This window comes from Scyliorhinus canicula, chromosome 23 (assembly GCF_902713615.1).
Source record: "Scyliorhinus canicula chromosome 23, sScyCan1.1, whole genome shotgun sequence".
NCBI classification, from domain to species: domain Eukaryota; kingdom Metazoa; phylum Chordata; class Chondrichthyes; order Carcharhiniformes; family Scyliorhinidae; genus Scyliorhinus; species Scyliorhinus canicula.
This window is the reverse complement of record NC_052168.1, coordinates 12,616,269-12,687,591: the sequence shown is the minus strand read 5'-3', so window position 1 is coordinate 12,687,591 and position 71,323 is coordinate 12,616,269. Positions and strand designations below refer to the sequence as shown.

Sequence of the window (71,323 nt, the reverse complement as noted above, 5' to 3'; positions counted from 1 at the left end):
AAGAATGCAGGAGAAGCTGGAGAACAGGTCCAGGAGGCAGAACCTGAGAACCGTTGGCCTCCCTGAAGGCAATGAGGGATTGGATATGTGACGGACATGTTGGAGAAGTTGATGGGGGCAGAAGGCGTTCCCTCAGCCCCTGGAAGCGGATAGAGCGCACAGAGCTCTCGCGAAGAAGCCCCGAGCGAACGAGCCGCCGAGGGCAATGGTGGTACGTTTGCAGCGATTCCTGGACAAGGAAAACATTTTGCGATGGGCCAAGAAAGAACGGAGCAGCAAGTGGGAGAATTGTGAGCTGCTCGTTTATCGAGACCTGGGCGCGGATTTGGCCAAGAGGCGAGCTGGGTTTAACCGGGCAAGAACGGCCCTCTTTAAGGAGGGGGTGAAGTTCGGGATGTTGTACTCAGCCCGTCTGTGGGTCACATATGAGGAACGGAATTTTTACTTCGAAACACCAGATGATATATCGACTTTCATCAAGGGAAAAAGACTGGAACTAACGACACTGAATCATTGGAGAATATTGTAGTGGCAATTTGTTGAAAATCACTTTTTTGCTGGTTTGAATAAGTGGTGTCATGAGCAATAAGAAGTTGTTTCGATGGCTAAAGTTAATTTTGTCGTAGTGGGAGCTGGGTGGAGGGGGGGGTGGTTTCTGTGGTTTTTTCTGTGGCTGGTTTTCCAATGTTTTTTCTGATGTTTGTTTACTGGGGAATGTGATGCTTTGAATATGTTTGTCCAAGTGGGGGGAGAAGGGAGAGAACAATGGGGAGACAGTCTGTTTGGTGCCATGGGTGGGAGCTATCAATGGTCAGCTGACTCACGGGAAGCACAGTGGGGGGCGAGCAGGTGCTAAACTGGAGCTTGAGATGGGGGGGGGGGGGGGTTGGGTTTCTAGTAATGTTACCGGGGAGAGGAGGGAGGAGGGGGGGGGAGCTGCTTTGTTGACAGGGGAGGAACTGTTACTAGGCGACAAATGGGAGGTCGGGGATGGCGAACACCCGAGGGGGGGCTTGAGGAGGCCGGGGGCGCAAGCTGGAGGCTGGCCTAAAAAGGGTGATGGCAAGTTGGCGGGTTGGGGGGGGGGGTGGGAAAGCCCCCCGACCAGGCTGATTACATGGAACGTTAGAGGGTCGAATGGCCCGGTCAAGGGGGCTTGTGTGTTTGCGCATTTGAGGGGGCTGAAGGCGGACGTGGCAATGTTTCAAGAGGCACACCTAAAGGCTACAGACCAGACTAGATTGAGAACAGGGTGGGTTGGTCAAATATTCCACTCAGGGCTGGACTCAAAGACCAGGGGGGGGTAGCGATCATGATCAGTAAACGAGTGGCATTCGAGGCAGGGAGAATCGTGTCAGACATGGGGGTTAGGTACACAATGGTGAGTGGGAAGCTGGAGGGGGTGCGGGTGGTACTCGTGAACATGCTCCGAATTGGAACGATGTGGAATTTATGAGGGGGTGGTGGATACTGAGTACTCGGCAATCGCAGTGTCGGATCATGCCCCACATTGGGTGGATCTACGGGTTAGTTTGGAGAGAGGCCCACGCCCGCTGTGGAGGCTGGATGTGGGGTTGCTAGCGGACGAAGCGGTCTGTGGGCGGGTGAACAAGCCCATCCAGAACTACCTGGAAACAAATCATACACGGCAGGTCTCTGCAGCAACGGTCTGGGAAGCTCTGAAGGCCGTGGTCAGAGGGGAATTAATCTCGATACCCACGGGCCCACAGTGAAAAGGCGGAACAGGCTGAGAGGGATAGTGGGGGTGAATGAAGTGTTTAAGGACTTTTGCAGCAAATTATATGCGTCGGAACCCCCGGCTGGGGTGGAGGGGTTGAGGCAGTTCTTGGATCAGTTGAGGTTCCCGAGGGTGGATGAGGATCTGGTGGGAGGACTGGAAGCCCCAATTGAAATTGAGGAAATAATTGAGGAGCTGGAGGGCATGCAGTCGGGCAAGGCCCCGGGGCCAGACGGCTTCCCGGTGGAATTTTATAAGAAGTTTTCGGAGATATTGAGCCCACTGCTGGTGAGGACATTTAATGAATGAAGAGAGAAGGGAGCCCTCCCCCCAACAATGTCACAGGCCTTGATTTCCTCGATCCTGAAATAGGAGAAGGATCTGGAGCAATGCGGGTCATACATGCCAATTTCTCGTCTGAATGTGGATGTCAAACTGCTGGCTAAGATACTGGCCACAAAGATAGAGGGTTGATAGGGGAAGACCAGGCGGGATTTGTAAAGGGCAGGCAACTGAAGGCCAATGTTCAAAGGCTTCTAAATGTTATTATGATGCCCTCAGAAGGAGAGGAGGTGGAGGTGGTGATAGCGATGGATGCGGAGAAGGCTTTTGATCGGGTGGAGTGGAATTACCTGTGGGAAGCGCTGGGAAGGTTTGGGTTTGGTGAGGGCTTCAGTGACTAGGTGCGGTTGCTCTATCAGGCACCAGTAGCGAGTGTGCGTACAAACAGGCTGAGGTTGGCGTATTTTTAACTATACCGAGGGACGAGGCAAGGGTGCCCCCTCTCCCCGCTACTGTTCGTGCTGGCTAAAGAGCCATTGGCCATGGCGTTAAGAGCATCTAGGAACTGGAACGGGCTGATTCTGAGGCGGGGGGGCGGGGGTGGAGGTGCACTGGGTCTCATTTTACGCGGATGACCTGCTCTTGTATATTTCAGACCCGCTGGAGAGGATGGGGGACGTTATGCGGATCTTGGGGGAATTTGGTAATTATTCGGGGTATAAATTGAACATGGGGAAAAGCGAGATGTTCGCGATCCAGGCAAGGGGGCAGGAGAAGAGACTGGGAGAGCTGCCGCTTAGAATGGTAGGAAAGAGCTTTCGGTATCTGGGAATCCAGGTGACCCGGGGAATGGGAGGCACTGCACAAGTTAAACCTATCCCGGCTGGTAGGACAAATGGAAGGGGACTTTAAGAGATGGGACATGCTCCCGCTGTCACTGGCGGGGAGGGTACAGACTGTGAAAATGACGGTCCTCCCCAGATTTCTGCTTGTCTTTCAGTGCCTCCCCATCTTCATCCCAAGGGCCTTTTTCAAGCAGATAAATAACTAAGATAAATAAGGCTTTGTGTGGGCGGGTAAAACCTCGCGAGTGAGGAAAGTGTTGCTGGAACGCAGTCGAGGGGAGGGTGGGTTGGCACTGTCGAACTTTTGCAATTACTACTGGGCGGCTAATATAGCCATGATTAGGAAGTGGGTAGTGGGGGAGATGTCGGTGTGGGAGCGGATGGAGGCGGCGTCATGTAAAGTCACAAGTTTGGGAGCACTGATATCGGCACCTCTTCCATTCTGGCCGGCCCGATACTCCACAGGTCAGGTGGTGGTGGCGGCTCTGAGAATCTGGGGGCAATGGGGGAGATATAAGAGAGTGGAGGGAGCTTCGGTTTATAATAAACATCGGTTTGTACCGGGTAGGCTGGATGGTGGGTTCCAGAGATGGCAAAGGGCAGGAATTAGGAGGGGGGATCTATTTATAGGCGGGAGCTTCCCCAGCTTGAAAGCTTTGGAGGATGAATTTGAATTGCCAGCAGGGAATGGGTTTAGATATTTGCAGGTGCGAGACTTCTTGAGAAAGCAGGTTCCGGCCTTTCCGTTGCTGCCACCATGGGGGATACAGGACAGAGTTGGCTCCAGTACCTGGGTGAGAGAGGGGAAGGTATCAGATATTTAGCAGGAACTTTTGGATGCGGAGGAAACTCCAGTGGAGGAGCTTAAGGGCAAGTGGAAAGACGAACTAGGAGGAGAGATAGAGGTGGGTCTATGGACGGATGCCCTAAGCAGGGTTAATACCTCCTCATCATGTGCCAGGCTTAGCCTGATACAATTTAAGGTAGCCCACCAGGCACACATGACGGTGGCCCGGGTGAGCACGTTTTTTGGGGTAGAGGATAGGTGCGCAGGAAGCTCAGCAAATCATGTCCACATGTTTTGGGCATGCCCGAAGCTTAGAGAGTTTTGGCAGGGTTTAGCTAAGGCAATGTCCACGGTACTCAAAACACAGGTGGAGCCGAGTCCGGAGGTGGCGATCTTTGGAGTGTCGGAAGAGCCGGGAGTTCAGGGGGCCAAAGAGGCCGACATCCTGGCCTTTGCCTCCCCGTTAGCCCGGAGACGGATCTTATTAACGTGGAGGGATTCGAAGCCCCCCCCCCCCCCCCCCCCCCTCCCCCCTCCCCTCCCCGAGTGTAAAGATCTGAGTTAGTAACATGGCTGGGTTTCTCAGTCTCGAGAAAACAAAATTCGCCGTAAGAGGGTCAATGTAGGTGGCAGCCGTTCGTCAACTTTCTCAGGGAAAATTAAAATGTCAGCCGAAGCAGAATTCCAAAGGGGGGGGGGGAAGGGAAAAGGGCCGGATTCTGATGGGGATGGAAATGTTTATTGTACCTTGTTTATATTGCTATTACTGTTATTATTATAAAAAACTTGCAGATACCCTAATAAAAATATTTTTTTTAAAAAGACAGGACTCTGGGAATGGGTTTACATATTTGCAGGTTGGGTTGGGGAGTGGGATTGGGGGCGAGAGTGGGATTGGGGGGGGGGGGGGGCAGTGTGGGATGGGGGGCAAGAGTGGTATTCGGGGGCGGGGTGGGATTCGGGGGCGGGGTGGGATTCGGGGGCTGGAGTTGGCCTGGGGGAAGCGTGGGACTGGGGGGGCAGTGGGACTGGGGGGGGCGGAGTGGGACTGGGGGGGCGGAGTGGGACTGGGGGGCAGAGTGGGACTGGGGGGCAGAGTGGGACTGGGGGGCAGAGTGGGACTGGGGGGGCAGAGTGGGACTGGGGGGGCAGAGTGGGACTGGGGGGGCAGAGTGGGACTGGGGGGGCAGAGTGGGACTGGGGGGGGCAGAGTGGGACTGGGGGGGGCAGAGTGGGACTGGGGGGGCAGAGTGGGACTGGGGGGGCAGAGTGGGGCGGGGGGGCAGCGTGACTGGGGGTCAGAGTGGGACTGGGGGGCAGAGTGGGACTGGTGGGGGCAGAGTGGGACTGGGGGGGGCAGAGTGGACTGGGGGGGCAGAGTGGGACTGGGGCAGAGTGGGACTGGTGGGTCAGGGACTGGGGGGGGCAAGTGGGACTGGGGGGCAGATGGGACTGGGGGTGGGCGAGGGGACTGGTGTGGGGGGGCAGAGTGGACTGGGGGGGCGAGTGGACTGGGGGGCAGAGTGGGAGTGGGACTGGGCGGGTTGGGAGTGTTACTGGGGCGGGTGGGAGTGGGACTGGGGCGGTGGGGGCGGTGGTGGGGGGTGGGACTGGTGGGGTGGGACTGGGGGTGGGTAGAGTGGACTGGGCGGGTGGGGTTGGGACTGGGGGCGGTGGGGAGTGGACTGGGGGGGGCAGAGTGGGACTGGGGGGCAGAGTGGGATTGGGGGGCAGAGTGGGACTGGGGGGGGGGCAGAGTGGGACTGGGGGGGCCAGAGTGGGACTGGGGGGGCCAGAGTGGGACTGGGGGGGGCAGAGTGGGACTGGGGGGGGCAGAGTGGGACTGGGGGGGCAGAGTGGGACTGGGGGGGGGGCGAGGGGGGGGGGGGGGCAGAGTGGGATGGGGGGGGGCAGAGGGGATGGGGGGGGCAGAGTGGGAGGGGGGGGCAGAGTGGGAGGGGGGGGGGCAGAGTGGGAGGGGGGGGCAGAGTGGGATGGGGGGGGGCAGAGTGGGACTGGGGGGGGCAGAGTGGGACTGGGGGGGCAGAGTGGGACTGGGGGGGCAGAGTGGGACGGGGGGGGGGGGCAGAGTGGGACTGGGGGGGCAGAGTGGGACTGGGGGGCAGAGTGGGACTGGGGGGCAGAGTGGGACTCGGGGGGGGCAGAGTGGGATGGGGGGTGGAGACGGCTTGGGGGAGGAGTGGGATTGGGGGTTGGTGTTGGGCTGGGGATGGAGTGGGATTGGGGGGCAGTGTTGGGCTGGGGGCAGAGTGAGATTGGTGGAGGTGGGATTGGGGGTAGAGTGGGATTGGGGGCAGTGTTGGGCTGGGGCAGAGTGGGATTGGGGCCAGTGTTGGGCTGGGGGTAGAGTGGGATTGGGGGAAGTGTTGGGCTGGGGGCAGAGTGAGATTGGTGGAGGAGTGGGATTGGGGGTGGAGTGGGATTGGGGGCAGTGTTGGGCTGGGGGCAGAGTGGGATTGGTGGAGGAGTGGGATTGGGGGTAGAGTGGGATTGGGGGCAGTGTTGGGCTGGGGGCAGAGTGGGATTGGGGGCAGAGTGGGATTGGGGGTAGAGTGGGATTGGGGGTAGAGTGGGATTGGGGGCAGTGTTGGGCTGGGGGCAGAGTGGGATTGGGGGTGGAGTGGGATTGGGGGCAGTGTTGGGCTGGGGGTGGAGTGGGATTGGGGGCAGTGTTGGGCTGGGGGCAGAGTGGGATTGGTGGAGGAGTGGGATTGGGGTAGAGTGGGATTGGGGGCAGTGTTGGGCTGGGGGCAGAGTGGGATTGGGGGCAGAGTGGGATTGGGGGCAGTGTTGGGCTGGGGGCAGAGTGGGATTGGGGGTGGAGTGGGATTGGGGGCAGTGTTGGGCTGGGGGCAGAGTGGGATTGGGGCCAGTGTTGGGCTGGGGGTAGAGTGGGATTGGGGGAAGTGTTGGGCTGGGGGCAGAGTGAGATTGGTGGAGGAGTGGGATTGGGGGTGGAGTGGGATTGGGGGCAGTGTTGGGCTGGGGGCAGAGTGGGATTGGTGGAGGAGTGGGATTGGGGGTAGAGTGGGATTGGGGGCAGTGTTGGGCTGGGGGCAGAGTGGGATTGGGGGCAGAGTGGGATTGGGGGTAGAGTGGGATTGGGGGTAGAGTGGGATTGGGGGCAGTGTTGGGCTGGGGGCAGAGTGGGATTGGGGGTGGAGTGGGATTGGGGGTGGAGTGGGATTGGGGGCAGTGTTGGGCTGGGGGTGGAGTGGGATTGGGGGCAGTGTTGGGCTGGGGGCAGAGTGGGATTGGTGGAGGAGTGGGATTGGGGTAGAGTGGGATTGGGGGCAGTGTTGGGCTGGGGGCAGAGTGGGATTGGGGGCAGAGTGGGATTGGGGGCAGTGTTGGGCTGGGGGCAGAGTGGGATTGGGGGTGGAGTGGGATTGGGGGCAGTGTTGTGATTGGGGGTGGAGTGGGATTGGGGGTGGAGTGGGATTGGGGGTGGAGTGGGATTGGGGGCAGTGTTGAGCTGGGGGTGGAGTGGGATTGGGGGCAGTGTTGGGCTGGGGGTGGAGTGGGATTGGGGGCAGTGTTGGGCTGGGGGCAGAGTGGGATTGGTGGAGGAGTGGGATTGGGGGTAGAGTGGGATTGGGGGTAGAGTGGGATTGGGGGCAGTGTGGGATTGGGGGTAGAGTGGGATTGGGGGCAGAGTGAGATTGGTGGAGGAGTGGGATTGGGGGCAGAGTGGGATTGGGGGCAGTGTTGGGCTGGGGGCAGAGTGGGATTGGTGGAGGAGTGGGATTGGGGGAGGAGTGGGATTGGGGGCAGTGTTGGGCTGGGGGCAGAGTGGGATTGGTGGAGGAGTGGGATTGGGGGTAGAGTGGGATTGGGGGCAGTGTTGGGCTGGGGGTGGAGTGGGATTGGTGGAGGAGTGGGATTGGGGGTAGAGTGGGATTGGGGGTAGAGTGGGTTTGGGGGCAGTGTTGGGCTGGGGGCAGAGTGGGATTGGTGGAGGAGTGGGATTGGGGGTGGAGTGGGATTGGGGGCAGTGTTGGGCTGTGGGCGGTGAGGGATTGGGGGTGCACTGTCCAGTGTTCTCTCCGTGAACCTCTCAAACTTTCAAATGTTCCTTAAAGCTTTTAAATTAAGCTTTTCGTCACCCCTCCTACTATCTCCTTGTGTGGCTTGGTAACAATTTGTCTTCGACAAAGCAGCCCCGCTTGATTGGCACCCGACCCATAAGCATTCACTCCCTCCACCACCGACGCACAGTGGCAGCCGTGTGTGCCATCTACAAGATGCACTGCAGGAACTTGCCGAGGCTCGCTAGACAGCACCTTCCAAACCCACGACCTGCCACCCCGAAGGACAAGGACAGCAGTCATACGGGAACAGCGCCACCTGGAGCTTCCCCTCCAAGTCACTCACCACCCTGACTTGGAAATGTATCGGCCGTTCCATCACTGTCGCTGGGTCAAAATCCTGGAATTTCCTCCCTAACAGCACTATGGGTGCACCTACGCCGCAGGAACAGCAACAGTTCAAGAAGGCGGCTTACCACCACCTTCTCAAGGGCAATTAGGGATGGGCAATAAATGCCGGCCAACATCCCTTGAACAAATAGTTTTTAAAAGCTCGTGTGCGCTTGTTACGCACGTTGATTTTAGATTTTCAGAGACACTTTGGCCGGAATTCACGCTGACGGTATTCTCTGCTGCCGCCAACAGCGCACCCTATCCCGCGGGAATATCTGAACTTCGGAAATATCTGAACTTCGGAATGTAAAAGGCAGGGGCTGCTGAAATTTGACTTTGCTTGAACCCGTGGATGAGGACGCTGTTGGGTTCCTACGACGTCAAAAGAAAGCTAACACTCTGTTCAAAACTTTACACATTGCTATTTTTAACAAATGGATTTTCTGCTGAACTAAAAAAAAATGGCTGCTACAAGTCACATGACGACAGGGTTGACCCTGTATTCTGGGAGCTCTCAACGGGAATGACAAGAACGAAAGAATTCCTCGCTCAGTCCGTGGAATCTCAACACCTCATTAGACAGAATTCTTTTTTTATTATAAATTTAGTGTACCCGATTAATTTTTTCCAATTAAGGGGCAATTTAGCATGGCCAATCCACCTACCCGGCACATCTTTTGGGTTATGGGGGGCGAAAACCCACGCAAACACGGGGAGAATGTGCAAACTCCACACTGACGGTTACCCAGAGCCGGGATCGAACCTGGGACCTCAGCGCCGTGAGGCTGCAGAGCTAACCCACTGCGCCACCGTGCTGCCCCATTAGACAGAATTCTTGTCATCAACGAAAGCAGAGGCAGTGCGGACGGAGGCTGGTACGAGGCTGGAGGCACCGCAAATCACCTCTCTGTTTAGTAACGGAGAATTAAGAAGGGACCCCTAACTGGTGCGCTCAGAATGCGCCTCAAAGTTGAAGGCCTCATTGCTACAGAGAACTGTCCACGAAAAATGAACACACAGTATATGGAAAAATGCTTTTATTGATACAGTATACAAAATAAATGCATTGAGGTACATTAATCTTACAAGGCAATAAATACGTGGAATTTTTAAAGAGACATGGTCATATAATATATAAAAACGTACATCTTTTAATATCTACAAACATATAGGAAAGAAAAAAACTGAAATAATTTATACAATAAATAATAAAATCAGTTCTCACAGCAGCTCTCCCAAAATCACCAGAGTCCACAGCTTGTTCTCATTTGCCATGGGAGTTACCCATCTGGGCCTACACTAGCCATGAAAGCCTACTCCCAAAGCAAAGAGGGCATGAGTGTTAGTCAGTGTTATGGTTAAAATACATTTTGAACACAACCTCTGTGTCTAAATACCATGTGCCTTTTAAAAATATATATTTATATATGTATATGGAGGATGCGTCTAGATTATTGCTTTGCAGTTGTTCACGGTGTATTAAAAAAGATTTACCCACTTCTTTCTCCTTCCATCTTTTCTTGATTCATGCCATTTTCTCTGTCTTTTGACTAACCCCGGTTTCTACTCTGCCGCTGGCAGGTTTGATCAGGAGGGAGAAAGAGGCCGAGGTGCCCGAACTGGTCTCAAAATGGTGGCCAAACCTGCCCCAACTGGTCTCAAAATGGAGGGTACTGCTCAAACCTGCCCGAACTGGTCTCAAAATGGAGGGTACTGCTCAAACCTGCCCGAACTGGTCTCAAAATGGAGGGTACTGCTCAAACCTGCCCGAACTGGTCTCAAAATGGAGGGTACTGCTCAAACCTGCCCGAACTGGTCTCAAAATGGAGGGTACTGCTCAAACCTGCCCGAACTGGTCTCAAAATGGAGGGTACTGCTCAAACCTGCCAAAACTGGTCTCAAAATGGAGGGTACTGCTCAAACCTGCCCAAACTGGTCTCAACATGGAACTCTGGTATTGTTGGTGTCTGTATTACTGATTTTTACTGGGATTTCAAAATTTTGAAGTGGCTTACGCACGAGCGGCATTCATTATCCCAAAGTTCGAGCTAATTTGCCCACTGTATCCTCCTGCTGTCCATTAATAGAATTTGCATAATTTACAGAATAGTACTGGCAAGCAAGTCTCCCTCCCCAACACCTCTGCTCTCTCTCTTCTCTCTCTTCTCCCCCCCCCCCCCCCCCCCCACCACCACCACCACCCTTCATATTGGCATACAGAAAAGGGGACAAAATATCTTCCCAGTTGAACTTTCAAACTGGCCATGGTCCTGGGATAAGTTACTGTGGAGTCGCTAATCAGTGAAATCACGGATTCCTGATTTCATTTCAACGATTCCTGATTTCATACTCCCTTAGCAGTAACTGGAGAGGGGGCCTGTGGAGGTGCCATCCACCTAGTCCAAGACTGGAAAGCCTAGGAAAATAAATTCCTAAAGCCCTAATGCCCATCCACTGGAGGTTAATGCCCAGCAAACAAAATTGGTTCTGACCGAATCCCACATTTCCCAACTTTAGATTTTCAGGCATGTCTCTGGACACCTCAGATTGAGGCCTGCAGGTGTGCTAGTGAAGCAGACTCCACAATGGTACAAAATAAGCACAGGGCAGGATGTTACTGCAGACCACACATCTCACCACATTTTATAGGAAGTAGGACGCATCTCAAAATAGCCTGGGCCCGAAGGCCGGGTTCCATTGGTAGAGCATGGAGCGGCAGGAGTTTGTTTCTCTGCCAACAATTTCAGCTTGCGTGAAGTTTCAGGTGGGCCTCCAGGGGATCTGTCAAGTGGATTGAGCCCCCTCCAAAAGGATGGAAGGAATAAAACTCTGAGGATAGGCCTATCTGAAGCGACGTCCACAAAGGTTTAAGAGATCCGACCCCATGTTTATTTTTTTTAAAGTCGCTTCAATATCTTTTGCAACTTGCCATCAATCACCCACGTTCCTATCCATCATCCTCACCACCTGCACCCCCTAAACTCAGGGCCAGCAAAGCTAGGTGTTGTCTCGACCTACAGACGTGGGGACCAAACTTGGGACTGACCAGAAATAAAAGCAGAAAATGCTGGATAAACTCAGAAGGAGAGGGAAACGGACTCGAAATATGGGGCGTGATTCCCCTTATACGTTGGAATTGACCAGCCCGTTGCCTTGACAAATGACTCCCTGCCGATTAGCTCATCAACTTCAAAACCCGGGTTTCCAAACCCCTCCAGCTTCCTCTCTCGTCCTGTCCCCTGCAGCTAAATCCAGCCCCAGGCCTCCCGCTCACATACTCTGCTCTTCCCAAGTTCTACTTACTTCCGTCCCTTCTTCCGCTCATCGGGCGGAGTTTTCCGGCCCTTCCCGCCCGCGGGATCTTCTGGCCCCGCCGTGGCGACTCTCCCCACCCACCCCAACCCGGGACAGGTTCCCTGGCAGCGTGGTCGCCAAAACCATGTCAGCCGCATCGGCGGGACCGCGAGATCCCACGTCGGCCAATGGCGAGCCACCTTAGATGCCAGAAATCTAACCTCGCTGAGGGGGGAGGGGGGGAAAGAGATTCCCACCCATTGCATTTCCGTAATCCTCTCTAAACCATAGCTCTGATCGCACCTTTCCCCCCTCTTCCAGTCCCAATTTGGGTCCCATTTCTACCTCCACCAAGACATTTAAAAAAAAAATATAAATCTAAAGTACCCAATTCATTTTTTCCAATTAAGGGGCAATTTAGCGTGGCCAATCCACCTACCCTGCACATCTTTGGGTTGTGGGGGCGAAACCCACGCAGACACGGGGAGAATGTGCAAACTCCACACGGACAGTGACCCAGAGCCGGGATCGAACCTGGGACCTCGGCGCCGTGAGGCAGCAGGGCTAACCCACCGTGCCACCGTGCTCCAATTTAAGACAGGGCATTTCAATTCCACATTCGCCATGGGACACCCAAGAAGAAACAAAAATACCAACTGAGTTTGACTGACGGAGGTTTGGACGGTGTCGGCTACAGTGCAGGAGGGGTGGCAGCCAAAGATGACGACAACAGGTAGGATCGCCTGCAAAGCTCATCTCCAGTAACATGTTACAAAATGCCGCCACCACACATGAACCATTCATTTGCATTGGTTATCCCGTGCGAGGAGGCGGAGTGGTTCTACCTTTCCCTCTCAGGATCGTCGTTGGGATACGGTTGGTCAAACAGAACAATCAATTCACGGCTTTAAATTTTGATCCCCATCTCATGGAAGGATGTGGGTGCCCCCCCCCCCCCCCCCCCCCCCCCCCCCGCTCTCCCGGAACTTGCCATTATGAACATAACTCGTCAACTGAAAACAAGTAACCAAAACTGGGTTTCGATTTGGGTTCTCAGGGCCAAATGTTGAATCCATACAGGTGAAGTATCACAGCTTCAGTTACGAGCATTGACAGACAGAGATGGCCTTTGCGCTGCCTTGCCCTCAATTTCCCAGGAGCTCAATGCCGTAGAACTCCTGAGCCCCTTCAGTTTGCCCTCTTACAATCCACACTTCTTGAATCCATCAGGTATTCCCTCCTTGTCCTTTACAACTCTAGTGCCCCCCTTTGTCGTCTTAATTTAAAATCGGCCCTCCGATACAAACGCCCGTGATCTGAACCGCCCACGCCATTTAATTTCTTACCTTACTTAGCAATCCTATCATAACACACACGCCCACTCACCAGCAACCTCTGATAAGTATGGACTCGATTCTGAACACAATCACGGAGATCCAACATACCAAACCACTTCATGTTTAATTCCATATCAACGCAACCTCTCAGCCAGGCTTGGACACGTGTAATCCTGACCCAACTTTGCCCGTTTCCCCATGTTTCAAGTCCACGCTGTCCATCCTCAATCTGACACTAAACACCAGCTGGGAACCCGTGGTCTTAGTGTTGGCCTTTCACTGCTCCTCAACACCGCTCGGCGTCGTTTTAACCGCACCGATATTCGGAGCCGCAAAATGTTTCCAAATCCCTTTCGACCTCTTAAGCGCTGGAGGGGGAATTGACCCGGCTGCTCTGTTGGCTCAATCCCGCCTGCATTCTCTTTCTCCACACGGGCGGAAGCAACCGCCCCGTTGAAGGAGCGAGGGAGTGATCCACGGTGTTGGGAGGACTTGTCGTTCAAACCGAGGGGCCCCGTCTGCTCTCATTTATGACATTTATGGTTCCGTGAAGAAGGGCAGGGGGCCAATATCTATCCCCCCCCCCACACAGGGAAAAACAAAATGATGGCCTGTCCCTTGCCTCACCAGAGAGCTCGCCATTCCCACATGATCACACTTCACAAAGTGCTTTGCCAGCTGACTGAAATGGTCAGGAGGTGCAACTTGCCGCCAGATGGGAAGGAATCAAGGGGTCACGCGGATAAGGCGGGAAAGTGGAGTTGAGGACCACCCGCATGACATCAGTCGTGATCTCATTGAGTGGCGGAGCAGGCTCGATGGGCCGAATGGCCTACTCCGGCTGCTACGTCTTTCAGGATTAGGGGGGGAAGGCGAGCGTCCAGGGGCAGGAAAGGAATGGGAGATATTCTGAGCGGGTGAGGTGAAGAGGGGTAAGGAAGAATCTCATTTGGAGCCCAGAGCGGTATCCACGCAGCTGGATGTTCCTGCGGGGTGCTCGTTCGATGTTAACACACCGCTGGAAAAATGTGCATCTGCATCGCAATTTGTAAACTCCGTGGGAGCGTGACCCCCTACCTCATTGCGGACCGGGTTGACATCGCGTGTGGGAATCTTCGTGGAGGCCAAGGGAAGGAATTTTCATCTGGGCTAAAGGTCAGCGATGTTGACAACCGATCCCACTCCCACACCCCTCCCAAAAAAAAAACAAAGCACCCGGATTTTCCCTCCACTGCAGAGATGTGACAAATGGATTATCGCCTGGATTCTGAGAATCCTCAGAGTGCAGGCGGCGGCCATTCCGTCCTAGTCTTCACCGACCCAACCTGGGCCCAATCGCCGGCCCTATCCCCATAATCCCACCTCGGGGCAATTTATCATGGCCAATCCACCTAACCTGCACTTCTTTGGACTGTGAGGGGAAACCGGAGCACCCGGAGGAAACCCACGGGGAGAAAGTGCAAGCTCCACACAGACAGTCACCCGAGGTTGGAATCAAACCCGGGTCCCTGGCACTGAGAGGCAGTAGTGCTAACCACTATGCCGCCCATGATTCACCCCATGATTTGCCTCCGTAGCGGAAGCATCCATTTCTACTCCTCCACCTGCATTCATCCACTCTGCAAACCTCCAACTCCAAGCCTCGCATGCACATTCTAAGACTTGAACAAAAGATTGCCTTCAAACCAAACCTACACCATACCATACATCGACTTACACTGTCCTGCCGTGAATATCTCTCATCGCAACTTGTCCCTCAGAATAAACATACCCCTTTGGGAGGCATGTACTCCATGCAAGCCCCATCTGTCTGTCTATGCGTCTGTTCTTTAAGATAGATCAGCTCTCATATCTCAGCTGTATGGATACAACATGCTATCTTGTTACTTGTGCATTCTCCGAGCTCCAAGTCATAGAATCCCTACAGTGTAGAATGAGGCCATTTGGCCAATTGAGTCTGCACTGACCCTCCGAAAGATCATAGTGTCCAGATGCAACCTATCTTGCACAAGCGTGTCCAATCCACCTAACCTGCACATCTTTGGACCGTGGGAGGAAACCGGAGCACCCGGAGGAAACCCACGCAGACACGGGGAGGTTCCGCACAGGTAGTCACCTGAGGCCGGAGCCAGGCCCAGGGCCCTGGCGCTGTGCTAACCACTGCGCCACCGTGCTGCCTGCCCCCTCACTTGACATTGAAACGGCACTTTTCTCTGCCACTTGCAATTCTGGAAGATTCCTGGGGGGGGGGGGCAGGTTTTTGGTTTGTCAGATGCGAGGAGTGGGCGGGAAAGTGGAATCGAGGCTGCAGATCGGCCATGATTAGATGGAACGGCAGAGCAGGCCCAAGGGGTTGACTGGCCCACTCCTGTTCCTGGCCTTCCGTTCTTTCACAGGATAGATCCCACACGCCAATTCTACTCATGCTCAAGAGGAGGAGCAACTCCTTTGCGTGTCGAGGCCTTAAAAACGTTTGAAAGGTGAGGATTGGCCCAAACATCTAGATGAAGTGCAGAATTCCTCGCCTTCCTCTGGCTTGAAGACCATGGTGGCATGGGACAGCTGAAGCAGCTATTGCACGTGGCGTGAGCAACAACAGTGATGTAGGTGGGCTGATGTTTGAGGCAGGCCGGGGAAGGGCCAAAAACTGGGCCGGAGGCAAACTGAGCCACGTTCCCGAACAGGAGAGGCACAGACATGGATGAGGCAACCTCCCTTTCCTTTCTTACGGTAAGATAGGTGGTGTGTGTGTGTGTGTGTAAGGGATGGATGTTCAAGGGTTAACTCTGTGGTAAAGGCCCAGTATGAAGTAAAGGCCAATGACTTCAGTGGAAGCTGAGGGATTAATTCGAACTTTCATTACCTCGGTGGTCACATTCTAGAAGGACTACTGCCCCATGAGTCGCGCGGCTGTACGGGGTTCCCCACTCCCTCTCCCAAGGCTACTGACCAAGTGTTGGAAAATAGGATCAGAATGGATAGGTGCTTGAAGGCCAGTGCAGACTTGATGGACCGAAGGGCCTCTTCCTGCATTGTAAAACTCTACGACTAAGAATCCGTGACAGTGCTGTTCTACCCCATAACCTGTTGGGCTAAACATTTATGGGGGAACATTCTGGAGAGGGTCTCGTTGCAACAAGCTACCCCCCCCCCCCCCCCCCCCCCCCCTTCGTCAGACTGAATATCTGCACTCAATCCACACACTAGACTACAGGATATCACCTGTGGCACAGTTGGCTCCACTCCAAGTGGAGAAAAGTACCAGTGTCCAACGTAAACCTCATCTTCGATTGTACACGGCTGGTGGGGGCTCCACCTTCAGGGCACCGCCGGTTCCAGCATCACTTCTGCTGTCAGCTCAGTGGACTTTGCCTGCGGATTTGTAGGCGAGCTGATTCATCGTGTACTTTGTGCGGACAACTGGGAGTTGTCCAAGTGAGAGGTCGGAAGAATGACCCTCGTGCCCAGCTTGCAGGGGGGTGGGGGGGGAGGGGGCAATGTGTGACCACGTTCCCAATGGTGACGCTGTCTTCGGAGAATTCCCTCTGTCGCGCAATTTACGGAACGCCCTGTTATCAGGAGGGCATTTATTGTTGCGGGCCAGCTGATTAAAACACTCGTTGAATGGGCAGCTCCCGTGAACTTTCATCCCACGGCCGAGCAAAGTTCTATCTGAAGATTCCGCAATCATTTTACTGTGGAGGGAAATCGGGATTCATATTGCCTCTGGTTACTGCCAGTTACCGACTACAGCCCTAATGTGCTGCCCTCTTTAAGATGTGGAGATGCCTCTCGTTTTTTGGGCAGCACGGTAGCATGGTGGTTAGCATAAATGCTTCACAGCTCCAGGGTCCCAGGTTCAGTTCCCGGCTGGGTCACTGTCTGTGCGGAGTCTGCACGTCCTACCCGGGTACTCCGGTTTCCTCCCACAGTCCAAAGATGTGCGGGTTAGGTGGATTGGCCATGCTAAATTGCCCTTAGTGTCCTAAAAAATAAGGTTAATGGGGTGGGGTTACTGGTATAGGGTGGATACGTTGGTTTGAGTAGGGTGATCATTGCTCGGCACAACATCGAGGGCCGAAGGGCCTGTTCTGTGCTGTACTGTTCTATGTTCTATGCCGGCGTTGGACTGGGGTGAGCACAGTAAGAAGTCTTACAACACCAGGTTAAAGTCCAACAGGTTTGTTTCAAACACAAGCTTTCAGAGCGCTGCTCCTTCACCTGAGGATTCACCTGAGGAAGGAGCTGCGCTCCGAAAGCTCGTGTTTGAAACAAACCTGTTGGACTTTAACCTGGTGTTGTAAGACTTCTTACTGTGCCCTCTTTAAGGTTAGATAACGATGACGGTCTCCATGAAGATGCCAGAGCTGTTCCTCTATTGGTTTAATGAATACATGGGGTGGATGCGAGCTTTTCAGCAGATTTTCCCTCTATCCTGCCCTCAAGATGGCCCAGCTAGGATTAGTAAATACTCCCCACTTATTCTCTCCAATATTAGCTTTACCACTGAGGGGTTTGCCGAATGAAGAGAGATTGAGCCGTTTGGGCCTACGCTGTCTCTCGAGTTCAGAAGAATGAAGGGGGGTCTAATTGAGGTGTACAGGATGATTAAAAAGGTACTGACAAAGTAGAGCGGATGGTTCCTCATGTGGGGCAATCTAGAACGAGAGGCCATTGCCTCAGGATATGGGGAGGCAGATTCAAAACAGAGGAAGAGGAGAAATTACTTCCCTCAAAGGGTCGTGAGTCTGTGGAATTCGACAGTGGTACATTTATTAAGTTTGGGGAGGAGAGAGGCAGATCTTTAATTAATTATGGGTTGTGGAGAATGGGAAGGAAAGTTGCATCGAGGCAGAGTAGAAATCAGCGATGATCGTGTTGAACAGAGGGGCCGAGCTCAAGGGGTTGAATGGCCTACTCCTGCTCCTTCTGTTCCAGCAATCTCGGGTCAGTGCAATCCCCTGAAAATAGTTAATTGACGGTGTCGATCGCTCACCATTTGTTCTTTAGGTTTGTGCAGTCTGACTTCACCCAGTGGATTATTTATTGTGCCCCCCCCCCCCCCCCCCCTCGCATCCTCCTTTTGTACTATTTGCACACGTATAAGCAAGCGCAGTCACCATTGCCTTTTCGCACCAACTGGATGCAGACGTCCACTACTCCCTCTGAGCAGGTCGCACAATTGTAAACTCCCCTTCCCTCCCTCCGCCACAACCAAAATGGCTGCCCTGCCACAACTCACGGGTCTTTGATGGGCGCACTTCTTCCATAATGGTTCCTATTCTTATTTCCTTCTGAGGAGAACGCGAGCGCTGGTCAGTGATAGTCCTTTCCTCTGCTTGCAGCTGATAATAAAGACCCAAAGAACCCGAATGGCAAATTCCCATGGATTTGGCAAGTTACCGGCCGATCCATTGTAAACCCCGGCTCCTTAACATCCAATATAACTAGGAACAAGCTGAGGAGGCATGGTCAGTTTTTCCTGCTGCATTCCACCCAAACCTGGGTAAAAAAAAATTTTAAAATCTGAATGGACATTTAAAAAAAAAAAATGACTGGTCTTTCTTCCCGAAGAACTGATGATGTCACTTCCGGGCACAAGGAGCAGCCGCAATTATCTATTTTTTTTCTTACATTTAACTCCATAAATTAAGTCCTTTTAATTAAGACAAAAAAAAAAGGGTGTTGGCATGAGAAAACGAGACATTTAGCGGCAAGATGGTTTCTGCAGCAGGGCCTTCCTTTCCGACAGGCAGTTTTCTTGACGACAGGTTGCCCGTTCAGACAAAAATCAGGACCTGCTGCTGTAGTTCAGAAAGAGGACATAAAAACACGCACACGCACACACATGTACAAGCACAAGTGAGGTTTTTCAGCTCATTAAGTTACATTTCAGGCTCGCTTGCCCCTCTAAGAGCCATTGTCATCGGGGTTTTGAGGGGGCGGGAGGGGGAAGATTGTGGTCTTTCTGGTTAGTGCGACAGGAGGACCCTGCAGCTCAGTCAGCTGCTGCGTAAGACGCGGCAGGGCTCACCTTGGCGGGTGCCGCACCTCGCCATGAGGCGAGGTCAGTTGCCCATTTTAAATCGGAGATCGACCACTTTTGGTTCACCTAAAAAGGTGTCATGGGGGGGGGGGCGGGAAGATGGCAAAGGTGGGTTGGTAAGAGTTAGCTCGCAGAGCAGCAGGCGGTCTCACTGACCGTCGTGGGCCAGGCTCGAGGGGCCGAATGGCCTTCGCCCCATTCCTACGTTCTGGCAAAGGGACAGCCCGTTTTTTTCTTCCGTTTGCCAATGCTACCTGATCTGCCGGCCCATCTCTAGCGTTGTCCCTCGTCGTTCTAGATGGTCGAAAACCAGAAGGTCAGAAACCAGGGGCCTAGCGGGGATGGCTACCCGGAAGGCATTTACAGTTACCACAGGGGGGGGGAGACGAGGGGGGCAGTTCATGCCTGCTGCCTTGGCCATGGGATCCTCAGTTCAGCTGGAGACAAGATCCCACCGCACACTTAACGTGTGACCTCTTTCCACCTTGGCTCTCCCCTGCCTCACATCAATTTGTCCGCATCATTGAGTCCGTGCGGAAGGGGAAAAAAAGACAATGTTTTTGTCCTGGGTAAACCTTGACTCGGATGTTGTCGGGCTGCAGGGATCCTTACCTCGCAAGCCGGAAAATTCCCCACCCCCGTCAAGGCTCACCCACCTCCCCGCCCACCCCACCCCACCCGACGACAGCGGCCCTTCCACACACAAAAAAAAATCAAAATTAAAAATTACTCTCGCCTGAGCGCTAGCGCGAGGAGAAGTTGGACGACTTCACGATCGTGATCACGCTGGTCGTGTTGACCTTGGTGGGTGTGATGGGCCCGCAGGCCACCGTCCGGGCGAAGGTCTGGAGGGCCTCGTACTTTGAGCGCAGGGCGTCCAGCTCCGTCTTCATGTCGGCGTTCTCCGCCGCCAGCTTCTCCACCTCCTGCTCCAGCTCGGCCTTCTGCCGCTCCAGCTCCTCCTTCTGCGTCACCCGCTTCACCCGGCAGCTGGCCGCGTAGCCGCGGTTCTTCAGCGTCCGCCGCCGCTGCTTCAGGTTCAGAATCTCGTCTTTGGAGAGGCCGCGGAGGTGGTGGTTCAGCTCCCGCACGGACATCGACACCAGCTCCTGGTCCATCAGCGCAGGGGTATTCTCCCCCGACTCTCGCTTAATCTGTAAGGAACAATGGCAGCAATGGTAAACTGGGCAGCAAGGCAAAGGTCCTGAGGGGGGGGAACCATTTTCGGGGGGGGGGGGGGGGAGGAGGGGCAGAATTGGCAGAAATCTCAATATGGCTTCTACGCCAGCGGGATTTCCCCCAACCGATTGTATCCCCACCCCCTCCCCTCCACCACACCACCCCCCCCAGAAAAAAAACAGTGATCCCAACTTTAAAAGTCGGAATATCATTTGCATATATTTAAATATGCTCATCAGACCATTATGCATGATAATCTCCCCCCCCCCACCCCCCCAAAAATCTCCCCCCCCACCCTCCCCAACGATACATTGTCCATTCTGTCGACCTGAATCACAACATATCCCCCGTAACGTCCACCTGGCGAGATGAACGAGACGCACAGGTCGGTATATCCCACAGGGGAGGGTGAAAGGGTCATGCCCGGGCATTGCCCCCTGATATTGACTGGGCAGTGCCAGCAGGCAGTGCTGGGGAAGGGGTTGTTCTGTGGAGTGGGGTGGAAAGGAGTTGTTCTGGGGGTGTTTCAATATATATATATTTTTGAAAATTTGACCTTTTAAAACCAATATTGCTTGTGCAGCATGGCGGCACGGTGGTTAGCGCTGCTGCCTCATGGCGCCGAGGGCCCGGGTTTGATCCCGGCCTCGGGTCACTGTCCGTGTGGAGTTTACACATTCTCCCCGTGTTTTCGTGGGTCTCACACCCACAACACAAAAAGATGTGCAGGGTAGGTGAATTGGCCACGCTAAATTGCCCCTTAATTGGAAAAAATAATTGGGTACTCTAAATTTATATATTTTTTTAAAAACGAGATTGCTGGCAGGGCAGGCTGATGTTGGTGTTGAGCTTGCTGTGCACAAATTGGCTCCCACATTTACTATCGTACAACCGTGACTCCGCTTCAAAATACTTCATTGGGTGTAAGTTAATTCCATAGTCTAATGTCCCTTCTCAGCTCCATCTTATTCTTAAACCGTGTCCCCGGTTCTAATCTGCCCACCCCCCCCAACCAACAAAACAAAACATCTTTTCGGTATTTACCCTACTCAAGGTCTGAAAAGTTTCAACAAGATCACCGCCCATTCTCCTAAACTCTGATGGGTAAGGCAGCACGGTGGCGCAGTGGGTTAGCCCTGCTGCCTCACGGCGCCGAAGTCCCAGGTTCGATCCCGGCTCGGGGTGACTGTCCGTGTGGAGTTTGCACATTCTCCCCGTGTTTGTGTTGGTTTCGCCCCCACAACCCAAAGATGTGCAGGGTAGGTGGATTGGCCACGCTAAATTGCCCCTTAATTGGAAAAAATGAATTGGGTATTCTAAATTTATTTTTTAAAACTCTGATGGGTATAGGCCCAGTCTGTCGCTAGGGTGCCCGTTCCATGGAAACGGGTAGACCCTCCATCAGCCAACCTGGAGTCCATCAGTCTCGACAACGGGTTGTTAGGGAAGTCACGTTTAGCTTCGGCTCCCAACTTAAAATAACAATTTTACTGGATGCGGGTGTCACTGGTTAGGTCAGCATTTATTGGCCATCCCTATTGCCCTCGAGAATGTAGTGGACAGCTGCCTTCTTCAGCGCTGCAGTCTCCAAGGTGTAGTTACACCCACTGCGCTGTTAGGAAGGGAGTTCCAGGATTTTGACCCAGCGACAGTGAAGGAACGGCCGATATATTTCCAAGTCGGGGTGGTGAGTGACTTGGGGGGTAACCTCCACATGGTGGAGTTCCCAGGTATCTGCTGTTCTTGTCCTTCTAGATCAGGGGTGGGTAAACTACGGCCCGCCAAAGGTATTTCTGCGGCCCACCAAGTCATTAAAAAAAAAAAGTTTTTTTTTAAAAATTATTTTTTTATTTTTTTTATTTTTTTTAAGGTTAATGGGGGGGGGGGCTGTTGGGTTACTTACTGGTATAGGGTGGATACGTTGACTTGAGTAGGGTGATCATTGCTCGGCACAACGTCGAGGGCCAAAGGGCCTGTTCTGTGCTGTACTGTTCTATGTTCTATATGAGGCGCCCAGAACCATAACCGGGTGAAGTAATTATTTTACTTAATATACTATGCGGCCCTTTGTGAATTGTGAATTTCTGAGTGTGGCCCTTGCACGGAAAAGTTTGCCCACCCCTGTTCTAGATGGTAGTGGTCCTGGGTTTGGGAGATGCTGCCTAAGGAACCTTGATCAGTTCCTGCAGTGTGTCTTGTAGATGGTACAGACTGCTGCCACTGTACGTCAGTGGTCGTGGGTTGAATGTTTGTGGAAAGTGGAGCAATCAAGCGGGCTGCTTTGTTCTTGATGGTGGTGAGCTTCTTGAGTGTTGTTGGAGCTGTAACCCCAGGATACATATACATTGCATACAATGCAGAAGGAGGCCATTTGGCCCATCGTGTTTGTACCACCCCACTTAGGCCCTCACTTCCACCCTATCCCCGTAACCCAATAACCCCTCCTAACGATTTTGGACACTAACGGCAATTCAGCACGGCCAATCCACCTAACCTGCACATCTTTGGACTGTGGGAGGAAACCGGAGCTCCCGGAGGAAACCCACGGCGACAGGGGGAGAACGTGAAGACTCCGCACAGACAGTGACCCAGCGGAGAATCGAACCTGGGATCCTGGTGCTGTGAAGCCACAGTGCTAACCACTGGCTAAATCGCTGGCTTTGAAAGCAGACCAAGGCAGGCCACCAGCACGCTTCAATTCCCGTACCAGCCTCCCTGAACAGGCGCCGGAATGTGGCGGCTAGGGGCTTTTCACAGTAACATCATTTGAAGCCTACTTGTGACAATAAGTGATTATCGTGCTAACCACTGTGTTACCGTGCTGCCCATATAATTGTGGGTTGCTGTTGTTTGTGGGGGATTCAACGATTTAGATTTAGAACAGTACAGCACAGAACAGGCCCTTCGGCCCTCGATGTTGTGCCAAGCAATGATCACCCTACTCAAACTCACGTATCCACCCTATACCCGTAACCCAACAACTCCCCCTTAACCTTACCTTTTTTTAGGACACTACGGGCAATTTAGCATGGCCAATCCACCTAACCCGGAGCACCCGGAGGAAACCCTGATAATGCCTTTGAATGAATGTCATGGGGTGACGGTTAGATCCTCTCTTGTAGGAGATGGTCATTGCCTGGCACTTGTGTGGCGTGAATGTAACTTGCCACTCCTCAGCCCAAGCCTGGATATTGTCCATGGCTTGCTGCATTTGGAAATCGACTGCTTCGGTGTCGGAGGAGTCGCGAATTGTGCTGAACATTTGTGAGGACATGCTATCCCGTCAGAAACGGTTACAGCTCAGAAACAGGCCATTCAGCGCATCTGTTCTATGCTGGTGCCTAAGTTCCACAGGAGCCTCTTCACCATTCTCTACCTAACCCCATAGATAAATCTTCAATTCCTTTCTCCCTCGAGTGTTTATCCAGCTTCCGCTAAAATACACGTTTGCCGTTCGACTCAACTGTGGTCTCCAGGTCCACGTTCTCACCGTTCTCTGGGTAAAGACATTCCTGAACTCACTGCTGGACTTACTAATGACCATCTTATGTTGCATAGCCCTGAATTCAGGCCTTGCGGACAAGTAGGAACAATCTTGCTGGGAGATTAAATCAGCATCCCAAACTGGGGCTGCAATTTCTTTCTCCCTCCCTGACTCGGGCCTACCCTCACTGGCTGCACCTCAAGCACAAATTGACCGGGAGTTTGTTGGTCTGTGGAGCTCCATGCCACACCCTAGTTGGTCTATTCGGCTGTTTAGCTGAAAGACTAATGTGAGCTGGTATTCTAACCATCGTCCTGTCTCAATCTCAATCACTCCCTATGATTTCCTTTATTATTTACTTACAGGGTCCGAGTGGGGTGGCGCTCCCTTTCCAAGGGGAACGTAGGGTCAGAGGGGGTTAAACAGAGGTCAAAGGTGGCGGGGGGGTCAAAAGTATGAAAGGTTTTGATCGAGTAGGTAAGGGGAAACTGCTCCCATTGACGGAATGATCAGGAATCCCAGGACACAAGGTTAAGGAGAAAAGGATAATGGAGTAAAGAATCTCGGAATGGTTATGTTCAGTCCGTCACATCAAAGAATCACAGAATTTACAGTTCAGAATTAGGCCATTCGGCCCATCGAGTCTGCACCGCGCCTTGGAAAGAGCACCCTTAGGTCCACATCTCCAGCCAACTCCCCCAACCCCACCTAACTTTTTTGGATACTTAAGGGGCAATTTAGCATGGCCAATCCACCTAACCGGCGCATCTTTGGACTGTGGGAGGAAACCGGAGCACCCGGAGGAAACCCACGCAGACACGGGGGGAGAACGTGCAGACTCCGCTCAGACAGTGACCCAGCCGGGAATCGAACCTGGGACCCTGGCGCTGTGAAGCAACAGTGCTAACCACTCTGCTGCCGTGCTGCCCGATGTGGCGGTCCAATTGGATAGCCCTCACACGGGTGCGATGGGGTTGGGTGATGCGATGGATCTCCAAAGGATCGCAGAGAGACTGTGAAAGAAGAGCAATCCATCATACCTTTCCCAAGCAGAGAACGTACAGAATGTCCGATCATAAATTCTACCCCACCGATTTAATTAAGGAGGTTCAATTCTGCAAGAATGCTCCCCGATCCCCATTGCAAAATCTTCAGAAGGCCATCCATCCTTATAGCCCCAGCGGTTAACCCTCGTGGGCTGTTTTCCCCACAAGGGGCAACCGTGGTCCCCATTGTAATGGCCCAATGGATCAAACCCCTTTGCCTTCAGTTACATTGTGCAAGATTCCGATGGCATCAGTCACTCCCTTTTCACTCTCAATGCACGGAATCCCAATGGAGCCATCCCAATTCCCGATGTACGGAACACCGATGCATCAAACCATTTCTCACTTCCTTTATTCCCGGTTGTCTGGGCTGGGCAAGGCGGCATTCAACTACTGGTTGGGATGAGAGAATTAAGGGTCAATCATGGAGCGTGAACTAGTGTCACCTCTAGGCCAAAGTGAGTCAAAGGGAAAGTTTTGTTTTCTTTATTTTTCCAATTAAAGGGCAATTTAGCGTGGCCAATCCACCTACCCTGTGCATCATTTTGGGTTGGGGGGGGGGGGGGGGGGGGGGGGGAAGAGACCCACGCAGGCAGGGGGCGGATGTGTAAACTCCACACGGACAGTGAGCCGGGGCCGGGATCGAACCCGGGTCCTCGGCGCCGTGAGGCAGCAGCGCTAACCACTGCGCCACCGTGCCGCCCCCGGAAGCCAAGTCACTGAACGTATTCAAGAAAGAGATAATATTTCTAGGTTTTCAATGGCATCAAGGGGTATGGGGAGAAAGCGGGAATACGGCCTTGAGGTCGAGGATTTGCCACGGTGGCGAATGGCGGGGCAGGCTCGAAGCGTCTACTCTTGCTAGTTTCAATGATTAAAGTGGTGACTCTATTGATAAAGTACACGACAATAAGCCATCTCAGCCAAGAGGTATCTGCTCTCACCTTCAGTGCTTTGCTTGCTTTGTTGCTGCTCATTATGTGTGGAGCCTGTCCAGAATGGGATCCCTGTATCGACGAAAGGTTAAAGGTTAGCTTTGCAGCCTTCCAAGCAAACGCTACCAAAGTTATCCCACTGCAGCTGCTGATCATTCCCAAACGGCTACATTCTTCCCCTCCCTTCCCGCCCATTTTTACATTTCCCACTATTGGCCATCCTCCACAGACCTTAATAATACTACTACTAATAATAATAATCTTTTATTGGCACAAGGATGAAGTGACTGTGAAAAGCCCCTAGTCGCCACATTCCGGCGCCTGTTCGGGTACACAGAGGGAGAATTCAGAGTTCTCAGGGAATTGAACCCGCGCTGCTGGCCTTGTTCAAGCATTACAAACCAGCTGTCTAGCCCACTGAGCTAAACCAGTGCGAACGTTGGGGGTCGGAGACTTAGCCAGGTCATTGACGTTGTTAGCATAAAGAAATATTCGCAAACAATGTGTCTCTTCGCTCACTCCACTCGAACCCTGAATCCCTACCCACTGTAAACGGGGCAGAGCAGAGATGACAATTCAAAACCATCCCAGACATAAAGACTGCAGATACAGGCACAGGCCCGAGGCTGGGCGTTTTGCAACAAATGACTCTCCAAAGCCAGTCCACCATCCCCAAGGCACAAGTGTGGAGTGCGATGGATTACTCTCCACTTGCCTTGGTGACTGCAGCTTCAACAATACTCGAGAAGTTCAACACCATCCAGGGCAAAGCAGCCCCGCTTGGTTGGCACCCCGTCCACCACTGGTGCACTGTGGCAGCCGTGTGTACCATCTGTGAGATGCGCAGCAGTATCTCACCAAGGCTCCTTCAACCTCACACGCGACAACTACCACCTAGAAGGACAAGGGCAGCACATCAACATCGCCACCTCAGGCATGCCCCATCCTGACTTGGAACTACGTCGCCCCGCTCCTTCACAGTTGCAGGGTCAAAATTCCAGAACTCCCTCCCTAACAGCACAGTGGGTGTACCTACACCACGTGGTCTGCCGCGGTTCGAGAAGGCGGCTCACCACCACCTACCCGTGTTGGGTAACAAAATGTTGGCCTTGCAACGACACTCCACATCTGTGAATGAATAAATAAATAAATAAATACAGCATTGAGATTTCCTCATAATTAAGGACCTCAAGGCCTGGGCAACCGTTCCACATCAGAAGCCTGATGTCGCGGAACTTCCACCAAACATGTTCCATTTCAAGATCAGGGTCATTTGCAATGGAGATGGGGCTCCTGCTACTAGTTGAGCATCCACTGTGGGGTGGGGGCAATGACTGGGGGAGGCAGTGGCGTAGTGCTTTTGTCAATGGACTAATAATCCAGAGGCCCAAGGCGCATACAATGGGAACTGGGTTCGAACCCCAGCAGTGGTTCGCAGCGCAGTAACCGGTGGTGCCCTGTACAACATTAATCTGTTCTTGGGATGTGGGCCCAGCCTCTGTTTCCCATCCCTAATTACCCTTGAACTGAATGGCTTGCTCGGCCATTTCAGTAGGGGGGCAGTTAAGAGTCAACCCCATTGCTGTGTGGATCTGGAGTCACCTGGAGGCCGGAGCTGGTAAGGACGGCCGATGTCTGTCCCCGAGGGGCGTTAGGGAACCAGATAGGTTTTATTTTACAATTGCCAATGGTTTCATCGTCATTTTTTTTTAATTTTAGAGGGCCCGATTATTTATTTATTTTCCAATTAAGGGGCAATTTAGCGTGGCCAATCTACCTACCCTGCACATCTTTGGGCTGTGGGGGGGAGACCCACGCAGACACGGGGAGATCGCGCAAACTCCTCACGGACAGTGAGCCGGGGCCGGAATCGAACCTGGGACCTCGGGCCGTGAGGCAACAGTGTCAACCACCGCGCCACCGTGCCGCCCCCATCACTCGACTTTTAATTCCAGATTATTATTGCATTCAAATTTCATCATCTGCCGTGGTAGGATTCGAACCCGGGACCACAGAGCATTCTCCCGGGTCTCTGGATGACGAGTCCAATGACAAAGGCACTACGCCATCGCCTTCCCAGATCAACGTGCCATGCTTACCTGTGCACGTTCTGATACACGGCATTCATTTGAAATAACAGCACCAGACAAAAAACATTCAGATCAACTCAGAAACTGAGGGCGGAATATTCCCACCGCTTTGGAATCCCGTGTTATTTTTATCCCCAGAGGATCAGCACTGACCTGGACAGCATCGGGTCAGCTCCTGGATTAATTCCCGAGCAGGGTGAAAATTCATTCACCGCCCCGAGAGCTGTTGACCTCTCCAGTGCCGGCAGTATCACCGGGAGAGGTAGACATTTACCGGTATGACACCCGGGCCTTCGCCCAAGGATTGGCACTGGAGGGAGCAACGCCAAGGCATCGCGTGATTCAGACTCAGCCGCAGGTTTGTGCCGAGGAACGTCCCGACTCAAGACACACGTGCCACGTGCACGCCTGCTGTGCCAACTCAGCTCCTTCACGTACCAACTTCTCTGCGTGAGCACCGTGCCAGGTGGCAAAGGATAAATGCCAACTTCGCCTCTCAGCTCAGAGTTCCCACATCCCTATTGAAGCCGTTGCTCAAAGGCCAATCTCCGTCCAGCTCATGAAGAGGATATTCCGTTCGCACAAACCCAGTCAAAATGCGCAAAATGTTAAGCATTTGGAAAGGATTCGGATTCCGAGGAGCGGGAAATGGGTTCACGGCAAGGTGACATCTTCACTAGCACCACACCCAATTGCCTAATTTCTTTCTCTCCCAATAACCTCACGGCAATCGAGTGCAGTGGGAAGGGGCCCATTACTGAAGTCAGCTGACTCAGCACAGTTCAAAGGTCGGGGCTGAGATCTGTAAATCACCACCGCACCAACTGGTGCATTTACTCAACTTCCCTTTTGGAGTTTTGTATTCCTTAAATCAGAGCGCTGTGTGCCGAGGTTTAACTGTGCAGAACTGTGGGTATGTGGCATCTGCAGAGATGCCCTCTCACCTCAATGGCTGGCCAAGATTCAGGGCCCCTTAACCGGGCCCCTGTTGGTGGATTCATGATGGTCAGGCTCGTGGTGAACCATTCCACAGGGGCCAATACCAAACAAAATTTGACACCGAGCCATTGGGAGATAGTTGGAGAGGTAAGGTGGGTTTTAAGATGTGTCAAAGTGGAGAAGGGGTTAGTGAGGGAATCCCAGAGCTCCATGCCCAGTCCACAGAGCCACAGGCAGTGGAACACCGCAAGTCCAAGAGGACCTTTAGATGTTTGTTTCATAGAACTTTATCGTATCTCATCTTTGCCTGGTTTCCCAAGGTGGATACTGGGCCAGTTGGCGTGGGAGGTGTTAGGGCAAAGGATGGTGGGTGAGTTGGCACCACATTGGCGTAGATGGTATAAAGGCCCATGGGGGAGGGTGGTGAGTGGTGCGGCATAGGTCAGCATGGTGGGGCATGAGGAGCCATGGGGGCGGAGGTTTGTGGGTGTGAGGGGCAAGGGCTAGTGGAGCGCTTCATGCTCCTCAGTTCTTCTGGAGTTGCCCGCCCTGACTACTAATCTAGTCCTTTGTCCCGGACCGAAAATCTGGTGCCCAGGCAGCCATTTTTAAAAGTCGGGTTTGGGCAGTAGAATGTTACAGTGCAGAAGGAGACCATTCGGCCCATCGAGTCTGCACCGGTCCTTGGAAAGAGCACCCTACTTAAGCCCATTCCTCCACCCCATCCCTGTAACCCAGTAACCCCATCTAACCCTTGGAGGCTACGGGGCAATGTTAGCATGGCCAATCCACCTAACCCGCACATCTTTGGACTGTGGGAGGAAACCGGAGCACCCGGAGGCAACCCACGCACACACGGGGAGAAAGTGTGGGAATCGAACCCGGGTCCCCGGCGCTGGCAACAGTGCTAACCACTGTGCTACCGTGCTGCCCACAAGATTGATGCACCGCGCTATTGATTTGGTGTCGGGCAGAACTTGCCAAGTTCAATAACCCTTGTAAAGCGGAGATAGTCCCTTAAAACTAATAAGGGGAAAGGCTGCGTCACTCCTCCTTTGTGCCGTCGCAATCTCCTCTCCTCCTGTTACGGTTTCCAGGTGCTGACTGCCTCAGGAATGTCACGCAAGTGAGCTGAGGCAGTGACGAGAGGCTATTGGAATGTGTGGGGGCATCAGAGTCAGGCCCAAACCCATCCAAAGCCAACAACATCCAGCCAGGAATGGAAGCAGAAAATGTTGGCAATGCTCTGCGAGTCTACAAGCAGAATCAGAGGCAACATTCCTCCTTATTCTATCTCATCGCTGCCCCCCCCCCACCACGAGGGTCGACCAGAGTGGATATTGGGTGAGTTGGCACGGGAGGTGCAAGGGCAAAGGGTGGTGGGTGAGGGGGCATGGCTTTGTAAGAGTTGGCACTAAGTTGGAATTGGGGCTCGAAGGAGCCCTGGGTCACTTTCTGTGCGGAGTTCTCCCTGTGTCCGCGTGGGTTTCCTCCGGGATGTTCCGGTTTCCTCTCACAGTCCAAAGATGTGCAGGTTAGGTGGATTGGCCGCGCTAAATTGCCCTTAGTGGCCAAAGATGTGCAGGTTAGGTGGATTGGCCATGCTAAATTGCCCTTAGTGACCAAAGATGTGGAGGTAAGGTGGATTGATCGTGCTAAATTGTCCCTTAGGTGTCCAAAGATGTGCAGGTTAGGTGGATTGGCCACGCTAAATTGCCCTTAGTGTCCAAAAGAAAGGTCAGGTGAGGTTGCGGGATAGGGTGGATGTGTGGGCTTTGGTAGGATGCTCTTGCCAAGGGCCGGTGCAGACTTGATGGGCTGAATGGTCTCCTTCTGCACTGTAAATACTATGTTGGGGTGTGCGTGTGGGGGCGGGGGGAGGTGGGGGCTCAGAGATACCCCGGTCTCTTGTTTTTGACTTTGATACCGCGCAGGGCACTGTAAAGGCTAAAGGGGCGAATCGGCCACACTTCTGAGGTGCAACGGCAAGCTAGCGGCAACCTCCGCGAGAGGTACTCGGCAACTCCCGAGATCGCTACAGCAACGCCCAGGTTAGTATCTGGGCCTTGCCCGTGACTGGTACCATTCTGCCCAGAACCTCCCTCCACCCAAAAGGGGATTGAAGATAAATCCACCCATCCAGGGTGACAAAGGAAACAGCGGCCACTCCTAATACAGGAGGCAATAAAGCAATTTAGGAACATACTCAACAGTCAACAAAAGAAAAGTTCAAGCATCTCAGCAATTGGAACAAAGTCCGATAGTCATTCCCCACCTGGCATGAGCTTACACGCACCAATTAGAACAATATTTTATCTGTGTTAATGTTGGCAACGTCCCAACTCGGAGGGTGGAACCTACTTAGGTCTCAACTTCCTTATTGTTCTACGGGATACGCACGTAGATGGCAATTTTTTTTTTAAACTACTCTTGGACATGATATTTTCGAGCAGTTTACTTCATAAATTCTCAGTGCATTCGCACATCGCCGGCCAGATATGTTGTATTCGTCCGCATAGGAGAGTCGCAATGCAATGGGGAGGAGTTCAGAAGTGTGTGTGGGGGGGGGGGGGGGGGGGGGGGGAATTGGCCAGGGGGACGAGTCAAGTCACTGGACCGTTTGGGGTAAAAAAAAAAATGTCTCTCTACTTTTGAAGCTGTTATGTAAACATAGGCCGGGATAATCCCCCCCCCCTCCCCCCCCCACACCACGCCCCCCCCTCCCCCCCCCACACCACGCCCCCCCCCCCCCTCCCCACCCACCCCAGCCCCCGGCACGGTGGGCTTTCCAGTGATGTAGGCGGGCCGCCATTGGCCGCCAGCGGGATCTTCCAGTCCTGTCGAAGTCAATGGCCATTTGCGTTGCTCGCCGGCCGTGCCACTAGGGAAGCGCCCCTCTGTGGGAACGGAAGATCCTGGCAGGATAGGCCGCATTTCCCCCCCCCCCCCCCCCCATAGTTTATTCTTTCAAGTAAGAAGTCTTACAACACCAGGTTAAAGTCCAACAGGTTTGATTCAAACACGAGCTTTCGGAGCACTGCTCCTTCCTCAGGTGAAGGAGCAGTGCTCCGAAAGCTCATGTTTGAAACAAACCTGTTGGACTTTAACCTGGTGTTGTAAGACTTCTTACTGTGCTCACCCCAGTCCAACGCCGGCATCGGTGGCAGCACGGTAGCATGGTGGTTAGCATAAATGCTTCACAGCTCCAGGGTCCCAGGTTCGATTCCCGGCTGGGTCACTGTCTGTGCGGAGTCTGCACGTCCTCCCCGTGTGTGCGTGGGTTTCCTCCGGGTGCTCCGGTTTCCTCCCACAGTCCAAAGATGTGCGGGTTAGATGGATTGGCCATGCTAAATTTCCCGTAGTGTCCTAAAAAGCAAGGTTAAGGGGGGGGGGGGGTTGTTGGGTTACGGGTATAGGGTGGATACGTGGGTTTGAGTAGGGTGATCATGGCTCGGCACAACATTGAGGGCCGAAGGGCCTGTTCTGTGCTGTACTGTTCTATGTTCTATGTTCTATCTCCACATCATTATTCTTTCAAGTTAGAGAAGGGGGATCGGAGATTGTAACTGGCGAAAATCTACTGGCTGGAAAATTGCCCCAAAACGCAGGACTAATCGAATCCAGTCAACTGTTGGCCCATTAGTCTACTCTCGAACATCAGCAAAGTGATGGAAGATATCATCGAGAGCCCTATCCAGCGGCACTTTGCTCAGCTATAATCGCTTCTCTGTCGGGTTCCTCCCGCTCCTGACCTTGGTTCAAACGTGGACGAGAGAGCCGAACTCCAGAATGGGGCAAGAGTGACTGCCCTTGACATCAGGGCAGCAACTGACTGAGACAGCATCAAGGAACTTCAGCACAACTGATGTCAATGGGAGTCGGGGGGGGAAATTCCTCCACTGGTTGGAGTTTGATCAGCTCTATACCAGGACATCGCCGCAGGGGTTTCCTCAGGGTAGTGTCCTCGGCCCAGCCATCTTTAGCTGCTTCATCATTGACCTTCCCTGCATCGGAAGGCCATCTGTGAAGATGTTCCCCGAAGATTGCGCATTGTTCAGTAAAATTCGCCCAAGTCCTCAGACAACGAAGCCATCAGCCTGCCAAGCAATGAACATCTCCAAGATGAGAATCTAACCATCTCACTTTGACATTAAATGACATTTGTTATGGGCCAGGGTTTAGAGAACCCCAAAGTGTATCATGGAGTTCACCTGACCCACAACTTTTAATAGATTGTGGTATGGGGAGCACACGGCCCACTCTACAGGTGTGGTACTTCGGAAATGGAAAAATTATTTTTTAAAGCAAAACAATGTTTATTCTATGAACTAAGTTAACCTTTCTAAAACAAACAGCGACCATCTTAGCAACCGGTAAATCAAATACACCCCCCAAAGAATACAACACTAAGTAACCTGTATGCTGTCCTTTTACACCCAAAAGACTTAACAAACCTCGAAGCACATCAGGGTTTACATTCAAGACTGAAAACATTTATAATTCTTCTGAATTCACCAAATGATCCATAGATAGTCTTCGGATGGCAGAGATCAACAGTACAGCCCTTTGTTTTAACTCCAGATGCAGCTCACTGAAAAAACACAGACACACCCCAAACTTTTACTCAAACTGAAACTAAAAAGCACAAGTAGAGCTCAGCTCCACCCACACTCTGACATCACTCCAGTAACATGAGCAGCTCCATTTCTTAAAAGGTACATTTCGTAAACACCCATTTCTTAAAGGTACTCTCACATGACACGTTGCCATCATGCAATCCCCCACCATCAACACCTTGAGATTCACCATTGACCAGAATCTGTTTTTCTATTACAAGATTGACCTGGAGATGTTGGTTACACTGATATTTATTCATTAATTGCCCATCCTTAGTTACCCTGGGAAGCTGATGGTGCAAAAGTCTCTTGATTGCAGTTGCTTGTATGGCCAAATACCTGTTATGGGAGAGGAGTTCACGGCTTGTTCTTCAGGTGTGATATTACAATTTTGGGCATGTGGGTTTTTAAACACAAAACAATGTTTATTCCATGAACTCAACTTAACCTTTTAAATAAACACTGGATCACTTACCACCCCCTTACTTCAAAGATAACCCTGAAAATAATACAACACTAAATAATCCCTCAATGCTCCTTCAAAACCGCCAAATGACTACACCCTTATACAGAAAAACATCAGGTTAAAGACATTACTATTATGAGTTTAAATCACCCAAATGATTCAGAGATAGTCTTTCATGGCAGAGATCACAGCAGATCCAGCTCACTGCAAACACAGACACACCCAAGCTCTTTTTCTCAAAACTGGCTTTTCCTTTCAAACAGCTCACAGCAAACCAGCCAGGCACTTTCCAGCTGCTCTCTCTCAAACTGAAACTAAAAGCAGAAGTGAGCTCAGCTCCCCCCCACCCTCTGACATCACTTCAGTAATACGAGCGGCTCCATTTCTTAAAGGTACATTGCTTAAACATCCATTTCGTAAAGGCACTCTTGCATGACATACCTCACTGGGCCGTTACAGAGTGACCCAGGTAGTGTGGGACTGGAATTTACAAAGCACCGTTAAACCCATCAGGGCTGGTCACTGGAGCAAATATCAAACACAATTTGACAACCCTAGGTCAAAACGTCAGTTCTTAAAGGCAATTCTAGGCCTTAGGGGTGCTTCTTTCTGTGTTGTAAAGCTCTGTGACTTGATGACTATGACTACCGACTGTACTCCCGATTTGTTCCTTCCACCTGTCTGGAAGCTCAGTAAATTCAGACATTGGGATGGGGCTGTTCCTTGCCACCAAGCGAACTGAGCACTCAGTCCAACCTTCACCGTCGCTCACTCACCGGTGGCCATTCCCAGTTGGTCTGTTCAGTTGGATTCATAGGATAAGAGATGAGGAGGCATTGTTCTCGCTCAAGGTTGGCCATGGGTCTCTGGATCCTTCCTCCTCAAAAGGCGAAAGAAGCAATGCCTTGGAGTATTTTTAAGGCAGGGCTGGATGGAATTTCCCCATCTGCAAGGGTGGAGGGTGAAAGGTTATGGGGGGGGGGTCGACAGGAATGTGGGGTTAAGGATCTTACTGAATGGTGGAGCAGGCGCGAAGGGCCAAGGGGCCTCTTCCTGCTTCTTATTTGTGGGGGGAAGCGATTGGAAAGAGGAGAATGGAGGGGGACAACATCACAAAAATGTCACGGGAACCCGATGGGGGTCAATTCTCAGTGTGGGACACATTAAAAAAAAACATTAAATGCTGGCGGAGCCAACATTTATTGCCCCACCCCCAATTGCCCGACTGAGCCATTTCAGAGTCAACCACATTGATATGGGTCTGGAGCCACATATACAGAATCCATAGAAGAGTCCATACAGTGCAGAAGAGGAGCACGGGGCAGCACGGTAGCATAGTGGTTAGCACAGACTCCGCACAGACAGTGACCCAAGCCCGGAATCGAACCCGGAACCCTGGAGCTGTGAAGCAATTGTGCTATCCACAATGCTACCGTGCTGCTCCAATGGAGGGTATCCTTAAGGTGAAGACGGGGCTTCGTGTCCACAAGGCCTGTGCAGTGGTCCCTCCTTCCGTTACTGTCATGGACAGATGCATCTATGGAAGGCAGGTTGGTGAGGAAGAGTTAAGTCTGTTTTTCCCAATTGTTGGTTCCCTCACCATCTGCTGCAGTCCCAACCTAGCAGCTATGTCCTTTAGGACGTGGCCAGCTAAGTCTGGGGTGGTACCACCCAGCCACTCATGGTGATGGACATTGAAGTTCCCCCATCCAGAGTACATTCTATGCCCTTGCCACCCTCGATGCTTCCTTCAAGCGGCGTTTAACATGGAGGGGGGGGGGGGAACGGGGGAACGGTACGTGATAATCAGCAGGAGGTTTCCTTGCCTATGTTTGACCTTAATAATAATCTTTATTGTCACAACTAGGCTTACATCAACACTGCAATGAAGTTACTGTGAAAAGTCCCTAGTCGCCACACTACGGCACCTGTTCGGCCACACTGACGGAGAATTCAGAATGTCCAAATTACGTAACAGCACGTCTTTCAGGACTTGTGGGTGGAAACCGGAGCACCCGGAGGAAACCCACGCAGCCACCGGGAGAACATGCAGACTCCGCACAGACAGTGACCCAAGCCGGGAATGGTCCAGAGTCGATGTTGCGGGCTCCCAGGTCAACGCCCCACCGACTGTACACCATTGTGCAACATCCTCTGCTGGGCCTGTCCTGCCATTGGGACAGGACATACCCAGAGATAATGATGGTGGCATCTGGCGCTGTATCTGTAAGGCTTGACAAATCTGTGAGACCACTCCCCCAATTTTAGCACTAGACCCCGGGTGTTAGTCAGGAATTCTTTGCAGGGTCGACTGTGCTGGGTTTGTCATTGGTGTCCCGGAGCCCAGACTGATGCTGGGTGGTCCGTCCGGTTTCTGTCGTCTTTACCTGGTCCGGCCTACATGTCCAAAGCTGTGCAGATTAGGTGGGGTTGAGGGGATTGGGATGGGGGGGGGGCTTGGGTGGGATGCTCTTTCAGAGGGTCAGTGCAGACTCGATGGGATAAGTACATAGAATTTACAGTGCAGAAGGAGGCCATTCAGCCCATCGAGTCTGCACCAGCCCTTGGAAAGAGCACTCCACTTAAGCCCACACTTCCAACCTATCCCCGTAACCAGGTAACCCCACCTAACCTTTTTTCGGACACGAAGGGGCAATTTAGCCTGGCCAATCCACCCAACCTGCACATCTTTGGACCGTGGGAGGAAACCGGAGCACCCGGAGTAAACCCACGCACACACGGGGAGGATGTGCAGACTCCGCGTGTGTGCGTGGGTTTCCTCCGGGTGCTCCGGTTTCCTCCCACAGTCCAAAGATGTGCAGGTTAGGTGGATTGGCCATGATAAATTGCCCGTAGTGTCCAAAATTGCCCTTAGTGTTGGGTGGGGTTACTGGGTTATGGGGATAGGGTGGAGGTGTTGACCTTGGGTAGGGTGCTCTTTCCAAGAGCCGGTGCAGACTCGATGGGCCGAATGGCCTCCTTCTGCACTGTAAATTCTATGAATCTTGTTGTGTGGCAATACCACCGAGCTAACTGGGATGGATTCCAAATAGATCTAGCAACGCGATACTGGGCACCATGAGGTGCTGTGGCCACCAGCAGCAGAATTGTACTCAACTACAATCTGTAACCTCATGGCCCGGCATATACCCCACTCTACCATTACCGCCAAGCCAGGGGTCCAATGAAGAGTAGGACGGTATTCCCGGACCAACACCGTATCTAAAAATGAGGGATTAACCTGGTGAAGCGACAACACAGGATTACTTGCGTGCCAAAAGCAGAAGCAGCAAGTGATGGACAGGGATAAGCAATTATACAACAAACGGATCCGATTTAAGCTCTGTAGTCCCGCCACATCCAGCCGTGAATGGCAGTGGGCAATTTAACAACTCAATGGAGGAGAAGGCTCCACGAATATCCCAATCCGCAATGGTGGAGGAGCCCAGCACATATGTGCAAAAGACATCTGAAGCATCCGCAACAATCTTCAGCCAGAAGTGCCGAGTGGATGATCCACCTGGGTCTCCTCCGGAGATCCCCAGCATCAGAGAGGACAGTCTTCAGCAAATTTGATTCACTCCACGGGATATCAAGAAACAGCTGAAGGCACTGGATACTGCAAAGGCTCTGGGCCCAGACAATATCCCGGTAATAGTCCTGAAGACTCTAGAACACACCTCTAGCCAAGCTGTTCCAGTGCAGCTACAACACTGACATCTACCCAGCAATGTGGAAAATTGCCCAGGTGTGTCCTGTACACAAGAAACAGGACAAATCCAACCCAGTCAATTACCGCCCTATCAGTCTACTCTCCATCATCAGCAAAGCGATGGAAGAGGTCATCAACAGCATTATCAACTGACACTTACTCAGCAATAAACTACCCGCAGATGCTCAGTTTGGGTTCCGCCAGGGTCACTCAGCTCCTGACTTCGTTACAGCCTTGGTTCAAACATGGACAAAAGAGTTGAATGCCAGAGGTGAAGATTAGAGTCACTACCCTTAACATCAAGGCAGCACTTGACCGACTAAAGCATCAAGGAGCCCTTGAAAAACTGGAGTCGGGGGGAAACTCTCCATTAGTTGGAGTCATACCTGGCACAGAGGAAGATGGTTGTGGTGGTTGAAGGTCAATCATCTCAGCTCCAGAACATCACTGCAGGAGTTCCTCATGATAGTGTCCTCGGCTCAACCATCTTCAGCTGCTTCATCAATGACCTCCCTTCCATCATAAGGTCAGAAGTGGGAATGTTTGCCGATGTTTAGTACCATTTGCGACTCCTCAGATACTGAAGCAGTCCATGTCCAAATGCAGCAACACACAAGACCTGGATAATATCCAGGCTTGGGCTGACAAGTGACAAGTAACATTTGCGATGCACAAGTGCCAGGCAATGACCATCCCCTACAAGAGAGGCTCTAACCATGACATTCAATGGCATTACCATCACTGAATCCCCCACAATTCCATCATTTACAAGGCACGTCAGGAATGTGATGGAATATTCTCTATTTGCTTGGGGGAGTGCAGCTCCAACACTCAAGAAGCTCAACACCATCCAGGACAAAGCAGCTCGCTTGATTGGCACCCCTTCCACGAATATTCAACTCATCCACCACTGAGAAACAGTGGCAGCCGTGTGTACCATCTACAAGATGAACTGCAGTAACACACCAAGGTTCTTCAGGGAGTACCTTCCAAACCCACGTCCACTACCATCTCGATGGATAAGTTTAGCAGATTCCTGGGAACCCCACCACCTGGAGGTTGCCCTCCAAGTCACTCACCACCCTAACTTGGAAATATATCGGCCGTTCCTTCACTGTTGCTGGGTCAAATCCTGGAACTCCCTCCCTAACAGCACGGTGGGTGTACCTACACCTCAGGGATGGCAGCGGTTCAAGAAGAAACTGAGATCGCACCGGCGGAAGTTCCATTTTTGGCCACTCGCGAGATTGAGCGGCCACGATGGGATTTGCTCCCGTGGCTAACATTTTGGGAAAATTCAGCACCGATCTCCAGCCAAAGTCAAACCATCGGATCCACCAATGTGAATTCCAAAGCCTGAGGCAGGAACCAGGTGAGCCTGTGTACAATTTCTTCGCAAGATTGAAATATGCAGCCAGCTGGTGTAAACTCGAGGAAACAGATGAAAGGCTAGTCAATCAGCTCCTGTAGGGATTTGCACACCCAAAAGTACAAAACGATGGGTTTGGAAAAGACAGGTTCACAGCATCACAGGCTGTAAACATTGGCAGAGCACGTAACCCAACAGATGGACTGACTACAAAATCGACTAGCTTTCAGTTAAGTCAAGGGATTGGCAGCAGGGGTGATACAGTGAAAGAGCAACAAAAGAATGCCCTCCAGACAGAGCGTGAGCTCTGGATGACTTCACAGGGAGAAGAAAATGTCCTAAAAGTCGGACCAAACTGCAGAGTTTTTGGAAAACCCAATCATTGTGAAAAGAGTAAGAAGTCTTACACCAGGTTAAAGTCCAACAGGTTTGTTTCAAACACGAGCTTTCGGAGCGCTGCTCCTTCACCTGAGGATTCACCTGAGGAAGGAGCTGTGCTCCGAAAGCTCGTGTTTGAAACAAACCTGTTGGACTTTAACCTGGTGTTGTAAGACTTCTTACTGTGCTCACCCCAGTCCAACGCCGGCATCTCCACGTCATTGTGAAAAGATGTACAGAACGAGGGAAGAAGGCGGTAAACGAGCCGTCAGAGAGCGCAATAGAGTGAATGAGAAAGAAAGAGAAGAACCCAACTGAAGATGACGATGTTTGGGAACACAACAGATTTAGGGACCACACACACACTGCATGAAATAGCTGGATGTGACAGTTCCCACAGCAAACAAATCATTCCGATCAGGGAGAGGGGGAGAAATCAGCCCACAACAGAAATCTGAAGCAGCACTTTACATGTGGCACCGTGGGTGTACATCCTCGTGGTAATTAGTTCCATGAATAATACGAGACTGTAACAGCCAGCATTTATTGCCCAACCCCAACTGTCCTCAAGAAGGTAGTAGTGAACCGCCTTCTTTAACCGCTGCAGTCTACGTGGGGCGTTGTTCGGGAGGGTTGACCCAAGACAGACATGAAGGAATGGCAGATAGATGTCCAAGTGGTGTTGTTGTGAGTCACCTAGGAGGGGAGTGTAGAGGCAGCGGTGTTGAATGAAAAATGAAATGAAAATCGCTCATTGTCACAAGTAGGATTCAGTGAAGTTACTGTGAAAAGCCCCTAGTCGCCACATTCCGGCGCCTGTTCGGGGAGGCCGGTCCGGGAATTGAACCCGCGCTGCCGGCCATGTTCTGCATTGCAAGCCAGCCGTTTAGCCCACTGTGCTAAACCAGCGTTCCCATGTGTTCCCTCGGGTCACTGTCTGTGCGGAGTTTGTACGTTCTCCCCGTGTCTGCGTGGGTTTCCTCCGGGTGCTCCGCATTTCCTCCCACAGTCCAAAGATGTGCAGGTTGGGTGAATGGGTCAGGCCCAAAATTGCCCCTGGGGCCCAAAGATGGGCGGGTTCGGTTACGGGGCTTCGGGGATAGGGCAGGGGAGTGGGCCCGAGTTGGGGTGCTGTTTCAGAGGGTGGGTGCAGACATGATGGGCCGAATGGCCTCCTTCTGCACCGTGTGGACTCTATGGATATCAGCCCACAGGCACAGTTACTCCTCGAATTACGGGGGGAGGAGCAGTTCTGATCTATTGTCAATTAACTCAGGTGATCCGAATGGGACGGCAGAAAGAAGCTCACTTACGGCCAAGAACATTGAAATCTGGGCCTTCTGAATCTGCTCACACAAAATGGAATCCGCGAGACAGCCAACATGAATCAGTCATGGGAAGCGGTTGCTAAGCGAGTTGTCAAATGTCATTTTGCTCCTGTGATGAACATTAGTTGAAATCTCTGGCTCCACGTGGGCACCGAGGGTTCAGTTTGTACCCATTAACTTGCTGACAGAAATTTCTATCTGTGTTTAATTTAAAGAGATTAAACTGTGCTGGCAGGAATTTGTGCAAACGTATTAATGGGCAGAGTGACACAGCAGATGGAGGAGATTAAAGCCTTTGGCGGAAAGAGAATGAATTAAGTATTCTGACGATTCTGAAGGGGTTGGAACTCTGATCTATCAACAAAACCAGAAGGCGGATGAGGAGCAGCGATGGATGTCTGTAAGGGGCATAACATGGCTGCAGGATTCCATACAAAATAGGAGTAGGAGTTGATGATTCAGCCCTTCAAGCCTGCTCCACCATTCGATGAAAATGTGTCCGTCTGGTGCGTGTGCGTCTGTATCGCTCTGCAGCCGCACATCCGTCCCGCTCCCCCTGCGCCCATGCATGCATCTGTCTTTATCTCTCTCTCTGCGCGAGTGTCCGTCTGATGCGAGTGCGCTCGTATTTTTCTGCGCCCTCGCATTCGCCTGTCCTTATCCCTCTGCGCCCACGTGTCCGTTCCTCTCTCTCTGCGCCCACGTGCGCGTCCGTCTCTCTCTCTGCGCTCATGTGCGCGTCCGTCCCTCTCTCTCTGCACCCACATGCGTGTCCATCTCTCTCTCTGCACCCACGTGCGTGTCCGTCTCTCTCTCTGCGCCCACATGCGTGTCCATCTCTCTCTCTGCACCCACGTGCGCGTCCATCTCTCTCTGCGCCCATATCTGTCTCTCTGCGCCCAAGTGTCGGTCACTCTCTCCCCCCCCCCCTCCCCCCAAAGAGTGTCCGTCTGGGGTGTATCCGCGTCACGAGACGCTGGGTTCAAATCCCACCGCAGGGATTCTGACCCGAGGTTCTGACTTTCGGATGAGCCATTAAACCAGGGCCCCACCTGCCTGCTGGCAAAGTTCCCAGGGCTCAACTTTAAAGCAGTAGGGGACGCCCACAGTGCAGGGCGGCACGGCGGCACAGCAGTCAGCACTGCTGCCTCACAGCGCCGGAGACCCGGCTTCGATTCCAACCTTTGAATCACTGCCTGCGAGGAGTCTGCACGTCCTCCCAGTGTCTGCGTGGGTTTCATCCGGGAGTTCCGGTTTCCTCCCACAGTCCAAAGACGTGCAGCCAGGTTAGGTGGATTGGCCAAGATAAAATTGCCCTTCGTGTCCAAAGGTTAGGTGGGGTTACAGGGAAAGGGCCGAGGTAAAGTGCTCTTTCGGAGGCTTGGCATAGACTCGATGGGCCGAATGGACTCCTTCTGCGCTGTAAGGATTCTATGACTCCAAGAGCAGGGGAATTATCCCTAATGCCGACCAATCTTTATTCCTCAATCAACATTGCAGGAAAACAGATTGTCCGGACATTATCACATTCTGTTTGTCACAGTTTTCTGAGTGAGAATTGGCCATTACTTTTCCTTAATTACAACAGTGACTACACTTCCAAAAGAAAATTGGTTGCCAAGTAGTACGAGACGAAAAGCACAATATAAATGTAAATCTTGAAGGCTGATCATCTGTCTGAGCTGCACCTTTCCGCCCATTCAGCCCATCGGGTGCACCTATCCTTCGAAAGACCAGTTTACTTCCCCGCCTGTTTCCCGCCCTATTTTATAAAGGGTGATGAGAGGGGCCGGAATGGGGCGACTAGGGGCTTTTCACAGTAACTTCATTGAAGCCTACTTGTGACAATAAGCGATTATTATTATAGTGGGCAGCACGGTAGCATAGTGGTTAGTACAATTGCTTCACAGCTCCAGAGTCCCAGGTTCGATTCCCGGCTTGGGTCACTGTCTGTGCCCATTCTCCCCGTGTGTGCGTGGGTTTCCTCCGGGTGCTCCAGTTTCCACCCACAGTCCAAAGATGTGCAGGTTAGGTGGATTGGCCATGATAAATTCCCTAGTGTTGGGTGGGGTTACTGGGTAATGGGGGTGTGGGCTTGGGAAGGGTGCTCTTTCCAAGAGCCGGTGCAGACTCAATGGGCCGAATGGCCTCCTTCTGCACTGTAAATTCTATGATACAAATTATGGAGTGCACCCAATGTGCTCCGCAAATAGCTCATAAAGCAACCTGCATGAGGGAAACAGCAGACACATAACAATATCTAAGACCTATAAATAGTTAGAGACTGACAATAAATGGCACATGCCGGACGGCATGGTGGCACAGTGGGCAGCACTGATGCCTCACAGCGCCAAGGTCCCGGGTTCAATTCTAGCCTCAGGTCACTGTCTGCGTGGGTTTCCTCCGGGTGCTGCGGCTTTCTCCCACAGTCCAAAGACGTGCAGGTTAGTTGGATTGGTCAGGCTAAATCGCCCCTTTGTGTCCAAAAAGGTTAGACGGGGTTACTGGTGGAGCATGGGCCGAGGTAGGGCGCTCTTTCAGAAGGTCGATGAAGAGTCGATGGGCCGAATGGCCTCCTCCTACACTGTAATGATTCTATGCTTAATGTTGGTATGTCGTAAAAGAGCCCTTAGTTGGAGTCAGTAAGATAGTGGGAACGGAGGAAATTAAATCATGTACAATCTTCCTTTCAATGACATTAAAAAAAAAGGAATGGCAGAAATAAAAAAATCTTGTGGCTCGTTTGGAAAGCCGGTGCAGACACGATGTGTCAATGAGCCCCTTCTGCATTGTAACCTTCTGTGGACCTGCTGTGGTGAATGAGATTCACACGGCATTATAGTTACCAAGTAGATACATGTATCAATATTGTAAGTGCAGTTGCACTACCTGACCACCAGGGGGAGTAGCTCTGGGAGTACTTGAGAGTTTGTACTGGGCTCCTCCCTTGGCTCCGCCCAGAACTCCTCCCCCCTGGAGCTGCTGTATAAAGATCCGTGCCACAGAGTCAGCCGGCCAGTTCACCGAAAGTTCAGCGGCTAACAGGCTGGCTCTGTTGCGAGTATATTAAAACCGCTATCCTAATCCTACAAGCACGTGCCCGTAGAATTGTTGGTTCCAACACCTGCAATGTCCCCCAGACGGGGGAGGAGCAGTGACATCGAGAGGGGGCGGTGAATGAAAATGAGACACAGAACTGCGCCAAACTTCAAACCGAAGTGATCCTCTTCACCAAAGAGCTCTGGAGCTTTGAGGGTGGGGAGAAGGGTCCGGGGAGAGGGAGGGGGGGTTCCAAATGTAAAAAATGTTGTAATTGAGATCGACATTTTTCTTTTAGGCAAGCGGTGTTGGGGGTCCACAGAGCAAGACGGGTAGATGGAATGAAACACAACGATCAGTCACGATCCAAACAAATGGCAGAATAACACAAGGATTGGCAGCAGGAGTATGCAATTCGCTCCCCCCCCCCTGGGCTAAACCACCCCTCGCCCGCCAAGCCAGTTCTGCCAGGGCTGGCACAATTGTTGCCCGAATTCCACTTTCACTATTTTCTACCTTGGTCTCTCAGGGAATCATGGGTCATGGTGGGGGGCAGAGGGGGGTCTTCGCTCCTCAGCCCCATACAACCCGCGACTCCCTTGTCGATCAGAAGTCTGTCTAACCACCCTGAATGAATTCAATGACCCAACCCCTCTCGGGAGGAGAATGCCACAGATGAATAACCCTCAGAGATAAACAACACCTTCTCACCTCAGTCCTAAAATTGAAGACCCTTCATTTTTAACCCCCCCCCCCCCCAGGATCTCATACGTCTCCACCCCTCCGTTTTATGAACTCTAATGAGTACACGTCCAACCTGCTCAACCCTCAACCGTACCTCATCAACCTCTTCAGGGCAGCCCGGGTTCGAGGGGCGGAGCGGCCTCCTCCCGTTCCTACATCTCCCTGTGACATCAGGAATTGTTACAGTCGAAGGGACGCTGTTCGATAGCGGTAGCGGGGCGGACTGGCAGCGGGGAATCCCGGCAACGGGGAATCCCGGCCAAGGAGCGCGGACAAAAGTCAGGAAGTACGGACTTCTAAGTAACTTCTATGAAGTTACTGTGAAAAGCCCCTAGTCGCCACATTCGGGTAAGCTGGTACAGGAATTGAACCCGCGCTGCTGGCCTTGCTCTGATTCACAAGCCAACTGCCAAGCCCACTGAGCTAAACCAACCCATTGATTGCTTTCTGACTTCAGTCTTGCCACATGAGCCCCAAGTGTTATGATAAGTTCAATAAGATATAGGAGTAGAATTAGGCCATTCGGCCCATCGAGTCTGCTGCACCATTCTATCGTGGCTGAGGTGTTCCTCATCTGCTACTTATAATGTTACAGACCAAGAGCTGGATTGCGAAATCAGCCAGAGCATCTCTAACACATGACCTGGGAGCGGGAGGCAGTAATTTAGCCTTCCGGGCCTAACACCCGCAATGTGATCATGGCTGATCCCAAATGGCTTCAACTCCATCGTCCTGCCCGGTCTCCATAATCCTTCAACCCCATTACCAATTAAAAATGTGTCCAACTCCTCCTTAAATTGACTCACTGTCCCAGCATGCACCACACTCTGGGGTAGCAAATTCCACAGATAATTAGAAAGGATTGTGTAGCACACACAGTACAGAAACAGGCCATTCAGCCCAACCAGTCCATGCTGGCTCCTTAGATCATAGATCATAGAATTTACAGTGCAGAAGGAGGCCATTCGGCCCATCAAGCCTGCACCAGCTCTTGGAAAGAGCACCCTACCCAAGGTCAACACCTCCACCCTATCCTCATAACCCAGTAACCCCACCCAACACTAAGGGCAATTTTGGACACTAAGGCCAATTTATCATGGCCAATCCACCTAACCTGCACATCTTTGGACTGTGGGAGGAAACCGGAGCACCCGGAGGAAACCCACGCACACACGGGGAGGACGTGCAGACTCCGCACAGACAGTGACCCACGCCGGAATCGAACCTGGGACCCTGGAGCTGTGAAGCAATTGTGCTATCCACAATGCTACCGTGCTGCCCGTTATACTGCCCGTCCTTCTATCAGTCCTCCTCTAAATCTAATCGTTGAAATCCCCTATTCCCTCACATTTGTCTGCTTTCTCCTCAAACACATCTATACCATTCACTTCAACCACTTCCTGTGGTAGCGAGTTCCACATTCTCACTGCTCTCTGGGTGAAGATGTTTCTTCTGGATTCCCCATTGGATATCTTGGTGGACCATCTTATATTGACTGTTGGCCTCTCGTTACGTTCTTCCGCATGGCAGGAAACATTCTCTTCCTATCCACTCGATCAAGAGCTTTCATCATTTCAAAGACCTCTGTTCGGTCACCCCCTCAGCTTCTTGCTTCAAGATGCACAAACCGACGTCAAGATAAGGAGGTATTTATAGGTCGGCTTCTCAGAAACGATCTCTCCAAGCTCCCCGATGCGTGAGGAATTTCAACGGAATTGGAACGTCTCGGAGTCCATCAGCAACCAGAGCTGAGACTCCTCATTCTAAGACCACCCGGACATCAAACCGATAGCTGATGTGGCGGCTCACGTAGATGGTGGAACTTTTTTGTGAGGAATCGATTGCGGGGAAAGTATTCGGCTGAAACCTTCCCAGAGAAAGAACAGAAAAATAAATAGCATTTATATGCGAGGACGTTGCTATGGAGACCCTGTTGCATGGAAACGTCTCGGTGAATTCAGACTCGCACTGCCTCTCAGGAAAACACAAGAGCAACCCTCCCCCCACATCGCCACCACCATCCCCCCCCCCCCCAATCTCTCCCCCCCCCCCCCCAAGCCCACCACCTCCATCACTCTTTAAAGGTTTCGAGAGGCCGAGGAATTTCATGCAGGAGCAGTGCTCAGACGAGCGAGCATTTTGGTCCGGATGCAAGTCAAATGGTGCAATTGTTACGACAAGCTGGGCATGAGGGGGGCTCCGCTTTGCATGGAGTGCGAGCTTGGGCTGCCTGCATGTAAAGTGAAGCGTTGTCTGACGCCAAACTGATGTTGGCTGAAGAGGAAAAGAACTTGCATTTATATAGCACCCTTCTTCGAAATCAGGACGTCAGTGCTTTAGAACCAAGGAAGTACATTTGAAGCGCGTGTCGTCCAGTGATGGGCCGCCCTCCTTCACCTCAGGGGGCCACAAGATTGAAATCGGGGCTCGTTCGCTAACTGTGCCCCCTTGAATAAGATTAAATACATTCAATACACGCCGAATATTTCATAACAATCTTTATTGTCACAAGTAGGCTTACATTAATTAACTCTGCAATGAAGTTACTGGGAAAAGCCCCTTGTCGACACATTCCTGAGCCATCTCCGACAACAGAGAATCTAACCATCTCCTCTTGACATTCAATGAGATTACCATCGCTGAATTGCCCATTATCAACGTCCTTGGGGTTACCATCAACAGTATTTGAACTGGACCAGCCAGTAAATACTGCGGCTACAAGAGATGATCAGAGGCTAGAAAATTCTGCAAAGAATATCTCAGCTCCCGACTCCCCAAACTCTGTCCACCATCGACACGTCAGGAGTGTGAATACTCTCCACTTGTTTGAACGAGCTACAACACGCAAGAAGCTTGACAGCATCCAAGACAGAGCAGCCCGCTAGATTGGCACCCCATCCTTAAACATGCAACCCCTCGGCCACTGACTTACAAATGTGCAGTATGTACAAGATACAGCGTCTCCTTCGACGGCACATTCCTGTGACCGCTATTTTCCAGAAGGACAATAGCAGAAGATGCAAATGGACTCCACCACCCTGCAAGTTCTCCTCTGAAGCCACACACCACCCTGACTTGGAAATATATCGGCCGTTCCTTCATTGTCACTGAGGCAACACCCTGGGTTTCCCACCGGCGAGGGCGTACCCACACCACGCTGACTGCAGCAGGTTCAAGTGGGCGGCTCACCACCCCCTTCTCAAAAGGCAATTAGGGACGGGCAATAAATGCTGGCCTAGTCGGCGATGCCCATATCCCGTGAGTGAATAAAGAAAAATTCTCCCATTGTCCTGTCCAAAATACATCTGGCAGCTACCATGACCGAACGAGGTTACCTGGTCCTTCATCTCATTGTTGCTTGCGTGATCCTGCAGTGTGTGAATAAATCTCCGCATCTGTCAACAGCGACCGTGGGCACGATCCAACCGCCTCGCCGCACCCAACCCGGTGACACGACGCGGCCATTAAATCTCGCGAGATCTGGAGCGCTTCGTGAGATCTAACAGGCCGGCAGTGCCAATGTGCCCGGGTGCCAGGTTGTCCTCGCCAGGGATCCAGCCTGGGAGTGCACTGCCCTCGAGACCTTAAAAGTCGCGATCTGGATCTCACCCTTACCGAGAAAGATCAAATAAAGTCGCCATAGTCCCAGATGACCATAGATTGCTTTCCCCTTTGAAGGATTGGAGGGGGTAAATGAGCTGACCGGTGGTGATTTAGCCCGAAGATCACCGCACCTCAGGCGAGGCGGAAAGATATACTGGCACTGGCGGGAGTCCAGAAAGGTTCACTCGGTTGATCCCGGGTGTGGAGGGATTTTCTTATGAGGTTGAGTTGAGTTGGGCCTGTGCTCATGGGAGTTTAGAAGAATGAGAGGCGACCTTATGGAGACGTTCTCAGGGGGGGTTTGACAGGGTCGATGCTGAGAGGTTGCTTCCCCTTGTGGGAGAGTCTAGGACCAGAGGGCATCATCTCAGAGTGAGGAGCCGTCCATTTAAGACAGAGATGAGGAGGAATTTCTTCTCTCAGAGGGGAGTGGATCTGTGGAATTCTTTACCCTAGAAGGTTGTAGAGGCCGGGTCGTTAAGTATGTTCAAGGTTGAGATTGACAGATTTCTAATCAGTCAGGGAATCAAGGATTATGGGGGTAAAGCGGGAAAGTGGAGTTGAGGATTATCACACACGATCATTCATGATCTCATTTAATGGCGGGGCCTACTTTTGCGTCCACATCTTATGACCTCATCTCCTCAAGCCCGTTATTTGAGCTCCCTACATTCCAGCATCTTAAAAGGTTAATCACTCCACTGTTGTGTGCCTTCAGCTGCCAAGGCCTTACGTGCTGGAATTCCCTCCATAAACCTCTGCCCTCTACCTTTCCCTCTCCTTTAAAAAGGCTCCTTAAAACCTCTCTCTTTGACCAAGCCGTTAGTCATTTCCCCTCCAATATCTCCTGTCGTAGCTTCGCGTCACATATTGTCATTGCGCTCAAGGCGCGTTGTGAATACAAGTTGCTGTTGTTAGTGTCTGGTTTTGCGAGTCTGGCAACTAATCTATGCTCACTGCGCTTGGCCAATTAAGCCCGGGTGTGAACTCGGAGCAAAGTGGTTGCTGTTGACATTCTGAAGCAAAGTAGCTTATCTCAGCCAAGGCAGCGGTGAAGTCATTGTGACTGGGCCAGGGTGAGGGAGATGTGTATCTTCAGACGCCAGACACTGTTTTTCTGCCTCGTGGACGATGAATGGAGGCAGAATAGACGTCCGTGACCAACTAGCCCCATGGCTTTCACTTTCTAGAATCACCAGTGAGGATTGGCTGGTGTAGAAAGTTGGTGGATGCTTTCCAAAGCAAGTGGATACATATATACATCAATTATATTAGCTGTGGATAATCTGTTCCCATTATCCATTACTCTGCAATCAGCACTTCCTAATTCTTACGTGTACAGTTTGTTTTGAATTGTTTACATTCCAAATTCATTTCCCCTTCAATGTTTTCAGTTGGTGTTGAATGCTCCCTGTTTATACTGTGGAGCCGATTTTGGCAGTGTTGCGAGCACTTTGTTCCCAATTCACTTGTTTGCATTTGCTCAAGACACATTTGAGGTTCTGTGAGATACAGGCCAGCAGTGACCAAAGCAAACAGATCAGCTTGTCGCGCAGGCTTTCGGGCCGGGCCTACAGGGACAGGCTTCAAGCTTGGCCTACTCGAGCCAGGAGGCAGGCTTTGCGCCGTCAGCCTTTAAGGTTTTGCCCGGCACTGGCACTTTTGTAGACTGAGACACAGAATATGGCAGCCAAGGAGGGAACCGGTATCTCTGGTCCCTAATTTTCTTGGAGACGGCTTTGGTAGCTGTCCACCCGTGTCGGTCTTTCCTGGAAATTATTTCACCTCCGCAGCTGCAGTATGAACAATAAGCACTTGTGTACTGATGCTACATCAGCAATCTAGACCCTACAGAAAGGGCCCGATCTTAGAAAAATATAAAATCCACCCCTCACCACGGACATGGGAGATCCCCCCCCCCCCCCCCCCCCCCCCCATCCCCAGCAATAAGCCCCCGTCAGGGTTCCTCTTATACAGAGGACATGGAGCCCCCCCCCCAACCATACTTCCCGAGCACTTCACCCTGAAACTTCCTGCTAGAGACACTGACCCACCCCCCACTCAACGGAACCTCACCCACACACACGGAGCCTCTCCTCCACGGTACTCCGTACGGAGCTCCCAAGGGCACTGCCCAGTCATGTCCCTCTTCCGCCCACTCGACCCCTCCCCTCCCCCCCCCCCCGCCTGCCGCAGGACACGTGGGGGGACGCTACAGTGGGGAAACCCGCTAATTCCATTTAAATGAATCGAAATATTACATATCTGGTGGGGGCTGGAAACGAGAACTCTGTTTCTCTCTCCACCAATGGTGCCAGGCCTGCTGGGTACTTTCCAGCACTCCTATTTGTATTACGCCGCACTGCAAGCTAAGATGTGACATTGACAACACGTTTATGCATCGTTAATAACAGAGCTGCCTCCTCAGTGAGACAGAGACGCCCCTCCACCCTCACAACCCGTTTAGGGCTTCCAGCCGTACATGGTGCCATAATATACATCCAGGTGTATGATGGAGTGCAGACAGGCAGTGATTGACACACAGGATGACCAGTGAGCATACAGAACACAGCAGCCAATCACCAGACAGGACACAACCACTATAAAGCCAGAGGGCACCAGTTTTCCCGCTCTCTCGGGATCCAGCCTCTGAGACAGTCAGAGCTCGTGAGCAGCAGCTAGGACAAGCACCATGTGGTAGTCAGTCTGGTCAGGTTAGCCTCAGGTCTCCAGTCAAGTCAGCATAGTGTCAACCCACAGTTAAAGCATGTATGATAGTTACTTGATCAATAAAATTGTGTTGCATCTCTTCAAGTGTTGGAAGCCTGTCTCTCTCTACACTGCATCAAACGCAGTCCACATAGATCCAGCTTACCCAACACATCACATGGCTTTAGAGTCCCTGGTTGGATATGGAGATCTGGGGCACGATTTAACGAAAAGAAAGAGTCCAGTTTTGGGTGCGAATAGCGGGGGTGTTTCTCAGAGCCTGCTGCACCAAGAACAACCTCACTCGGTTTCTTTTTATAGATAGAATTTACAGTGCAGAAGGAGGCCATTCAGCCCATCGAGTCTGCACCGGCTCTTGGAAAGAGCACCCTACCCAAGGTCAACAACTCCACCCTATCCCCACAACCCAGTAACCCCACCCAACACGAAGGGCAATTTTAGACACTAAGGGCAATTTATCATGGCCAATCCACCTAACCTGCACATCTTTGGACTGTGGGAGGACAACGGAGCACCCGGAGGAAACACACGCACACACGGGGAGGATGTGCAGACTCCGCACAGACAGTGACCCAGCGGGGAATCGAACCTGGGACCCTGGAGCTGTGAAGCGATTGTGCTATCCACAATGCTACCGTGCTGCCTTGGCCTAGACCGCACTTTACCTCATTTATTTTAATGCTGCCCCCATCTCAAGACCCCACAGCTTCCGGACACCCCCACCCCTCAGGCTCCCCCAGCCCCCCACCCCACCTCATAAGGAAAGAGGGCCCTTGGAGAAGAGTCCTGGCAAAGGCAACCTGGCACCTTGGCACTGACAGCCTGGCACCCTAGCAGTGCCCATGGGGGCAGTGCCCATGGGGCAGCGGGAGTGCCACAGTACCACCCTGCCCAGAGCCCAACCACCTGAAGGCCTCGGATGCCCTGGGTAGAACTCCCCCCCCCCCCCAAAGACTCGGCCATATCAGAGGGGTGGGGAAGAGTCAACCTCATTGCTGTCGGGGTCCGAAGTCACGGGGCGGCCAGACCGGGCATTTCCTTCCCTGAAGGTGCATTAGTGAACCAAATGGGGCTTTACAACACTCAGTGATGGTTTCACGGTCACCATTACGGAGGCTACCTTAATATCCCAGGATTTTATTGATGGAATTTAAATTCCTCCAGTTGCCGGGGCGGGATTCAAACCCACGTCTCCCCCCCACTCCCCCCTCCCCCCCCCCCCCCCCCCTCCAGAGCCTGGGACACAAAACAGCAATAACCGTTCACTGCTCTGATGAAACGTGCGTGTCCCTAGCTGGCCGACCGCGGGTTGTTAAAACCCAGCCGACCGTGGTCTCCGATCAGAAGAACGAAGCAAATTCCTGAAGTGTCCTCAAAGAGCAGAAAGAAAGGAGAAACGCAAGGGTCTAAAAATACACTGCACATTCCTAACTGTCAACAGAAGAAAAGCAGAACAAAAAAATGTTTATCTGAAATTGATACAAGGTCATCCCAAACCACAGGCTAACGGCTGAATGATTCAGCAGGTTCCTTCCTAAATGGGGCACCTACCCTTTTTCCCTCCCCCCCCCCCCCCACGGAATCGTCCTTCCCTGCTCAATCCGTGGCTGAAAATTATCCGGATGCTCCCGCAGGCGGAATGCGGGAACCTCTTTGCTCATGTTCAAGCCCCACTCCAGGGGATGTGTGCGCATCGTCCAGGCCAGCGTTCAAATTTATTTTCCGGGGACCCATTTTTACCAGCCGGCTCCGGACCCGCGCCGGCCGACCTTCGCGACCCGCACCGGCCGACCGTCGCGACCCGCACCGGCCGACCTTCGCGACCCGCACCGGCCGACCAGCGCGACCCGCGCCGGCCGACCAGCGCGACCCGCGCCGGCCGAGCTGCGCGACCCACGCCGGCCGACCAGCGCAACCCACCATTTTCTCTTACCTTGTTTGTTGCTGAGAAAAATGGAGGAAATGGTTTTGGGTCCCTTTGTCCCGCCAAACTTGGAAAAACAAAGGCCGCACTACGTGTGCGTGCCCGATCGTCTGTGCGCATGCGCATAGTTTTGTGCATGCGCACCGATGATCGGGCACGCATGCGCAGTGCAGACGAATTTTAAAAATATGTTTGTGGCCATTTTGAAGGCCGCTCACAGCCGGCAGAATTAAAAGCCGGTGCTGCGGCTGTTGTGCGCAGATTTACGCGATCGGGAGCGGCGCGACGGATGATTCCACGATCCTCCCGACACCTGCCCACGACCCACCCACGGGTCGCGCCCCCGAGGTTGACAATGACCGGTCTAGGCTGACGCTTCAGTGCTGTACTGAAGGAATCAGAAACACGGTTTAGCAGGGTTTAGAGAGCCCCAAAGCGTATCATGGAGTTCACCTGACCCACAACTTTAATAGATTGTGGTATGGGGAGCACACGGCCCACTCTACAGGTGTGGTACAGCAGAAATGGAAAAGTATTTTTTAAAGCAAAACAATGCTTATTCTATGAACTCAAGTTAACCTTTTTAAAACAAACAGTGAACATCTTAGCAACCATCAATTCAAATACAACCCCCAAAGAATACAACACTAAGTAATCCTTAATAACTTGCCAAACAACATCCAGAAGACAAAAGAAACACCTTTTAACAGAAGCACATTAGGTTTACATTCACTACTGAGAACATTTATAATTCTGAATTCACAAAATGATCAGTCTTTTTCATGGCAGAGAGAACAGCAGTACACCTGCTCTGTCTGGCTTCAGCTCCAACACTGAAAATGAAACTAAAACACACCCGGCAGCAAACAGCCTAAAACGAAAGGAAAAAAGCTGACAGACAGCCCGGCTCCACCCACACTCTGACATCACTGCAGTAATATGAGGAGCCAAACATTTCTTAAAGCGACATTCTCATGACACTCGGAAAAGATTGGGAAGCCTTTCTGCACAAACATCTATCAAGCATCCAACTCCACCATTTTTTAGTACCCGATTTATTTTTTCCAATTAAGGGACAATTTAGCGTGGCCAATCCACCTAGCCTGCACATCTTTGGGTTGTGGGGGCGAAACCCACGCAAACACGGGGAGAATGTGGAAACTCCACACGGACAGTGACCCAGAGCCGGGATCGAACCTGGGATCTCGGCGCCGTGAGGCAGCAGCGCTAACCCACTGCGCCACCGTTCTGCCTTCAACACCACCATTCAATGGCCTCGACCGACGATATACGATCTTTGAACTTCGATATAAAATACAAAGTGCTGAAGACCAGAGTTTGTCAGAAGGAGCTCAGAGATGGTTCACGAGAGGGTATGCGTGGCGGCGCAGTGGTTAGCACTGCAGTTTCACACGGACGGGGACCCGGGATCGAACCTGGGACCCGGGCGCCATGAGGCAACATTGCCAACCATTGGGCCACCGTGCCGCCCCAGTTTGGCACTTTGCTTTAAAAAGGTTTAAAGTATCGAGCAGTGCCCCAAACTGCGCATTCATTCGGAACAACAAGACCATTCATAAAATGTTAAGGTGACTCCCGGAGGCAACACATCGTCAACGCCACTCAAGCTCATTGTTCTTTACCAGAGTGAGGGAAGAAACTTGCCCCCTGAAGAAACTGGCCTCACGGCCACAACCTGTTCCACCGGGGGGTTTGAATATTTCCTGATAAATAGGCCAGAGACCATCGTCAACATGGAAAACCTGAGAAAGGGTGGCACTGTAGCACAGTGGTTAGCACCGTTGCTTCACAGCGGGTAGCACTGTTGCTTCACAGCGCCAGGGTCCCAGGTTCGATTCCCGGCATGGGTCACTGCCTGTGCAGAGTCTGCACGTTCTCCCAGTGTCTGCGTGAGTTTCCTCCGGGTGCTCCGGTTTCCTCCCACAAGTCCCAAAAGACGTGCTTGTTGGGTAATTTAGACATTCTGAATTCTCCCTCTGTGTACCCGAACAGGCGCCGGAATGTGGCGACTAGGGGCTTTTCACAGTAACTTCATTGCAGCGTTAATGTAAGCCTACTTGTGACACTAATAAAGATGATTATTATTATTATTATTAAGAGTTGGAGGCCGGAAGCAGGTTAGAAGCCTTCACGAGTCCCATTTTCGGATGGTGAAGAGAAATGGGACGACGGAAAGGAGAAATTGGTTGATTCCCCCCCCCCCCCCCGGAAAACCTTGAAGGCAGTCTACTGTTACGTTTGCAAATTATTCCCTGACCCTAGCAGAGGGAGACAATCCTTTGTCGGTGGGTTACGCTAATTGGAGACAGGTTGGAAGAGACATTGCGAAACTTCCCAAAGTCATATTACGGCAGCGTGTGGGATCTTGCTGTGCGCAAAATGGCTGCCGCATTTTCCTACGTCGCTACGGTAACAATAGATCAGGAGTTCTTCATTGGTTGGTTGTGAACGACGCTGAAACAATGAACCTTATTTAACCACGGGATGAGAGAGTTGGTCTGTAGCTGACGCAATGTTGTTTTTCTCTCTCTCGAGTACCCTTCTCTGCAGCAACATGCCCACACAGAGTGCCTCCCCGCTGTGACACAGCAAAGTCTATTTTGCATGTTCAGCACTGTGCTTTCAATCCTGTTTGCTCCCTGGCACAGTGCAGTGGGGCTCCAGGGCGTCCTTGTGCCAGTAACTTATTGTTTCGTCTGACTGGAGCTCTTTTAAGAAAAATAAATTGGGCATCTTTCTGCTTTTTAATCTTCCGCTCCCTATTCTTCGCTCATCTGATCTGATGCTGAGAGTGTAGACATGTGACCCGCTCGCAATCTGGAGGGGTTGGTTGCGCACAGTGGGCTAAATAGCTGGCTTGCAACGCAGAACAATGCAATGCAGAACAAGGCCAGCGGCGCGGGTCCAATTCCCGTACCGGCCTCCCCGAACAGGCGCCGGAATGTGGCGACTAGGAGCTTTTCACAGTAACTTCATTGAAGCCTACGCGTGACAATAAGCGATTATTATTATTATCATCCACCAACGGCCACTGAGAACAGTCACCGAAGTACCATCACAGATGGTACCAGAAAGGTTCTTGGGAGGAGGCCTATTCAATTTTGTCACAAGGTTAGGCTGGAGAATCTATGACTCTGTAGACAGTTGCATGGGCAGGGTGGGTATAGAGGGATATGGGCCTAATGCGGGCAAGTGGGACTGGGTAGTGATAGAAACTGGGCGGCATGGACCAGCTGGGCCGAAGGGCCTGTTTCCATGCTGTAAACATCTATGACTATCCATGACTCTGTGACTCTAATCATAGAATTTACAGTGCAGAAGGAGGCCATTTGGCCCTTCAAGTTTGCACCAGCCCTTGGAAAAAGCACCCCACTTAAGCCCACGCCTCCACCCTATGCCCGTAACCCAGTAACCCCACCTAACCTTTTTTATTGGACACTAAGGGCAATTTATCATTAATAATTAATAATACAATGAGAAGCTGAGGTAGTTCTCCATAGAGTAAGGAGAGATTTGATCCGGGCGTACAAGATTACGACAGACTTAGATTAAGGCAAGACCAGTAAAGACTCTTCCCATTGGCTGATGGTACAGGGGCGAGGGGGGTGGGGTTTATGGTAAATGACTGCGGATGCCGGAATCTGAAACTAAAACTGAAAATACTGGACAATCTTAGCAGGTCTGACAGCATGTGGAGAGAGAAGGGAGCTGGTGCTTCGAATCTGAGTGACTCTTTGGCAAGGATAGACATTATTGGAAGTAGGATGACCTCTTAATGTGCCATGATTAGCAACCTTCTTAGCCTCAATCACCACAATTTCTTTTTAAATTTGTTCTTGGGATGTCACTGGCTGAGCCTACATTTGTTGTCCATCTCTAACTACCTGAACTGATTTGCTAAGCCATTTAAGCAGGGGGGTGAGGGGCAGTTAAGATTCAACAGCATTCCTGTGTGGGTCTGGTCACATGTAGGCCAGACCAGGTAAGGGCGGCAGATTTCTGTCATAACATACACCAGTATATCATAGTGCAGACACACACAGGGACCAATCAACATGTACAAACACCGCAGCCAATCACCAGTTAGAGTACACACACTATAAAGGCAGAGGGCACCACGGTTCCCGCTCATTCTGGGTGCTGCCTCGGAGTGTAACAAGAACTCATCCAGCCCAGCACAGACTCACAACACGTGCTGAGAGAATCAACTGGTTCGGACAAGGCTTAGGTCTCTAGTTTTAAATTAGCATTATTTAGACCCACAGTCATCGTGTGTTAGTTAGTTAAAAGTAGTTAATAAAATTGAGTTGAACCTTCATCGGTGTTGGAAGTGTCTGTTCATCTCTCAAGCCAACATATCTAACTATCTGAACTGATCTGCTAAGCCATTTAAGCAGGTGGGAAGGGGCGGGGGGGGGGGGGGCAGTTAAGAATCAACGGTATTCCTGTGTGGGTCTGGAGTCACATGTAGGCCAGACCAGGTAACGGCGGCAGATTTCCTTCCCTGGTTCCTTTCAGTCAACCAGATGGGTTTTTACGACAATCGGCAATGGTTTCGTGGTCATGGTTAGACTTTTAATTCAATTCCAGATTTTTATTGAATTCAAATTTCACCACCTGCCGTGGTGGGATTCGAATCCCAGGTCCCCAGAGCATTACCCTGGGTCTCTGGATTGCTAGTCCAGGGACAATACTGCTACGCCACCGCATCCCCATTTACATTCCTTTTTGTCCACAACATCTTTGCCAATCTCCACTCTCCATCCAGCCCCATTTCTTCACACACCCATTCCCCATATAAACCGCACCCTCCTTCCAGTTCTCTCCAGCTTTCATGAAGTGTCATGCAGACTCGAACAATTAGCTCCCTTCTCTCCCCACAGGATCAGCTAAGTGAGGGCAGGGGGGAACTGGATTGCTTTACAGAGAGACAGCATGGACTCAATAGGCCGAATGGCCTTATTCAGTGCTGGTTTGAATCTAGGAGTCTATTACTGGAAGAATGAGGGGAAAGGAGGGGGTGTGCATTCATAGAATTCCTACTATGTAAAAGCAGGCCAATCGGCCCATCGAGTCTGCACCGACCCTTCTAAAGAGCACCCTACCTAGGCTCACTCCCTCGCCCTATCCTCGTAACCTGCACATCCCTGGACATTGGGAGATGGTGAAATTTGAATTCAAATTTAAAAAAGCTGGAAGATGGCCTGGGCGGCACAGTAGCACAGTGGTTAGCACTGTTGCTTCACAGCGCCAGGGTCCCAGGTTGGATTCCCGGCTGGGTCACTGTCTGTGTGGAGTCTGCACGTTCTCCCCGTGTCTGCGTGGGTTTCCTCTGGGTGCTCCGGTTTCCTCCCACAAGATGTGCTGTTAGGTAACTTCATCGCCGTGTTAATGTCAGCCTACTTGTGACAATAAAGATTAATTATTAAAACCTTTGCTGGCTGTTGTAAAAGCCCATTCGGTTCATTAATGCCCTTTTGGGAAGGAAATCTGCCATCCTTACCTGATCTGGCCTGTGTTGACTCTTAACTGCCTTCTGAAATGTCCTAGCAAGGGCAATTAGGGAGGGAGAGATGCAATAAACGCTGGCTCAGCCAGCGACGCCCACATCCCACGTAGGAATTTAAAAAATTTGGCTGCTTCGGTATTAAAACTTGTGACTCAGAGTGCTGCTAACAATAAACAGAGCAGTGAAGTTGGTTGAAATTTCTACTCTCGCCTGACCCCCTCATGATTTAGCCCCCGTCTTCCCTTCCGCCAGGTAAAACATCCACGTGGTTGAATTCCCTCATGCCTGGTGCCACCGTTGGTGAATCTTTGCCATCCTTCCGAAAGTGGCCCGTCATCGGCTTGCTGTGGGTTGCCCCTGGCTCAATCTGGCCCTCGATGGGTCAGTGACCCCCCCCCCCCCCCCCCCCCCCCGCCCCCCCACAACCCCACACTGAAGGCCCCGGCCGGAGAGGGGTAAAGTGGTCAATCCTCTAACCGGCTGCCGACGCGATCTCACATGAGGCAGACTGGCTGCTGTCACTGCCTATCTGGCTAAATTGGTTAGACTTACAACAGTAATTGGTTAGTTGTGGTGCGCCAAGTTCTTCCGTCCAACGGGAGGGGGGGGGGGGGCGACTGAACGGCCTCGTCGCGCCCGACTTGGTGACGCGACCAGGCCGTTAAATCTCGTGACTGGCCTCCCAGGGGCTTGATGCCGCTCGGGACACCTGGGGCTGGTTTAGCTCACTGGGCTAAATCGCTGGCTTTGAAAGCAGACCAAGGCAGGCCAGAAGCACGGTTCGATTCCCGTACCAGCCTCCCCGGACAGGCGCCGGGATGTGGCGACTAGGGGCTTTTCACAGTAACTTCATTGAAGCCGACTCGTGACAATAAGCCATTTTCATTTCATTTCATTGGTGAGATCTAACCAATCTCGCAAGACTAACGCGATCCGGATCTCACCCTCGCTAGGCGGCATCCAGATTTGCATAGAGATAGAGATAGAGAAATACAGCACAGAACAGGCCCTTCGGCCCACGATGTTGTGCCGAACTTTTGTCCCAGGTTAATCATAGAATTTTGGACACTAAGGGCAATTTTTCATGGCCAATCCACCCAACCGGCACATCTGTGGACTGTGGGAGGAAACCGGAGCACCCGGAGGAAACCCACGCACACACGGGGAGGATGTGCAGACTCCGCACAGACAGTGACCCAAGTCGAAATCGAACTTGGGACCCTGGAGCTGTGAAGCCATTGTGCTATCCACAATGCTACCGTGCTGCCCTTAAGAAGAAGTTAATCTACACTCCATTATTCTACCCTAATCCATGTACCTATCCAGTTAGCTTCACTTAAATACGTCTACGCTGGAGTCTCGCAAGGCCTTGGATCGAACACCCACGTCTCAGACACCTGGCTGAGGCCCCAAAACAAAACAAAAAAAGTGTCCCGTTTGATGAAATGAAAATCGCTTATTGTCACGAGTAGGCTTTAATGAAGTTACTGTGAAAAGCCCCTAGTCGCCACATTCCGGCGCCTGTCCGGGGAGGCCGTTCGCAACATTGCAGGCGCAGAGAATCACCCCGCTAAAATGTGCCCAAAACGGGCCTCCGTTTTTTTTCTCCCCCCCCTCCCCTGTTAAACCTCGCCCTATATTTCAGTCAAACCAGTTTGGTGGGCGGGCACAGTACAGTCGCAGGAGATTTGGTTATTGCTGGAGATGGGGCAAAAAGAGGTCTCTGACTCAATGTTATTGAGAGACCAGGTGACATTGCTGTTACAGGCCCACCTGCTATATCCACGGGAGTTTATAGGTGAAGCCCTTGTTGGAGTTGCATTTATTACGTTTGTTCCAGAAGTTCCGACAGATGTGGCAAACTATATCTTTGGCCTTCCGTTCAAATGGGGAACTTGGGACACTGTGTTGGTAGGGGTCAATTGGCGGGATCTTTTGGTGCCGGCAAGGGAAGGGATTACATTGATATGGCGCCTTTCACACGGCTCCCTCGGTACAAACGATGTCGAGGCCCTGGTTCTGCACAGTTAGAAAAGCTTACAGTTCAGGCACTAACCAGGTTCAAACAAGCAGGAAAGATGATACGAGTGAGGAAGTAGCGACCATAACACTAACACCAATTCTCTCCCTGCGCCTAGTGATGCACTCGGGCAGACGTCCGTCTGCTTCCATACGTAGCGATTCCCGGAACAGGTCGCTAGTCAGGCGCCAGAGGCTTATAGCTTGAGTGACGCCACTCTGCATGAAGAGTGGCTGACCAAGGGCGGGATTCTCCGACCCCCCCCCACCTCCCTCCCGGCCGGGTCGGAGAATCACCGGGGGGAGGGCAGAGTGAATCCCGCCCCCGCCGGCTGCCGAATTCTCCGGCGCCGGAGATTTGCCGGGGGCGGGAATCGCACCGCGCCGATCGGCGGCCGCTCGCAGCGGCACCCCCCGCCGTAAATTGGACTAGGTCCCTTACTGGCGGGATCTGCTGCCGCGGGTGGGCTCCGGGGTCCTGTGGGGAGGACGCAGGGCGATCTGGCCCCAGGGGGATGCCCCCATGGTGGCCTGGCCCGCGATCGGGGCCCACCGATCAGCGGGCGGGCCTGTGCCGTGGAGACACTCTTTTCCTACACGCCGGCAGTGTGGTCCTCCGCGATGGCCGGTGGGAAGGTGAACCCCCCCCAGCGAATGCGGTGGGATGACGTCAGCAGCCGCTGACACTCCCGGGCCGGCCGGCGGAGTCCCTTCGACCCCAGCTGGCACGGCGCCAAAGGCCTTCCACGCCGGCCGGCGGGGCGCAAACCACTCCGGCGCCGGCCTAGCCCCTGAAGGTGCGGAGGATTCCGCACCTTTGTGGCGGCCCAACGCCGGAGTGGTTCACGCCGGGTACGGGAAAATCCCGCCCCAGGAGTCCCTCCCGCTCTTACCGCCAACCATTGGTGTATCTGGAAGGATTTTACACCTGTTTTGGCCGCGTTATGAACGCGCCTTCCTTGGCCATGGAGTCCTGGGATGAAATTCGAACCCGGAGCTTCCGGATCAGAGGCTGGGATGCTAACCCACTGCACCATGTTTAGGAAATACGTGACTGTATCTTACAGAAGGATGGGAGACCCGGGAACAGTCGCACATTTGAATCATAGAATCTCTACAGTGCAGAAAGAAGCCCTTCGGCCCATCGAGTCAGCACCGACCCTTCAAAGGAGCACCCTACCCAGTTATTTTCTTTCCCAATTAAGGGGCAAATTTAGCGCGGCCAATCCATCTGGTCTGCACATCTTTGGGTCGAGGGGGTGAGACCCACGCAGACACAGGGAGAACGTGCCAACGCCACACAGCCAGTGGCCCAGGGCCAGGATGGAACCCGGGTCCTCAGCGGCGTGAGGCATCAGTGCTAACTACTGCGCCACCATGTCGCCCACGAGACCATGTGTTAATGGGATCCAAGCGCTCCATTTATTTGGTTTAGTTTAATTGGTTATCTGATTCATCCAAATTAGGGGAAAGATCCAAAGGGTCCAAGCCAGTTGACGAAGCAGATAGCAAGACACGGGGCTTTTCTTCACTGGGAGAGTTTATTGGCTTGCTCCATCTCCTAGCTCTCCTCCCACTAAACACACAGTGTCCCAGCTATCCCCTGTGGATACGTGCCCAAAGACAATTCATACCCATCGTCTGTAATTGACGCAACCTCAGCACGATGTGCCTGGCAATTTAGGGAGGGAAAGAAAGAACTTGCATTTACTTGCCGTCTTTTACTGCAACGCAGGGCCGGTTTAGCTCAGTGCGCTGGACGGCTGGTTCATGATGCAGAGCGAGACCAACGGCGTGGGTTCAATTCCCGTACCGGCTGAGGTTATTCATGACGGCCCCGCCTTGCTCCTCGCCCGAGGTGTTGGGATCCTCCGGTTAAATCACCACCAGTCAGCTCTCCCCCTCGAAAGGGGGAAAGCAGCCAATGGTCATCTGGGACTATGGCAACTCATCGAGCAAGCATGCTCAAGTGGTGTTAGGGTCATATTTGACCCCAAACCCAGCTTTCAACCACATACCGATGCCATCCTGAACACTACGTTTTTCTACCTGCATAATATCGCCCGACTCAGGTCCTGCCTCAGCTCATCGACTGCTGAAACCCTCACCTCTCGACATGACTATTCCAGCGCAGTCCTGCCTGACCTCCCAGGTTTTACACTCCTTATACCTGGGGTCATCCAAACTCTGCTCCCATGTTCAAAACCCACTCCCCCCCCCCCCACAAACTCTGCGCTCGCAGGCTCGATGTCTCGAATTTAAAATTCTCATCCAGATTTTCAAACCCCCCCCCGACCACCCCTCCTCCCAAGCCCCCCCCCCTCCGCCAAACGGCCTTGTGCTCCCCATCTCCGCCATCCCCTCCAAACTCACAGTCTTCTGATCCCTCATTTGAAATCGCCCCACCGTTGGGGGCCATGCCCTGGATCCTGAGCTCTGGAATTCATTCCCTAAACCCCTGCCGCCTTGCTCGCCCCCTTCAAGACGCTCCTTAAAACCTACCTCTTTGGCCCAGCTTTTGATCGCCCGTGCTAACCTAACCTCCGGATGCTTGGTTACATATTTTGTATCACGGTGCGCCCCATCAAGTGCCTCGGGGCATTTTTTTGTAGCGCATGATAAGGTGCGACATGAATGCAGGTCACTTATGCGATTTAAATCAACGGGGAATGTGCAGCATGTTTTCCTTTGCTACACGTTGATGCGACATCTACACATGTTCATTATATGGATGTGATTCTGGGCTGAATTTTATTGGGTGGTTGGTGGTGGTGGGGGGGGTGCAATATCCTCACCCCATCCGCCAGGTAGAAAAATCCATCGCGAGTCGGCCAACTTTTAAAAAAAGGGTTGGAGACCACCCCTCCCCAGGGTAGAAAGGAAGGAACCTTTTCCCTTCGCAGAGGGGTCAATAACCAGGAGGCGTAGATTTAAGGACAGGGGCAGGAGGGGATTTGCAGAAAGACTTTTTCCACCCAGATTGTGGCGGGAATCGAGAAGTCGCTGCCAGAAAGGGTGGTTAGAGACGGGAACCCTCACCACATTTAAGAAGAGTTTAGTTGACCATTTGAAACGCCGTGGCGTACACGTGCTGGAAAACGGGATTGGAATAGATTGGTGCTTGATGACCGGCGCAGACACGATGGGCCGAACGACCTCTTTCTGCTGTAAAGCTCTATGACTATTACGTGGGGCTGCTCATGCAGCAAGGCATAGGCTGGCCACCCATTCTATTTTAAAGGACCCAGCCGCCACTGCCCCATTCTCACCAAAATAAGTCCGTCCGCCCCCCCCCCCCCCATTCTATTTAGACTGCTGTACCTGGGAAAGTAACGTTGCCGCACTCGATAGGGATCAGGTCCGGTAACTATGGAGAATGTGGGTGCTCTGACATAACAGGCAACATGTCCTTGAATCAAAGCACACTCACTCTGCTGCACTGAGGTCCCTGTGCAAAACCACCCCAAAACACTCGATATCTAAGGAACGACATACCGGCATTGGAAACAGCCCAGAGATGGCTCGCTAGGTTGACCCCTCGTGTGGAAGGATTTTTTTCATGAGGAGGGGTTGAGTAGGTTGGGCCTGTACTCATTGGAGTTTAGAAGAATGAGAGGCGACCTTATCGAGACATATCGGCTTCTCGGGGGGGGGGGGGGGGGGGGGGGGGGGGGACTGCGAGGTTGTTTCCGTTTCCCCTTGTGGGAGAGTCTGGGACCAGAGGGCATCATCTCAGAGTAAGGGAGTCACCCATTTAAGTCAGAGACGAGGAGGAATTTCTTCTCTCAGAGGGTAGTGAATCTCAGAGGGAAGAGAGAGAGAGCTGTAGGGGCTGGGTCATCATGTTCCAGGATGAGATAGAAAGATTTTCAGTCAGTAAGGAAATCGAGGGTTAAGAGGATAAGGCGGGGAAGGGGAGTTGAGGATGATCATATCAGATCAACCATGATCTTATTGAATGGCGGAGAAAACCCAATGGGCCAAGTGGATATGGTGCCAATGTTTATACTCCACATGTGTTCCTCCCACTTAACTAACCCTTAATCAACTCATCCGCCATTCCTACTTCTCCCATCAGCTTATCTGAGTCCCCCCTTCACTGCTCGCCTCGACTGCTCCTTGTAGTAGGGAATGCCTTATCCTAATCAGGGCAGCAGGGTAGCATGGTGGTTAGCATAAATGCTTCACAGCTCCAGGGTCCCAGGTTCGATTCCCGGCTGGGTCACTGTCTGTGTGGAGTCTGCACGTCCTCTCCCTGTGTGCGTGGGTTTCCTCCGGGTGCTCCGGTTTCCTCCCACAGTCCAAAGATGTGCGGGTTAGGTGGATTGGCCATGCTAAATTGCCCGTAGTGTCCTAATAAAAGTAAGGTTAAGGGGGGGTTGTTGGGTTACGGTTATAGGGTGGCTACGTGGGTTTGAGTAGGGTGATCATGGCTCGGCACAACATTGAGGGCCGAAGGGCCTGTTCTGTGCTGTACTGTTCTATGTTCTATGTTCTAATCGCGCTCTGGGTGACAAAGCTGTTCCTGAATCCTTCACTGAATTTATTTGGAACCATCTTAATGGTCCTGGTTTCAGACTTGAGAGGAAACATTGCCTTCTGGCCTATCGTGTGTGCCCTGCCCTCCAAACAGGCCCAGCCTACTCAAGCCCTCCTCATGAAAAAAATCCTTCCACACGCAGGGTCAACCTAGTGAGCCATCTCTGGGCTGTTTCCAATGCCGGTATGTCGTTCCTTAGATAGAGTGTTTTGCGGTGGTTTTGCACAGGGACTTCAGCGCAGCAGAGTGAGGGTGCTTAGATTCAAGGACATGTTGCCTGTTATGTCCAAATGGGCAACTTACCTCGTCCCACCTTCCCCTGCCTCCTCCTCGTAACCCTACACATTCTTCCTTTTTCAGATAACAGTTTCACTCCTATTCGAATAACTTTTTGGATGAGTCGATTACCCTTCAGAGGTGCTCCTACTGTCCGCCATTAACCCCGGACAACCCAATATCCACGCCCCACACCTTGCAGAAGGAAAAATCTCAACCCACAGAAGGCGGCTTTGATTTGATGAAAACTTTACTTCCTTTTTAAAAAAAATAAATTTTGTGCACCCAATTCTTTTTTTTCCAATTAAGGGGCAATTTAGCGTGACCAATCCACCTACCCTGCACATCTTTGGGTTGTGGGGGTGAAACCCACGCAGACACCGGGGAGAATGTGCAAACTCCACACGGACCCAAAGCCGGGATCGAACCCGGGACCTCGGTGCCGTGAGGCAGCAGGGCTAACCCACTGCGCCACCGTGCTGCCCTAAAATTTTACTTCCTTTTCCCACAACTCCGCCCCCCACTTCAATTTTCTCCCACCCCACCCTCCCCCTCTCAAAAGTCCAAATTCTTTGGACGGCAGCAGGATGGCACAGTGGTTAGCGCTGTTGCCTCGCAGCACCAGGGTCCCAGGTTCGATTCCCCGCTGGGTCACTGTCTGTGTGGAGTCTGCACGTTCTCCCCATGTCGGCGTGCATTTCCTCCGGGTGCTCCGGTTTTCCCCCCCACAGTCCAAAGATATAGTTGGATTGGCCGTGCTAAACTGCCCCTTAGTGTCCAAAGATGAACTAGTTACAAAGAACAAAGAACAAAGAAAATTACAGCACAGGAACAGGCCCTTCGGCCCTCCCAGCCTGCGCCGATCCAGATCCTATATCTAAACCTGTCTCCTATTTTCCAAGGTCTACTTCCCTCTGTTCCCGCCCGTTCATATACCTATCTAGATGCTTCTTAAATGATGCTATCGTGCCCGCCTCTACCACCTCCGCTGGTAAAGCGTTCCAGGCACCCACCACCCTCTGCGTAAAAAACTTTCCACGCACATCTCCCTTAAACTTTCCCCCTCTCAAGTTAGGTGGGGTTATGGGGATAGTGCAGGGGAGTGGGCTTGGGTAGGGTTCTTTCAGAGGGGCGGTGCAGATTTGATGGGCTGAATGGCCTCCTTGTGCACTGAAGGGATTCCGTGGAATGTTTGGCGCTGCTCTTAACCCTTCAGCACCTCACGCAAAGCAGTGATCCTCGAGCGTGATCGAACGTTTTGAAAATGGTTAAGTCTGAATCTATTCCCCCTACCCTGACATGCGCAGGCAATTTCAGGCCAGCCTGTTCGCATTTGCACGACATTCCAAAATACTTGACAGCCAAAAGGAGGACTGTTTGAAATGCCGTCACAATGTAGGAAACGCGGCAGTTAATCTTCTCTCAGCAAACCCTCACAAACAGTGAGAATAATCGGATAATCTGCATTCCTGCACTGTTGGTTACGCATGGATTTTGGGGATAACTGTCCTGTTCTTCTTCGAGATAATGTCTTGGGATACTTCATAGATCAGCTAAGGAGGCGGTCAGGGCCTCCAACAGTGTCGCACATCCAGCATGCTGCACTGGAATGCTCAGGCCCTGATTTCAACCAGGAACCCTGTGATTCTGAGGGAAGCGTGCTACCAACTGAGCCATGGCTAACACAGGTAAACACACACATTTTGAAAAAAAAAATTTAGAGTGCCCAGTTCATTTTTTCCAATTAAGGGGCAATTTAGTGTGGCCAATCCACCTACCTTGCACATCTTTTGGGTTGTGGGGGTGAAACCGACGCAGGCACGGGGAGAATGCGCAAACTTCACACGGGCAGTGACTCAAAGCCGGGATTGAACCTGGCGCCGAGGCAGCAGGGCTAACCCACTGCGCCATCGTGCTGCCCTATAAACACATACATGACATGCCGCACGTAACAGAAGGCAGCCTGTTTCTGCCTTGCCCAGCTTGCTGGCACCAACTGCACCACCGCAATTATCACCTGCGGACTATCTTTCTTTCTAGGCGAAGCATCGGGTCACTGATGTGCTCCTGCTTAAGCCTTTAACATCCACACAATCTGTCTGATGGTACCCACCGCTCCAGATGCTTCACAGAAGCCATCCCGACCAATGCCAACTGTCCTAACCCACAGTGACATCGGAATTTGGAAAATACCTCACTCCTTCCAGAGCAAAATGACTAGGCACCACATAACTTAGGTTCTGAAATGAATTCCAGATAGTTGCTGAACCGCATGGTTAAATATTAAACAGATGCCTGGACGTGAAAAGATCCTGTAGCAACTGCATGCATGTGGACATAGTCTATACAACCCACATGCTTGTGGTAATTCAAGAGAACTTCAATTCAACAACACAGCCTTTTTTTTGTCAATATCCAATTTTAAACTGATAATTTTCCAGGGTATTTGTCTGCTGGCATGCAATTTAACAGTGCTTAAATTTGACAACACAATTTTATTTTTGTTTCTACTTCCTATTCGAAACTGATCATTTTCCAAGATTATTTTTCTATCTTTGTTCTGGCATGTTAATTAACAATTGATTGAATTCAAATCAATGTTTTCTGTTTGCTTTTTAAAATGTTATTTACATGTATCCACCTGTGGATTAACAATTGATTTGAAACAAATTATCAATATTCCTGTTGGCTTTTTAAAATATTATTTACATGGTTCCTCCTGTGGGTTAACAAATGATTTAATCTGAGCATCAATATTTCCTTTTGTTTTTTAAAATGTTATTTACATGTATCCACCTGTGGATTAACAAATGATTTAATCTGATCATCAATATTCCTGTTTGCTTTTTAAAATATTATTTACATGTATCCACCTGTGGATTAACAAATGATTTAATCTGAGCATCAATATTTCCTTTTGTTTTTTAAAATGTTATTTACATGTATCCACCTGTGGATTAACAAATGATTTAATCTGAGCATCAATATTTCCTTTTGTTTTTTAAATATTATTTACATGTATCCACCTGTGGATTAACAAATGATTTAATCTGATCATCAATATTCCTGTTTTTAAAAAAAATATTATTTACATGTATCCACCTGTGGATTAAAAAATGATTTAATCTGAGCATCAATATTTCCTTTTGTTTTTTAAAATGTTATTTGCATGTATCCACCTGTGTATTAACAATTAATTTAAAACAAATAATCAATATTCCTGTTTACTTTTTAAAATGTTATTTACATGTATCCACCTGTGGGTGAACAATTGATTCAAGTCAAACCAATGTTTCCTGTTTGTTTTTCAACATGTTACACGCAAGTATCTACCTGTGGAATGCGGTGTTGCCACCCTGGGCCGTTCCTTACTTCTCTTGTCCAGTACCCTTATTTTTTTTTCCCTCCTCTTCCTTCCTCACTCCTCCACCCTCGTTGGGTTCACCCAGAGCCGAAGACTTTCGACAGCAGCAACAACAACAACAACAAAAAGCCCCCAGCGACTTCAGTCAAGTTACAAATCCAAGGAGAAGAGGGAGAAGGAGGGAAAGAGGGTAGGAAAAAAGGTCCAATGAAATGAGACCAAAAAAAAGAGAGAGAAAGAGAAAGGGGGAGATCTTCAGGGTCAGATTAAACAGCAGGACAAAAAGGAAAAAGCTTCAAAAAAGGAAGGAGGAAGAAAAAGGGGAAAGCAAAAATGTGAAGTGTCTCTGAGAAGGACTGGGTTCTGAAGTCAACCATAAAAGTACATGCTCGCAGAAGTGCTACTCATAGTGATTCAGCAGCAAAGCACCCAGCCCAACAACTCATCAGCAACACAGTGACTAACAATTTCTACCCAACACAAACTTGTTACTTTTTTATAAAAAAAACAAAGGGTGTTAAAAAAAACAATCCCCCCCCCCAAACTTACTTTTTCCAGGCGAGATCCGCTGGTGTTTGTTTCGTCTTCAAGCCCCCCACCCCTGGTGTGCAGGTTCCCCCCCCTGCCCGCCTCCAGCCAGCACTGAGAGCCCGTGTATGAAAACAAGTCAGTTCCTGGAATTCCTGGGTCAGATGATACTCACACACACGCAGCTGCCTTTTCATTCATAAAAAACACACCGCACGTCACCCGCTCCTGACCATAGATGGCGAGGCCATGACGTCAGCCGATCCGGTCCGCCAGGGGGTGATGTCATCCCCTCCCCCTCCCCCCCCCCCCCCCCCCCCCCCACATTTTCCCGGCGCCAGCCATGTCTGTGAGGGGCGCCGACGCCCTCCGTCCCGACCCACCCTCGGCGTCGCCATCTTGGTGCGGGGCGCCGGCCCCCCCTCTCCCTCCCGCTGCCCTCGAGCCTCGGCGACGCCATGTTTGTGCGGGGCGCCGCTCACTGAGGGGCAAAGAGGCCTTCCCAATCTGGACTCAGGCCTACTGCCATCTCCAGTGCCCCACCCCAGGTCTGTCTCCAGATATATCATAGGATCCCCACAGTGCAGAATCATAGAATCCCCACAGTGGGGAATCTTAGAATCCCTGCAGTGCAGAAGGCGGCCATTCGGCCCACCGGGTCCACACCCTCCCCGAAAGAGCGCCTGCCACAAGTCCATTCCCCACCATCCATCCCACCTTATCCCCGTAATCTAACCCGTACATCCCCGGACATTAAGGGGCAATTTGGCATGGCCGATATACCTAACCCAGACATCGGGGCAGCACGGTAGCATGGTGGTTAGCATAAATGCTTCACAGCTCCAGGGTCCCAGGTTCGATTCCTGGTTGGGTCACTGTCTGTGTGGAGTCTGCACGTCCTCCCCGTGTCTGCGTGGGTTTCCTCCGGGTGCTCCGGTTTCCTCCCACAGTCCAAAGATGTGCGGGTTAGGTGGATTGGCCATGCTAAATTGCCCATAGTGTCCTAAAAAGTAAGGGTAAGGGGGGGGGGGTTGTTGGGTGACGGGTATAGGGTGGATACGTGGGTTTGAGTGGGGTGATCATTGCTCGGCACAACATCGAGGGCCGAAGGGCCTGTTCTGTGCTGTACTGTTCTATGTTCTATGTTCTATCCCTGGACTCTTAGGGGCTGGTTTAGCACAGGGCTAAATCGCTGGCTTTGAAAGCAGACAAAAGCAGGCCAGCAGCATGGTTCAATTCCCGTTCCAGCCTCCCCGAACAGGCGCCGGAATGTGGCGACTAGGGGCTTTTCACAGTAACTTCATTTGAAGCCTACTCAAAATGAAAAATGAAACTTATTGTCACGAGTAGGCTTCAATGAAGTTACTGTGAAAAGCCCCTAGTCGCCACATTCCGGCACCTGTCCGGGGAGGCTGGTACTTGTGACAATAAGGGATTTTCATTTCATACGGGGCAATTTATCATGGCCCATCCACCTCACCCGCACATCTTTGGACTGTGGGAGGAAACAGGAGTACCTGGCGGAAACTTTAACAAGGGCACGGGCCGGGCAGCACTGTGGCGCAGTGGGTTAGCCCTGCTGCCTCACGACGCCGAGGTCCCAGGTTCGATCCTGGCTCTGGGTCACTGTCCGTGTGGAGTTGGCACATTCTCCCCATGTTTGCGTGGGTTTTGCCCCACAACCCAAAGATGTGCAGACTAGGTGGATTGGCCACGCTAAATTGCCCCTTAATTGTAAAAAATTAATTGGATACTCTAAAGTTTAAAAAAAACAAGGGCACGGGGAGCCCACACTGAATAGGAATAAAGAAATTTGGTTTATTTACAGTCATGTTTTGTGAAACTCCCGGGTCTCTCCACAGTTGCTTGCCTTACAGGCTGACCTTTTATACATAGGTGAATGGCGATTCCCCACCCCGCACGAGAACCGCGGGAAAAATAATCAATCCCATCACATAATGCCCGGGATATGACAGAAACCCCATGAAGACATGGTGAGAACGTGCAAACTCCACACAGTCACCCAAGGCCGGAATCAAACCCGGGTCCCTGGCTCTGTGAGGCAGCAGTGCAGACCACTGTGCCACTGTGTTATTCATATAGATGTTTTAAAGTGACAAACCATCTCAACGGACGGCATGGACAATTTGATGCACAATTGAAAGGTCTGTTGACCTCGGATAGGCATTTGGTGTTCCTGGGGTGGGCGGGACCAGAACATCCGACCCTGAGGGTGGAAAAATTAGCTTAGGGCCTGGGCAGGTAAAATACTTCCATCGGCCATTTTCTTTTTTTTAAAATAATTTTTATTGGAATTTTTTTACAGAAAATATAAAATATAACAACAAACAATGAAATGCAACAAAATAACCCATAACAACTGTAACACCCCCCAGACCGTAGCAACGCATGTATCATATCCCCCCCACCCCCCAACCCCAACAAGAGAACTTAAAAATAAATTAAAATTAAATAAACAAACATAGTCATCGCCCCCCCCCCCCTTTTCCCTCCCCCTTCCCCCCTCCCCCCCAGGTTGCTGCTGCTACTTTCCCAGTACCCTATCGTTGAACCAGAAAGTCGAGGAAAGGTTGCCACCGCCTAAAGAACCCTTGTACCGATCCTCTCAGGGCGAATTTGACCTTCTAGCTTAATAAAACCCGCCATGTCATTGATCCAGGTCTCCACGCTTGGGGGCCTCGCATCCTTCCAT

The 71,323-nt window shown here is 51.8% G+C and overlaps 1 protein-coding gene and 1 long non-coding RNA gene across 4 annotated transcripts; both read right to left on the bottom strand.

The window, feature by feature from the left end:
- Positions 1-9,114: 9,114 nt before the first annotated feature.
- On the bottom strand, positions 9,115-10,253 carry LOC119956595. Its single transcript, XR_005458652.1, has 2 exons — positions 10,018-10,253; positions 9,115-9,977 (listed from the first exon to the last, which is right to left on the bottom strand). It is a non-coding gene; the product is annotated as an uncharacterized LOC119956595 (long non-coding RNA).
- Positions 10,254-19,456: 9,203 nt separating this feature from the next.
- LOC119956567 (transcription factor MafK-like) lies at positions 19,457-68,859 on the bottom strand. 3 transcript variants are annotated; one of them, XM_038783871.1, is made up of 3 exons: positions 68,786-68,859; positions 25,425-25,487; positions 19,457-19,925 (listed from the first exon to the last, which is right to left on the bottom strand). In XM_038783871.1, the coding sequence occupies exons 2-3, from the start codon at positions 25,455-25,457 to the stop codon at positions 19,515-19,517; spliced, it is 444 nt and encodes a 147-aa protein (XP_038639799.1). In that variant the 5' UTR covers positions 25,458-25,487; positions 68,786-68,859; the 3' UTR covers positions 19,457-19,514. The 3 variants fall into 3 exon arrangements, with proteins under 3 accessions (XP_038639799.1, XP_038639798.1, XP_038639797.1); XM_038783870.1 differs by lacking the exon at positions 68,786-68,859 and adding an exon at positions 68,632-68,713; XM_038783869.1 differs by lacking the exon at positions 68,786-68,859 and adding an exon at positions 45,445-45,490.
- Positions 68,860-71,323: the final 2,464 nt, after the last annotated feature.

Coding starts and splice junctions, on each gene's coding strand:
- LOC119956567 (XM_038783869.1), bottom strand. CDS start 45,471: ATGTGTTTGAGGAGAAAGCAGACAAAT. Junction 25,488..45,444: donor TGAGGAGAAAGCAGACAAAT/GTGAGGGAATAG, acceptor TCGTCGATACAG/GGATCCCATTCTGGACAGGC. Junction 19,926..25,424: donor AAGCAAGCAAAGCACTGAAG/GTGAGAGCAGAT, acceptor TGTTCCTTACAG/ATTAAGCGAGAGTCGGGGGA.